This window comes from Gorilla gorilla, chromosome 2, assembly GCF_029281585.2.
Source record: "Gorilla gorilla gorilla isolate KB3781 chromosome 2, NHGRI_mGorGor1-v2.1_pri, whole genome shotgun sequence".
In the NCBI taxonomy this organism is placed as follows: Eukaryota; Metazoa; Chordata; class Mammalia; order Primates; family Hominidae; genus Gorilla; species Gorilla gorilla.
This window is the reverse complement of record NC_086017.1, coordinates 128,635,059-128,707,147: the sequence shown is the minus strand read 5'-3', so window position 1 is coordinate 128,707,147 and position 72,089 is coordinate 128,635,059. Positions and strand designations below refer to the sequence as shown.

The 72,089-nt window shown below is 36.6% G+C and overlaps 1 long non-coding RNA gene across 1 annotated transcript; it reads right to left on the bottom strand.

The window, feature by feature from the left end:
* Window positions 1-39,447: 39,447 nt before the first annotated feature.
* Window positions 39,448-46,300, bottom strand: LOC109026051 (uncharacterized). The gene is made up of 3 exons (XR_002005070.4): window positions 45,805-46,300; window positions 42,241-43,208; window positions 39,448-39,662 (listed from the first exon to the last, which is right to left on the bottom strand). It is a non-coding gene; the product is annotated as an uncharacterized lncRNA (long non-coding RNA).
* Window positions 46,301-72,089: the final 25,789 nt, after the last annotated feature.

Sequence of the window (72,089 nt, the reverse complement as noted above, 5' to 3'; positions counted from 1 at the left end):
ACTACTTCTCATGCATGTCATTTTTTGCTGTTTTAATGAGATCATTTGACAGTTCCTATTGATGTTCCAGATACAAGAAGGTGCTTATGCTGTCAGAATTTTTTAAAAGGACTTTTCTTAAAACATTCTTCAAATAATTGGCTTAAGATATGGTATTTAGGAAACTCAGTGGTAAAAATTGGAAGAAATCCCACGTAGCAATCTTTTCAAAACAATATTGCACGAATGACTGTATACTAGGAGATATTCACAGGGTTCTATGGTAAAATATTTTTGAGAAATGGTGTGTTAAAGGAAATTAAGCAGGCTTCTCTATCATAGAAATTATCATGCTCTTTGATGTTAAAGAGGGGTGGAGGAACATATTCTGCACAATTTCCCAAATATTATTTAGCTAGACAACTTTTTTCACATACTTATTATCATCTTACATACCTGTTTCACATACCTATTACCACCTTTGGAAAATCTTATTTGGGAAACACTGCTCTGTAACATATATCAAACGTCAGTACATTTGAAATAAATGGTATGAATGGCCTCCTCAGACAAGGAGCTTAGCAGACCAAAAGAGAAAAATGCTGACAATCTACTGTTTAAGTTTTGTATTTTTTTATTGAATCACTTGTTCCTTCATTTATTCAATAACCGTTTATCATTTATTGTATTCAAGGTACATCCTTATTCCTTTTAAAAATTTAAGGGTAGCTTTATGAATAGAAAGTTTAGAGATTCTAACATAAATGGCTAAAATCTCCAGCTCTTTGTTTCACATCTATAAAAAATTTTCTGAGTTTCATGGGAAGATAAACTTTTATTTCCAAAAGGAACTTCAAAGTTATATGAAGATAAAAGAAGAGGTACAGTGAATGAACTGGAGTAATATTTGGCAATAACCTGCCAGAGAGCTCATCTGAATTAGAAAGAACTCTGATAAGGAATCTCTTATAGTTTAAGTCCACAGAAACTTGAAATAGGGTTGAAGCAGCCTTGCTGAAACTAACACTCTTGCATTAGAATCATTTTCAAAATTTGATAATGAATTTTATTTAAGTAGATATTAGGGAGATGAATCATTTTCAGGCAACCCTCTGTGTATCTGAGGGTACTATACTCTTTTGACTGGTCTCAGAGAAACACCACAAAACACGAAAGAACTACTTCAACTAAGCAATTGCTATAAATTCAGCATCCTCAATTACCAATATTTTTATCATAGGGCTGTAAAATGATGTTGGTACCAGAAAGGAACACAAATTGTTTATGAGTATTACGAGGAAGAACAAAGTAACTTCTTTCTACTTCCTTCCCATTCCTCAACAGGCATACATACACACAGCTTAACTTTTCAGAATTTCTTTCAATATAAGGAATTTCTTGACTACAATTTAGTTATATCTAGTACGAGGTTATCCTGAAAGAATATTTTCTGTGGGGCTAGTGGAACAAAAAGTTGAATCTATAGAGCCTTCCGATAAGTCATATATACATATACATTTAGTGACTTCATGATGTTATTATGTTATGTATGTTTTACAGTTTGTGCTGCTACAGTGCTGGTGCCAAGTGTATTCCAGACATTCAACTGAAGTCTATTTTTTAATGTAAACTTAAATCGGTAATTAAAGTGACCCAACCTAAACTTAACAATGTTGAACCATTCTTTGATTAAAGTAAATTACAAAAAAGCCATACAGAGAAAAAGTATCTTCTCCAAAATACTTATGGATGATCTGGATTACAAGCCCAGTGTGGTGAATAATACAATTGCCTAATGCATAATGCAATTTCTTGAAGATTTGGGGTAATATGTAGACCTCTCTCAACTTCAAATCTTAGAGAAAAACTCTAAATCCTCTTAGGAAAATAATTGAATAGGGCTGTGTGGAGAGTGAAATTTGACATTTACATTTAAAATTGTGGTTCTGTGACCTGACCTTCCTGGAGGTTGGAGGGGGGGACCTTCCTATTAAACTCAGTGGGTACCTCAAAATGATTTAAATGTTGGCAAGCGAAAGATTATGTATGAGAGAACTGGCCAAGTCCATGCAGAGACTATTTTTTTCTCTGTCCTAATTTGGTAAATAAGTATTATCATTCCAGAATCTATCAATATTGATATTAGAATCCAATGTTAAATGCAAATGACCCAACTCAGCACATATTTCTCATTATTTTTCTAATCTAGAACACTTGAAAACTGGATTTCAACTGTGGTCACATGCTTTCTTTATGGGATATGAACAGAGAAGACAAAATATTGAGAAACACCTAGGAAGGAACCTGAAATGAATTGATAGAATTAATGAGAGAAATACAAAATGAATTGTGAAACAGGAAAGTAACTTAATCTTATTAAGCCCAGCAGAGCCAGTATAATTAAATAGCAGCTATGGTATCATTTAATTATTTTTCCTAAACAGCACTATCATTATATATGACCAAGAAATAACTTTTCTGTATTTATTTGACAGAGTAGCAAAAAATGAATGAAACTTACATTATCAATTGCAAAAGTGGCATTACAGTGGATTGGAAGTAATTTAAAATTACACCTAATAGAACAAAGCACACTCCAAATGAATGTATAGTGCTACTAGGAAATAAATGAATTCTTTACTCTTAAGTCTTTTGTTTTAAAGAGAACCTTTAGCAATGAAAGCCAAATAATTGTCCCTAAGACCATGAAATGAATCAAAGTAGCTGTAAATGGCTTTCATGATTACAAGAAAAAAGATTTCCTTCTCTTTGAATTATTCTCTTTTTATGCGGTGCAGGCAGAGTCCTATTGTATGACATAGAGCCTCTTAGGTTGTTTCTAGCTGTAACTTTGACATAACTATTCTCCTTTGTCTGGTTTCATCTTTTACACTGCACTCTCTTCTCTTTACACCGCCTTTCTTAAGCTGCTCTTTGAATGCCTGCTTCCTACTGTTATAAGTGAGTATATGCTATGACTTGTAAACAAGGAACTGCTATCAGCCAATTCATTAATGAGAGTCCTGCCTGAAGTTCTCCTGTGAAAGATAATAATTTGTTAGCCTAACTAAAATCTTCTTCCTTCCTGAGAAATATCATTCTGAGAAAATATTGATGAGGATGGACCCCTGCTAGGTAATACATGTACAATTTATACATACTTGAGAATATTCAAGTGCACTATCTCTTTTTCGATAGTCAGTAAAGACTAATAAACAAAAACGACCTCATTTTAAATAAACAGATGTTTTAAATTGACAATGGAGGCATAATTCATCAAGTATGCTGAAGATAATTATTTCCAAGATAGGGGATAGTAACCCAAATTAAAACAGGCACCTATATATAAATTTATATTCTGTTTTATTTAACTATTCTAAAACAGTCTTTGCCTTGTGATTCTTTACACATGAAATGCTATTCTCCTTGCTTATTCAAATTAAAATAATAATTCATAGCAATCATAGGTTCTATCATCTCATGTTATGGCTGAAAGTTCTAATAAGTATGTATTTCTTGCCTTGCTTTCTTGACCACCTTTATTCTGGATAGCAAGTAGAAATATATTATTTCATTTCAGCTATATCTGATTTTAAAACTGTTGCTTTTGGAGGGATGACTAAGCATGACTTAGTATTTCATACCTTCAGGTGGCACTGTTATTTGACCCTTCAGTGCCGCCTCAAACATTCAATCCTTGGTACTGTGTTCCTCTTCACACTCTATGTTCTTTACTTCTAAGTTTTAGCCCCGCCTATCTTAATCATCTGGCCCCAATCTTTACTTTTCACCTTTGCTTTTAATTTAGCTCTTAATTATAAATAGAATTTCATTGTTCAATTTTTATTTTTTTAACTCTAAGGCCATAACCTGAACAAGCTGAACTCTGCTACACATCCTGGGAAAGATGGTCCAGACTTCTCCTCTCCCACATTGCGTGGCAACTATGCTGGGGTGAAAGTCAACTGAATTTTGAGTAGAAGATATAAATTGGAGGGTCAGTTTTCATTCCTAATACATGCGCAACCTTGGACAAAGCATAATATTTCTGAGCCTCTATGTTCTTTAAGCCTATGACCCACCTCAATATCTTATGTGTGGGGTCCATTTATTAATACCATTTATTGAAAATTACACGGTGACTTTTTATGACATTCTAGATGTATATTACATCATGTGGAAATCTACTGTCAGAGATGTTGGATTTCCGAGTGCAGCTGGCGGAGAGGAAGGATGGGGCTGAGTGCATAGGGAGCAGATTAAGGACCTAAATGGAATATAGGGATGGTTCCCAAAGAGAGGATAAGAGTGAATATTTGACTATTTGACAATACAATGTATAGAGCATACAAAAGGGAATAATGAACTCAAGCCAGGTTTCAGCTAGTGGGTATGCCTTTGAGCCAGCACCTATATGTATATCTAGGAAAGGCTAATCTGGTTAGTGAGGCTTGGGAGAAACACTACATGCATTGTGGTCATATTGATAACAGCTTTACATTGTTGATTTTTTTTTCTTTTTTTGTTTGTTTGTTTGAGACAGAGTCTCGCTCTGTCGCCAGGCTGGAGTGCAGTGGTGTGATATCGGCTCACTGCAACCTCCGCCTCCCAGGTTCAAGCAATTCTGCTGCCTCAGCCTCCCAATTCGCTGGGATTACAGGCACGTGCTGTCACACCCAGCTAATTTTTGTATTTTTAGTAGAGATGGGGTTTCACCATGTTGGCCAGGATGGTCTCAATCTCCTGACCTCGCGATCCACCCACCTCAGCCTCCCAAAGTGCTGGGATTACAGGCCTGAGCCACCATGCCCAGCTCAATGTGTTGACTTTTAAGAGGTTTGTGATTTCTAAGGAGGAACCTAGCTATAAACTGATAGGAGAGTAGGGTGAATCTAAGGAGGTTAGAGAGTACTGGGAAGCCGTGTATTTCAACTGGGCTCCAGCTATATTTTCAGTTCCCCAGAAAGCCAAAGCAGAAGTCTCATTGTATGCATTAGGCCAACATGAGAGGAATGGGCTAATATTTTGACCAAGTAAGCACACTGCCTCATGTGCATATCTAAGCCAGAGCTTCTGGGTATGAATCAGATGTTAGCTCCCAGCAAAACTATTAAGTGGCTTCTAAGGAAATTAGTTTTTCCTCTGTGTTCACTCAACACCATGTTACAATTTCTAAAATAGAATTTAATATCATAGTATTTCCATTATTCATAATTCTGTCTTCCCTTTAGATTATGGGTTCTTAAAAGAATCCATAAAATTGCTTTTGGCTCGAATTCTTCAGTGCTTAGTACGGTGCCTAGCATAGGTACACAAAAAACGCTTATGGAGTAAATGAATGAGTGGATGAATTAACAGAGCTTCGTTCCAGGGCTAAAAGATATACCTCTGAATATTGTTTATCCTGAAAATGCATGCCTTTGTCACAATATTAACCATGGATCACGGTAGGGATGATTCGAAGTCTGTGATAGATGCTGGGGTAAGGAGGAGGGAGACATCAAGGATACCTTCTCCATTTGCCTTAGCTTCTTTCTGAAACATTTGGACCAAAATTTTTATCCCAACAAATGTCACAGTGCCATAGACTGTAGTGCCTCTGATTCCTTCTAGTACAGGGCTAGGGAAATAGTTTTGAGCATATGTCCTATTCATGAAAGGTTCGTTTTTCCATATGAAGTTGACCCATGATGTGCTATGAATGTGAATATTCCATTGATAAGTATCAGTAAAAATGACCAGGGAGAAAACAAAGAGCTCTTAAAATATTTTTCCTAACATCAGATTTTGCCACTGAGGACCTTAAGGAGGAAGAGAGACTGAAGCCTCTTACTTCTTAAGAATTTCTTTTGCTCTGGAATCACTTTCGTTTACAGTGATCGCATCAGTTTTCTAAATAATTAGAAAGCACTTTGCTGAGGGAAGTGTTAGTGGCTGCATTAGTTTGGAGGCAATTTGGTTTAAACATGTGGTTGACGATCCTGAACTGTTCAGCAGTCCCAGACTTCACTGCCATAAACACAGGGACAGGGAAATATTTTTTCCCAAACTTCACTTGTAACAAAGAGTAACTTTTTTTTCAGACTTTTTATTCTTAAAATCCACAGTTACGGACTTTGCTCAAGTAGGACGTTTTTGCTTAATCTTCACACCCTCCTATTTCAGAGTGCTGAATTATCAAGTAAGCCAAGAGAAGATTATACTAAAAATGGGACTCTCAGAATTGTGAACTTATTCAGCAGAGATTTTACAAGAACCTTGGGGGATTTTATTCAAACTTAACTTGAAAAATTTTCAATAATAGTCTCTGGTTTTGGAAAACTGCCTCTCAAAGTTTCCTCTTTCTTCTTCTTCTTTATTGTGTATAGAGATACTTCTATAATATTAAAAAAATGTAGAGGCAAAATGGAAACTCGTGGATCTAAATCCTCAGTGAATGCTCTTAGTTTGAGTTTACAAAAAGATTTATTATAAAAGTTGTTTTGGAAAAAGTATGTTCAGGCATAGGATTCCATAAAATTCATTCATTCAGCAAAAATGTGTTGCATACCTACTCTGTCCCAGGCTTGCCAGACTTTCCAGACATACTCTGTGATAATTTGAAGTAGAGCCAGTGAATCCAGCTTTGTGATTTTTCTCAAGCAGAATTCAGAAGCTCATTTATAGAAAAAGGCAACTGCAGCATTACCCAAGATTGACAGGATAGGATGTGGGGGAGAATGAGAAAACAATGCACTCCACAATGGTAAGTGTGAATGATGGAAGTGGACTTTCCTCATCCTGGATGCTCTTCCTCCAGACATTTGCATGGTGTTTCCTCCCATCATGTCTCCTCCTGGAGGGGCTTTTGCAGGTAACCCAGTCTAAAACAGCACCACCCTTACATTCTCTATTCCCCTATGCAACTTACATTTTTAATCACTATGCAACAATATATTTATAGTTCTATTTTTATCTTTCACCATGAAATGTAAGCAAGGCTTCCTGAGGGCAGGGCCTTGATTAATTTTATTCATCTCTGTATTTCTTGTGCTTGGATCAATGATTGGTGGGTAATAGGACCCATTAAATATTTGGTGAGTGAAAGTATTTATTCTAAGCCGAGAAGTAAATAATCCTAGTATACCTTCCTGTAAGACTGGGAAGAGCTGAATTATGACTACGGGCAAGTTTTTGTTTTTGTTTTTTTTTAAAGGAACTAACAGGAAGGGTATAAGGTAGGTAGAGGCAGATGTACCTTCAGAATTAAAGAGTTGAGGATCAGAGATCTGGATCTTTGACAAGAGCTAAAGGAAAGATCATGAGGGCTAAGCTCAGGTTGCCTTAAGTAGCAGGTCATTGAATTTCAGGAAATCCAGGAGGTGTGAGACAAAGAGTCCAGAAAAGAAATTAAGATGTACATTTTAAGTCACTGAGAATTATTGCAGAGGGCTGATGGAGAAGAAAACCGAGCTCCCGATGTTGAAGTAGTCAAAGCTACTCCAAATATAGGACTGGAAGAGGGGATCCAACATTTGATGAGAACTTTTCTATGATTATTATTCAGTTTTTCAGAGGAGAAGTCTGATTCTCAGAGGGCCAAATGCCCAGAGTTACATAATGAATAATCAGCGTAGGCGTGATTAAAACATGGTTCTGTGTGGCTTCAAGTCACACATTTATTCTACAAGATGGTGCCTCTCCCCACTTTTGCCCTCTGGGTGCCACATCTTCTACTCTCCCTCATTTTCTTTCTTTCTCTTTTGAACATACTCTCATTGTCCTAAACATGAGATAGTCTAAAAGTTTTTAAAAAGCCACTCGAAGCGATTTTTTTTTCTCCTTTTCCTTAGTTTGAAGGGAATAGTTAAGAAAACTAAAATGAGTATAGGTAAACTACTTTTCAGAATCAGCAGGGTATTTAGCTAGTATTTTCTGTGCATAAAGGAGAAGAAACCATCTGAGAGCAAATCACAATAATAAAGGCAAAATGTTATCAACATTTGTTTGGAAAAATAAATGCATTATAGCTTAAATTTCTAGAATTTAGCCAAGGAAAATTACATTTCCATTAACTTAGAATACCCTGGTTCCTAAAGATTCAGCTACTGCCTACAAAATGTCCCGTGCATATTTAGGGGTTGTGGGGATAATAGTTTTTAAAAAAAATCTCTAGGAGGATTAAAAAAATTTAAATGATTTAGGAATAAAACAGAATTTTAGCTGAGTTTGTAGAAACAGTATTATATGTATTTTTAATTTTAGGGAGGAGTGGAGCTGGCTAGAGGACAAAATGAGAAGATTTCATAAAACAGGGAGCCCATTTGTTAGAAGGGCAAAATGAAGTAGTATATTTTATTATACTGATGATCATGTGTTTGAAGTATCATCTGACATCTGGTATTTATCAAAGATTATTATAATCTGGTTTTTGCATAGATATGCTCATAGATGCCTGTTTGTAAGGTTCATAGTTAAGATCGTGTATGATGGGGATACAGTCATAACTTTTAAATTACCTTTATAATATCCATTGGTTTCATTTTTTTATTTTATAAAATAAACTTTTTGTTTCCTTTGTTCATTTCTGGGCTTAGTTCTATAATAACACAATGATAGACTTCAGTTAGAACATTTCAAATTATTAAGTTGGTTCTCCACAGTAAAATGAAGTAGAGCTATGAACAACTAACTAAGAAAAATTCATCTACCCATTCCAAATGATGTATTGATCCAAGCCCATTTATTTGGTACTCCTAGGATCTAATGATGCACAAATGAAAACAGGCAGAAAAGTCTCTGTCCTCATGGGAACTTGTATTTGAGGGGGGAGGGCAGACAATATGCACACACATGAACACACACACATACTGCAATTCAAATTAGGTAAGAGCTACAAAATGGGCTGAATGATGAGAAAGTACTAGGATAGTAGGGAGCCACAGGAATGCTAATTGAGATAGTTTAGTCAAAGTTGTCTCTCTGAATAAATCACTTTTAAGCAAGATTCATTTAGAAAGCTAACAGGAAATAAGAGAACATAAATATGTTTCTGGACTTATTAAGAACAACTTATTAGACACCAAGCATTTCATAAAATTATTCTTACGAGCTATTTCAAGCAATATTTACTATAACACAGCAAGATAAGAATTAGTGTACTTATATAAGCTGGGGAATACGATATATAGAAAGGCTGACTACTTTTTCCATGATCAGGCAATTTCTAATTGAGTCAGGATCAAAACTCAGATCTGCCTAAATTCAGAAACCATCTTCTTTCCATTATAGTGAGGTGTCTCATAGATCAAATAAATTCATTCTTTATTGCTGTTTTTTTTCTCTCAAAAGTAGTTTTGCGGAGAATGAAATTTTCTAGACAATTGTTCCTAGTCTCTTTATAGAAGCTATATTAGAATTCTATCTCTCATCACCAGTGAAATTTCCTCCTGTGCATTAGAAATTGCTGGACACTAGAGACAGAGATAACATGGAGTTGCTAAACTCAAGGCACTTTCATACTGGGGAAGGGGGAAAGACAGACAAAGGGACAATTTCAAGGTACTATGATAGATGCTAACATGGGATACTGTGAGGAAAGATGGGAACTACAGTCTTAAAAGTAGGAAAGAGGAAAGGAGGGGAGTGTATAACTAATAGACGTAACAATTATCTTGGTCTTGAAACAGCCAGAAATACAAAGTTCGGGGAAGTAAGGGACTGGGAGTTCTATTGGTTTCTGATGGCTGCTATAACAACCACTAGGTAGCTTAAAACAACAGAAATTTATTCTCTCACAGTTCTGGAAACTAGAATTTTAAAATCAGTATGACTGTGCTAAAATCAAGGTGTTGGCAGGGCTGCACAGCCTCTGGGGCCGTTCTGGGAAAATCTGTTTTCTTGCCTCTTCTGGCCTCATGTGGCTGCAGGAGTTCCCTGACTTGTAGCCACATTGCTTCAATCCCTACCTCTCTCTTTACATGGCCTTCTCTGTAGGTGTGAAATTTCCCTCTTCCTCCCTTTTGTAAGGGTGCATGCAGCTGAACTTAGGGCCCACCCAGATAAACCAGAATAGTCTCATCTCAAAACCTTTAACTTACTCAAGGCTGCAAAAACTTCCTCCCTTCCTCCCTATGTCCCTCCCTTCCTCCCTTCCTTTCTTCCACCCTTTGTTCCTTCCTCCCTTTCTTCCTTCCTTTCTCCTTTCCTTCCTTTCTCCCTTCCTCCCTCCTTCCCTCCCTCTCTCCTACCCCCTCTCTCTCTCTTCCTTTTTCATCTCTCTCTCTCTTTATTTCCTGTATTAAGTAACATTTACAGACACTAGAGATTAGGGTGTGGTTATCATTGGGGGAGGGTCGTTTTGAGCTTACGTTAAGGGTTAAAGAAAAATATCATGCAGACGGAAAAACAAAACAGATGTTTGGAGGCTGTTAGAGTAGCAAGCACTGGGTGGGTTCCGACTGAGAAGCTGAAGAAGGCCAAGGGAAGTCATTGAGTAATACCGGCTTGTACTAATTTTTTGGAAACATCACTCACAATTCATTAATTCCATTATTTATTATGTATTTGATTAAGCTCTGTACTAGAAACTGGAAGAACATAATGGTGGGGCAATATCTAGTTACTGTCCCTGCTTTTATAGAGCTTGTGAGATCATGGTAGAAATGGGCCATTAAAGACACACAAACACACTCACACACACACAAAGTATATGATTACGCACTGTGATAAATCCTATGAAGAGTAACACAAGGTGCCATTAGGACTGATAAAAGTCCAGAGAAAGCCAGTACATTTTTTTAGGATAAAAAAGTTCTAACCCATTGCATGTTGATATATATCTTATATGAAATATTTTAGATAGTCCGTTCTTTCTGTAACACCTATTGACCTGCTGCAGTTTGCTTTTGTTTATTGCTTTTCCTCATTTGGGCACAAAATTATTCTTCATGTGATATTGCTTGAGATTTATTTGCATGATGTCCTCAAGGATGTGACATTTGAACTGCAGTCTAATGGATGTGTTGTAGTTAACTAGGTAAAAGGTGGAGGGAAGCAGAGAAGAACGTTCTGGACAGACATTAATACTCTGGGATGAAAAGAATTGCATTGAAGGTGTAGAACAAAGACCAGTGCAAGTACTGTGCAGAGAAAGTTCTGTGCAGAGAGAGGGAGGGAGACTGGTACAAGATGTACCAGCAGAAGCCAGATGATGAAAGGCCTACTAGACCACACTCAGATGTTTTTTGTTGTATAAGCATTGGAAATTAAGGGAAGGTAACTTTGTGGGTTTTTTTTTCTGCTTTCTAAATTTTGCCTACAGTAAAATTTGCTGTATTTGGTATACTGTTTGATGAATGCATGTAGTCATGGTAACTAAACCCACAATTAAGATATTGATCAGTCCCTACACCTTCCTAGCATTTCCTCCTGTTACCCCTTTGTGATCAACTCTTCCCCCTTTCCATGGCCCCTGACAAACACTGATTAAACAAAGGGGTCTTGCAGTCATAGAAAAAAGACTAGGTGAAAAGATAAGACTGGAATTCAAATGAGAAAAATGATAACCTAACACCATGGTAGCAGAAAAAAGTGAAAAGGGTATATATTCAGGAGATATTTAGAATCCAGAATCAAGAGAGTCTGATAACATTAAATATTGTAATTGCAGGAGAAGGAAGAGTGTGGGAGATTTACAGGTCAATGGCTTGGGTAACTAGGTAAAGATTGTCATTAGGTGGACGCAGAGTTCAGCCTGTGGTGCAAATGTGACATCTAGGACCAGGTGCTTGGGAGGATTTTGCATCTCACACCCATTAAAGTGATTTCAACTAAAGATTTACATTTAACAGATGGCCAATTTTGAAAGGAACCTGAGCCTTTTTCCCTCCTCACTACCTAATGAACATTTTGTAAAATTAAAAGTAATAACAGTATAAATGGTATACTAACTGTGTGCTAATCATTGTTCTATATTTCTAAATGTACATGTATTTAATTCTGGAAACAACTCAAAAGTAAAAAGTACTTTTATTTTACAGATAAGAAGCCAAGGCATAAAGATACTAAGAAATACGGTCAAGGTTTCACAACTAGTAAGACTTAGAGCTTGTAATACAAGCACATTATTTTAACTCAAGTCCTGAAGAGTTGTTCACATGCATTTTATTAGATGTTTAAGGCAGATGTACTTGTTGAAGGAAATTAATCATAATTATCTATGAGGCTTTTAACAATATAAATGCAGTGGGTATTCATGACTCCTTCCACCTTACCAGACATATGAAAGCAAGGGAACAAGGGCTACAAGACTCTTTTTAATGTCCATACCTGATTTTGATACATCCCTCCTTCCCTCTTTCATCATTAAACACTACCACTCACACACACTTGAATGTTGACAACCACTGGGTTTATGGTTAGTGTTCTGAGGTTGCTAATTCATTGTGGATATTAATGGATCATAGAAGTATGCGACAAGTAGATGTGAACAAAAAACCTTTCTGGACTAGAGCATACCCTTAGTATATTCTGAGTGGGCACCTGGCATTTCTTGCATAGGGCTGCATTATATGGACTATATTTTGGCCATTAATATCATACATTGGAATTTATAGGCATAATTAACAGGTAAAATTAGCATTTTTAGTGTAGTCACGGGGTAATATGAACAGAGTTCTAGAAGTTTATTTAGGCTGCAACATGTTACATACACTGCATATGTAGCCTGCTTGTTTTCCATAGGCGTATTTTTGAAATTCATACTGAACTGTTTTTTGTATTGTATTGTATTTTACATTTTATAATGGAAATGAATATCTAAAGAAATATTCTCTTTTTAAAAAATATAGACCTTTACAAAATGAGCGAGCATTTCTAAACTATCTATTTTGTAAATCTATATGTTCATATAATGCATTTGGATACACGTAATGATAATCTCTTTTTCCACATTTATGTTTATGGAGATGAACCTCCCAATATTAATTTGTAGAAAACCCTAATAATTTTTCATCTGTCAGTTTGGTTGTGTAATTCAAAGATTTAAAGATGTCTCTCATATATTCTAAAGAGGCAAGAATAAAACCTGATTATTTTGTATTAACTTTTTGTCATTACCAAAAAGCAAAAACAAAAATAAACTAAAAGTAAACAATAATGGAAATAAAACATGTCAATAATGTTGATTTCTGTTGCAAGACCTAGGCTACATTTCAGATAAATGTTTTATTTCAATCAATGTATGTTAGCTCTTTTTCAATATTGAAATCACCTTTTCCACTGTGTCTGAAGCAACACAAGTCTTACTGTTGTATTATGCCTATTTGTTTATTCAGTATTCACCTATAATGAGAAACACAATTGAATTGGTAAATAGATCATTGAAGGTGACTTTTGCAATACAGTACTAATATCAGCATGGATTTATAATCCTCTCTTACTTCAAAGATTGAATAATGATTGAGTTATAATATTTTGACCTGCTGTTCATATTCCAGAGGATTATGGCCCAGACATCCCAGGTGGTTTTAGTAGAATGGATAATGTATTCTTCCCCTAGAGGAAGGTAAATGCAATATGCCAGAGGTATGGTCTCAGACATTTTAATTTTATGTTATTTTTCCTTTTTTTTTTTTGTTAGCCTTTAGAAGAGTAAGGTAAAGAAAACTGGGTGGTCATGAAAATGATCTCTTTCACGAAAGAATCATGGGTCGTGAGATTGTGACCCTGTTCCCAGGGCCCTTGTGATATAGACTGTTTTCTCAGTACTTTATAATGTCCCAACTGCTGGTTTTGGAGGAAACAAAACAAAAACAAAAACCAACAGAGAATGAGTAAAAAAGAAAGAAGCAAGTTATATGTATATGTATATATATATAACTTGGCAATGATCTTACACTGTTAAATCCTATAGAGAAATAACATGGGGAATGCTTATAATGTAACATAAAACAAGATTCAAATGTGTGCATGTTTTATCATTTCAACTGTTTTTCAAAATTTCCAAATTATAAGCATAGGGGGAAGAAAGCTGGAAGGAAATAAACCAAAATGTTAACAGTTGTCATATTTTGGCAGAGAATATATATTTTTTCTTCATATTTTTCTAAATGCTGCATTTTCTAAAATTTTAAATGAGTTTGGCCAACTTTTATAATATAAAAAGACACAATTTGGTGACAGTAGCAATTATATGGTTGGTGATCCATGAGTCTAATCAGAGTTCAGGCTAAAAAATATGAAAACGAACAAAAATTTCAGCTCTGTCTTTAGGATGCATTGTATTCTTCCCATGAGTTCCTGCCTTTTCATCCTCATTACCACCACCTTCCTCCCTCCCTTTCCCCCAGTCATCAACTCGAAAACCTCCAAGACCTTCTTCTGAAAAACCCTTCCTAATCTTTCCACCCTATGTATATCTAGATCCTTCTGAAATCTCTACTCAGGAGCAACACTTAGCTTTCCCACAGCTGCTTTCACTAGGGCATTTGCAGCTTGTGTGATAAGCTAATATTATTGGATGATATTGTAGTGCCCTTTTTATCATGATGAGATTAAGACACTATAAAAGATCTCTGGGGAAATACTTTTTGATAAATGGAGAATTTTAACCTTAATGTGAATTCACAAAGATTGGGATCTGATTTCTACTTCTGTCGGTTCATACCTGTATAACATTGGGGAAGTTGCTTAACCTTTTTTTTTTTCTAAGCCTCAATTTTCTCATAATGGCAACGGGAAATATAATACATATTTCATCAGTTTACTGTGAAGGTTTAGTAGGTACAGTACATATGAACGAAATGAACTATTTGGACAGTATCTCTTATTCCTCAAAACAAATTGATAAGGTAGAGAACATTGCATCATTGCAACCCAGCCCTAGCACATGAATTAGCAAAGAACTATTTACCCACTCTCTTATCCAGTTCAAGTTTAATTTAAATGAACTTTAACATTTACAGAACATTTCTTATATACTAGGTTATATTCACATATGTTCACTTTTTATAGATTATATTTTGCCTAGTGATTAATCAGTACCTGGAAATAAATGTATTAAATTTGATCTACAAAAGGACAGAGTGATGATGAGGCCATGGCATCATTCAAAAAACATTTTAGATAATTCAAACAATTATTTTTGTGACTTCTTTTCCCCTCTCAAAATGTGCCGCACTGGCTATGTGGCAAAGATGTTGTGAAGTCATAATTTCATTCCATATTAGCAATCATTGGAAAGGTTAGGGTTTAAAAACAATGAGATAAATTTAAAAAGAAATTAATGTGAACCTTTACTGGCCCCTAAATGTGGTCCCAGAGCTCTCTACAGCTTGGAGATTGCAAAGAGATGAGAGGGGAGGGCAGGAAAGTATTGGTTTTCTTTTTTAAATGCATTTTTCTGAGGATCAGAGGATTTCTTATTATATCTATTTCACCTTCAAAATGGCATCACTGAGTTCCCAGTAAAGGTTACTCATGAATCTGAGGATTTGCCTTTCTGACTCAGAGTTTACTGGCATTTGCTAAATGTTTGGCTTTGTATTCATCTTTGCCTTTGACCATGATTAAAGTAACTCATTGTCTCATTTATTAGATAGCACTTGCTGTGCTAAATTAAGGTTGAATCTTTTGACATTGTCCCCCACAGTGGCTTGAATTACCCAGTAATTCTTCTGAAATGCTTTGCAGCCAGAACCTGTTTCTACAAGATTTTTGAGGCTTTAAGTTGTCTGAGGCCATACATGAGCTGTTGAGGAGTAGACTCCTTTGGTTCTCTCCAAACCAATCCTTCACATGTAACCTGAGGCATTCCCTTAGTGAGAGGAGTCCTGAAACATTGATTGCCCCTTGTATCCCTTCTTCTTGGCTCTGTTTCTGTAATTACCACATTTGGGAAACACAGTGTATAAGAGGAGCTGTTTCCCCAGTTATGAACGCTAAAATATGTCTTCCTAGGTCCTTGTGGAAAAGGTCAAGAAATTAATTTTGGATGAGTATCTTCACCTTCTTAGCCAGTTGCTGTATTAATGATCTTATGACAGATTACTCCTTAAACTGGCCCCAGCACAGGTCAGAGTGGAGTGAGAATATTGTCTATTCAATGAAGCAAGGATCAAAGCCCCTAGTATTTTATCACTGGCAGGAAGATGGAAGCAGTCATCAGGGACAGAGAATGGCCAAAGAAGTCTAGCGCCATATATGGAGCAATGTGTTCTCCTGAGAAGATAACAGGCCTCCATGAATCTAAACATTTTTCTTTTTGCTCAAGGCTTTTGTATTCAGCTTAAGAAGCAAATGTTACATTACTTTGTTTCATTTTTTACTTTTTATTTTAAATTTTTTCAAAAACACAAAAAGTTGAAAGAATCAAATCATGATCACCTCTATACTCACCACCAAAATTCAGTAATTAATATTTTGACATAATTACCACCAATTTTGCTTTTCTGATAGATAGCACTACATGCTTACCAGCATCTCTTAATAATCGCAAATTCACTACTATCAAGTCTAAAAAAATAATAATTCCTTAAAGCATCTATACTGTGTATTCGACTCCTGCAATTTTCTCATTAATATCTTTATAACTATTTTTCTCCAACTGGTAACTTTTCTATTTGTTTTTTTCTTTTTTAACCTAGGCAAGTCCTCAATCCTTTTTTTTTTAAAATTATTGAATTTTATTTTAAGAGACTAGATGAATTATCTTGTGACATATCACTTTCTTCATTGATTTGTTTTCTGGTGGTGTCTTTTACCTTGTTCCTCTATCTTCTGGTATTTCCTGTAAATGGCATGTCTTGTCTCAAAGCTTAATTAAATCATGTTAAACTTTTTTTGGCTATAATACTTCCAGGATGGTGCTGAATCCTTTATATTAAATCCAAGTAAGAGGTACATTACTGCAGGTTATCCCATTCTTTGTGATGCTTAATTTGCTCATTTGGTTAAAGTCATGACTTCTAGATCTCTTCATTATACAAATATCTTCCACCATCAATATTGGTAAAGCAAACTTTAGGGTGATATTTTATCACTGTTTCCATGTGCTGATCCCCAACAAACTTTGATCTAGTGGTTTAAATACCCATTGATGATCCTGACTTTCTGAATCACTTGTTTATTCATGGTTACTGAATGGAGATTTTCCCGTTGTTCTCCATCTTTCTACATTTATTTTTTTCACATTTGAAGGGAAAAAATTATAAATTATTTTTTAACCCTCATAAATTCTTAGTTGATACGCTCTCCTGAAAATAAAATTTAGATTAACAAAAGAACAACTAGCAGTTTACTGAGCTGCATTGTATCCATCACGCAGGGAAAAACTGAGCTCCAAACTATCCCTTTCTCAAGGCAGGGGTTTAGGGTCCTTGCTTAAATAGTATTTTAACAAAAAGCAATAAATCCTATAATTACAAGTTAAAGAAGACAAAAGCTCCAGTCTTTTAAAAGGTGGGAATATGTGGAAAGCTAATAAAATCTCTTCCCAGATTTCTCTGGTTGCTGATGGTGCCTTTTCTCAGCAGATAAGCAAGTGCTGTCACCAACAGGAAAGAATTTAATTCCTGCCATTAGGCAAATAGAGGCTGAGGCAATGTGTCTCCCTGAGTTTTTAGTGTCTTTAATAACAATCATTAACAATTTCATTTCCTTCACATTCATCTGTAATATTGTTTTTCCCTCAACATATGGGTATGAACTCCAGTTCTTCCTAAAAAGAAAAACCTTAAAACTTATTCCTGGGAACTAACACTGGCACTTATTTCCTCTGTGCTTGGACTTGGTCTCTGATTTTTTCTCAACTCAGCTGTTTAGGCAGTCATCACCTAACAGCATGCTAAATCAAACCTGTTTGCCAACCTGTCCTAGTTTGACGGACTCCAGCTAAGATGACTGGTTGCACTTCAACTCTGGGTTCCTAGTGAAGCATATTAGGCCTGTAGTTTGTAATTGTAGTTTTGTGGAAGTTGGTCAAACTTGGAGAGGGGTGATTAGCAGAGGGAGTTGGATGTAGTTTTTAAATATTTAAGTTGCTCTGAAGATTAGAAAGCCTGTATGCAGTTTGGAAATCCTGACATACCAGAGAAACAGACATGGATGTCTGAGAGGTAGAAGTGGATCTCTGAGAAAGAGACATGGATCCTCTCAAAGTTTCACTTATCTGTTTTGCTTTAGTAAACTTAGAAATTTTAAAGAGTAAGATAGACTTGAAAAGAATGTATGGTGAATTAATGTTGCACTTGATAAACTTACAGAGAAAGCCATGCCCCTAAATATGTATATGAAAAGACTGACCCATTACTGAGTTATGAGTAAAGATAGTATTAATAGCTGAGGTTGCTTTTCTCTGTGCCATTGATTTGTTTTCCTTAGGTACTATTCTGAGTATCTCAGTTGTTCCGAGTATTGTCCAAGAAGACAGAGGTTATTCTTGAAAATAAGATTTAGTTATCTAACAAAGAGACTCTCTTCTACAGGTCCAGATTGCATCTTGAATTCCCACCAAATGCTTCTTAATGTGCATAACAACAAAGTTCTGGTGTCCTTGCAGTGGTGCCATAGACTCACTCTCACACCTTATCACTGATGCCAAAATGATCCGCAGGGCACATGTCACTGAAAGCAGGTCAATGTTTGGTGCAAAGAGAAAAACGATTCTCAGAATTTAATACAGAGCCTGATCTTGATCTGCTTCTCCTTCTTGAGTGAAGAGCAGCTGCTAGCTAGGCTGCCCTATTGCACGGCTCCAGGGGGAGAGCACCATTCAGCAGGAACCGCCCAGGCTATAGAAAGGAAGACAGCATAGAACTTTCTTCATGCTCTGCCAAGAAGGGTAGAAGAGAAGATGTGACAATTGGACCTAATAGGTTTGCACCTACTCCCTAAGCAATGCTAATGACCAACTTTGCTTTTCTGTCTCTTTGATGCCTTGAGGCTTCTTTTTTTAGGCTCCTCAGCTTTGCTTTAAATAATTCTCAAGGCATCCCACCCTAACTGGTTAAATTTAGGTGGAACTATCTAGCAATGTGGGGGAATCATACTCAAGAATGCACAAAATGTTACCTTCAGCCACTTGAGGCATTTTCAAATCTCTGCAGTGTAACTATATGGGCAACTATAGAGAATCAGACAAACTGAAATTTGCCAAACTTGTAATCACATGAGTTGACTGTGAATGATAGTTTGAGACTGGCATGTTTACCCACTTGATAACATCAGATAAAGGCAGATTTTTAAGTAGTTCTATTAAGAATGGAGAATAATTTTCTTAGCACTTAATTACGCACAGCATTTCATTGTCCTTCAATTGTTTTAAATCTGTATGCACTGTTTTCCCGAATTGGCATTTTTTAAGGACAGGGGCTATGGTAGCTTTTGTTATTTACCCCCATAGAATCTTGTTTAGAACAGAGCACAGAGTAAGCACACACAGAACTCTTGAGGGGTGTGTGTAGGTGGGTGTGAGTAAAATTTGGTTCTACTGTTTCTCAATTTGACAGAATGGCAGGAAGAGAAAAAGGTTAGAATGGTTAACTGAATATGTTGGAAAAGCAAAGTATGAACATGATATTTGTAGGTATTTCAAACATAGAAAAAGCGTTTGTGATATGTAATAAGTAGAGGGAAAAGTGATAAGACATTTAAAGACTGCAGTTTCTAGGGAGAAGGAGAGATTCAACTAGAGAAAATTTCAGCTAGAGAAGTTAATAGAGAGAGTGTAACAATATCAGAGATATGAAGGATCAGTCATGCCCCTGTATGGTAACCAGAAAAACAGAAAAATCCAAGAACATTAGGCTATCGAATATCTGGTTATAGCAAAGTGATCTAGGGAAAAGTAGTAACAAAGTTCGTTTTCATAGACTAAACTGTGGGAAAAATATATTTTTGGATATATATAAAAATATATTTTGAATATATATATATTTTTGGATATATATATATATAGTATTGTGGAAAGATGTATTACCTAGTATTTTGGAGATATATATATATATAATACTAGGTATGTACATATATATATATATAATACTAGGTATGTGTGTGTGTGTATATATATATATATATATATATATATATATACACACACACACACACACACACATATATGAGCAGAAGTACTCAAAATAAGTCCAAAAGTCCATATGTGATCATTAAGGAAAGGTAAGTACACCTACAAAATATATATATATATATATACACCTAGTATTTTATATATATATACCTAGTATTTTATATATATACACCTAGTATTTTATATATATATATACACCTAGTATTATATATATATATACCTAGTATTTTATATATATACACCTAGTATTTTATATATATATATATATACACCTAGTTTTATATATATATACACACACACACACACACACCTCGTATTGTATTTGGTAAAATAAATTGTGTCTTCTAAAGGAAAGTTTGTAGCCAGGTAGACATATTTTCCTCCACATATAAGTGAATAGTTTATTGAACATTAATGATGGTAAAGAGAGAAGGAACACAAATGATGGGATATTAGGAAAGTGAGGGCATTTATTGGACAAGGAAATAAACCAAAAAAGAATGCCAGGCAGAAAAGAAGAAGGCAGAGGAAAACACTTGAATTTCTCACTACTGTTCTAGGGCATGAAAAGCAGAAGTCCTCAAAATAAGTCCAAAAGTCCATATGTGATCATTAAGGAAAGATAAGTACACCCACAAAAACATGATCTTATTATTTCATATTTATAGGTGGTGCTACATAGGAGAGAGAGCAAGATGAGAGGGGATGTGGGAAGAGAGGGAATGAGAGAGAATGCCAACGTAAAGTTCAATTATATAACCATGTAGCTCCACTGTTATGTAAAATGTGTAAATAAAACACTGGAGCATATGTCATTCATCAGAAGACCTTTCAAAACCGTAGACATTGAGGAACATATCACAGTAAAATGACTAGATATAGAAAAAGTAGACTATACAAAAGCACTCATCCAAATGTACACAGAAGAAATTATGAACTAATTGCAGTAAGTGAATGGTTATTTCACAAACAGAGGATAAGAAAACAAGTCATTTGCAATGAGAGGAGGAAGAGCTAAGACACATTCTGTCCTTATAAGCCTCTAATTTGCAAATCTCGTTCACAGCACAAATTAACTTGGAAGGCAGTTTAGAACTTGGAATACATTTTCCCATAGGAATAATATTTCACATTAAGTTCCCAGGCCTGTTCACAAAATGATTCTTATACAAATATGAATCTGCAGCATAGTGTCAACAATAATATCTTCCTATTTCAACTTTTTGACTCTAATTAACCACCAGACATAAGATTATATCCCTGACGAACTTGCTAGGTTGAGGAGCTCCTAGAGTACAAATGACCTGTTACTTTCCATATGCCTTTAAGAGAGTCTGTTTTCCATTTAATGAGTCAGACCACTTTCGTTCTCTACTTGGCTATTTCATTTACAGGAAGTATTAATGTTTATGTCATTTAGAAGTAATACATCTTGGGCAATCATGAAAAGCTAGAGTATTTATTTCATCCCTGGCTCTTCAAATGAGTTAAGAAGGCTGTCTCCAAATATAAGTAGTCACATAGGTCAAGCCCAAAAAGTGGGTTATAAAAATCTGTTTTGGCTAGTAAATGAGAGTATTTCATCCCTGGCTCTTCAAATGAGTTAAGAAGGCTATCTCCAAATATAAGTAGTCACATAGGTCAAGCCCAAAAAGTGGGTTATAAAAATCTGTTTTGGCTAGTAAATGATGGTGTATAAGTGTCACACAATTAGAAGTGCATTGCTTCTTATGGAGCAATATAACTTTAAAGGAACAGATAGATTTAACAAATATTTTGGTAGCCTGGATTTAGCTGCATTTGAATGTATCCAGACAGTAAGAGAACACACAAAAAATGAGAAAATAAAATAATATTACATGAATAGAAAAAGCATAACAAATTCTTCACAGGTAGAATTCAGTTTTCACAAATGTCATTTTAACATCTGGTTCTGTATGACAAGACTTTTTCCAAATCCTCCTGACAACTCTTAAATATTCTAGTTTGCTGATATGGATAAAAACAATCTTTTGAAAAGAAAACAATACTATAAAACAAATGTATTCAAAAGTTCCTCAACATGGAAATACCAAATCTTTATAAGAAACAAGTTTGGGAAGGGCAGGAGAACGACCGGAGCGAAGAGAAGCGCTGGAGCATGAAAGTGCCAGAGGAGATGTGTTCAGTTAGGACACAGGTGGCAACCCCAAGGGTCATCCGGAGGATGAGTCCTCTCTGCAAAACACTCTAAAGACTGCCTCCTGCTGTACTCAAGGATATGATGTTTGTTCATGTTAGCTGTGACGTCAGAGCTGGTCCACGTGCTTCTCTTGTCCAGGTCTCTTTGAATGAATTGTCTTCAAATCAATCTTTTCAAGGTAAATCAGAACTCTTCCCCACCAAAATACCTTTTTGCTTGTTTTTGGTATTGATTCTCCTGAAATTGATGATACAGAGTTGTGATAATGCAGAGTTCATGGAACTGAGTTTTGTCCGTCTTAGTCTACAGAACCTATGGAGGGTCCTTGGCCTAGCTGGTTCCATCTAGATGCCAAGAATGGTCAGTTCTACAAAGGAGTCCTGTACTTGCCTCTCTATGTTCTCTGTATTCTCTTTCTTTTCTGTAATTTTTTTCTGCCCTAAATCTCTACTTGGATCTTTTCATGACGGATGCTTTCTCATCATTTGGGTGCAACTCAATACCACTTTTCCACAGAGGCCATTTCTAACCAACAAATCAGAAGGATATTGGCATATTTTATCTTACTATCCTGATTTGTTATTTTCAGGTAACTTATCACCACCTGGCATTTTTTTTTTATCTTATCACCAACCAGCATTTTTAAATTTTACATATAAATTTTATATGTGTTATATATTTATATACATGTATATATACATATATAGAGAGAGAACTGAATAGCAATATGAAAAATTGTATTAGGTACTATTCGTAATAGATTTTTAAACTTTTTATTGATACATATTAATTAGATGTGTACATGATTGGGGTGCATATGATAATTTGATACATTCATATAATCAAATCAGGGCAATTGAGATATTGATCAAATTATGGATAGTTTTTAAAAGCAGATTTGTTGGGGGATAGAGAATTAGGTACCAAACAGGGTAACAGAGGAATAAAATTGGTGTTAAATTTTCAGTTACTTTAATTTCATCTAATACCAAGTCTTCTCTGTGAACCTCTTTCTTTGTCTTTTATTTCCCCTGGTTTCTTGAGAATTGAAGAGGAACTGAGAGGTATGAATGTCTAGGGTGAGATGAGAAAATGTAGTAACTAGGGAAAAAAATGGGAAGGGGATTCTATGCTTATAAGCAGTGATATGAGAGCTGTGAGACACTTCCTTTAAGAAACTTCCATTTTTATGCAGGGGAGAGCAAGAGGGTTAAAGGGTAGGCAACTGATGGCCACGCACACAGCAATCAAACTTTCAGTTTGTTCATAGGTTGACATTTAATTTATTGTCCAATATAGGATACTTTTTAGAGTGAAACAAGGTGTTATTAATAATTAAGAATTAAAAATGACAGATTTAAACCAGCATATGTGATTACTTACTGAGAGATTATATCATCTTACTGTCTTTTTTTTTTTGAGCAAGGGCCTCATATATCATCTTAATGTCTTTTATATAGGTACCACATAAGGACATTTACCTTGTTTAAAACAAATTAAACCCTGACCAACTATGGTGGATCTATGATGGAAAAGATAAATGGTATTATTTAAGGACCTGAGAAAATGCTTTACCTACTCCACACCCTAAAATAACATCTTCAAAATAAAATGTAGGTATGCCTGGGAGTCTCCCCTAGTAAAGCGAGTTAAGCTTTATCAGCCATTCAGCTTTAATGTAATTAGATTTATCTAAGCATTTTCTTAACTTTATTTTGATTGGGATTCATAAATTCAGAGATCCTAAATCATAGGCACCAGAAAGAGGTGTATGTGAGTGTGTGTGTCAGGAGTTGGGGATTAACAGAAGTCATGAAGTAAAAAGTCAAAAAGGAGACATAGGCCTTCTTACATTTAGGTCACCTGTGTACCCATAGGACTGGCCTTGATTATAGCAAAGAACTTCTACTAATGACTTCTATTTTGTTACTATTATGGAATTTTACTATTTAATTCTAGTGTCACAATCAATTTAATGAAAAATTCATTTTTTAAAGTTTTCATGACTGGAGAGAGAAAAGTAAAACTGAAAAGAAAAAGAGCAGACCTGAGAAGGTTAAACAGTATGTTAAATCCTTTGGGATATGTGAATAAAGAAAGTGCTAGATGAGCACCAAATCATTATTACAGGTTTCCTCTGCTTAATTTCTATGGTTGCATTTTAGTACTACCAAAAAGTAACATTTCAAAAAGCCTGGCCTCATTTCTCAAGATATTTCAGACACATGTTTTGCCTCAATATGTCTAGATGTAGTCTTATTCTTCCATTTCATTTTACATGTGTAGACTCAACCAACATGTATTTACGGTGTATCTAACGCTTCCTTAGACATTCACTGAGCACCTGACTCAGAATTAAACTTTTAACATTTTGTAGGTCAACCTTAAGTAAGTGATAGAACAGAAAGGAGAACAGAAGGCCTATTGTGCATTGCTCTGCAGAGGAACATGAAAAAAATGAATGGCTTGAGAAGCTATGGTAACTACAGCTGCTAGCAGAGAAATCTGACAGTCACAGAGTGTTCGTGAAGCACTGGGCTAGAAGAACAGATTTCTGATTTATGCTTCAGAGTCTGGAGATCGTGAAAATCTATTTGAGAGAGTTTAATGTGAGAAAGTCATACACTCTGAAAAATTAAGTTTGCAGAAGTCACACTGCATATGAAATAGTCATTTACACATGGATTGTGTTTAATTACTTAATAGATTAGAAAATATAGATTTATGTCTGTTTGTATAGTCTATCAACAAATTCCAATTTATTTAAATGCCACATAGGTTATGCAATCTCATCACTCCCCTATATGGACTAGGTAATTTCCTCTGCCATCTATAGCAATCCTTACACCCACGCTTAAACAAAACACCAAATGTAGAGTTCTATGGATGAACAAAAACGTTGGCTCCACTGGCCACACTCACCCCACCCTCACTTTCATCTAAAGAAATGGGAGTAAGTCCCGCAACTATCTCAGCGATTCTGAGAGCAGCAAGGTATGCCCTCTTGCCACTTTCTCCTTCTCAGTCTCACAATAGCAGTTATAGAAAGAAAAAACATGCTTTCTGGGAATTTTTCCAGAAGAGAAAGAGACTAAATAATACATTCAGTGGACAAACATAGAAAATAAGATCTAGAAATGGAATATAAAAGGAGATAGGGAAAGAAGAGAAAGAAAATGTGTCAAAGTAGTTATAAAGATTATAAATATAATGGTAGAGAAGACAGTTTTTAATCCAGAAAAATTATGTTAAAAAAACTAAATTCTAAGTAGGAAATCAACCAGTAGCTCAAAGATAAAAGAAAAACTCAAAAATAAATGTATAAGTAGAAACATTTATTGAAGGTTATGATACTGATGTGTAAAAATTTAGTTCAGTATATGACCATTCTTTCCAAATAACATGAAATATCTGCTCTTCAGATATTAGAATATTTCAAATGCAAATCAAAACCACAAAGAAATATCTCACATCAGTCAGAATTGTTGTTAATAAAAAGTCAAAAAATAACAGGTGCTGGCAAGGTTTAAAAAAAGGAATGCTTGTATACTGTTGCTGGGAGTGTAAATTAGTTCAGCCATTGTGGAAAACAGTGTGGTGATTCCTCAAAGACCTAAAATCAGAACTACCCTTCAACCCAGCAATCCCATTACTGGGTATGTATCCAAAAGAGTACAAATCATTATATCATAAAGACACATGCACCCGTATGTTCATTGCAGCACTATTCACAATAGCAAAGACATGGAATCAACCTCAATGCCCATCAATGGTAGTCTGGATAAAGAAAATGTCATACTTATACACCACGGAATACTATGCAGCCATTATAAAGAGTGTGTCATGTACTTTGCAGTAACATGGATGGATCCAAAGGTCATTATCCTTAGCAAACTAACATAAAAACAGAAAACTAAATACCATATATTCTCACTTATAAGTGGGAGATAAATGATGAGAACACATGGACCTATAGAAGGGAACAACAGACACTGGGGCTTTTTGGAGGGTGGAGGGTGGGAAGAGGGAGAGGATCAGGTAATGTAACTAATGGGTACTAGGCTTAATACTTAATACCTGGATGTCAGAGTGGTCTGTACACCAAACCCCCATGACCCAAGTTTACCTATATAACAAACCTGCACATGTACTTCTGAACTTAAAATAAACATTAAAAAAAAGAAGTGAATCAGAAATTCAAACTGAAAAAATAATTCAAAATACCTACATGTTTAGAATTCTAAGAATTAGAATGTATAGGTAATATATTCAGATATTTATATTTTGTTTAATGTTCATTTAAATGTCTGGGTTCTGCACAAAGTGCAGTAGAAAAGCTAAGAAGAATACTAGGAAAGGTATAAAGTATAAAGGAAAGTACAAGAAAAAATATGTGTGAATAGGAGCTTTTTATTTTTTAGATTTAAATTTGGATATCACCAGCATTTTCCCTAAAGAATTTGAAATGTGACATACCTACTTTGTGATCCCAGCTCCACCCTCATTTCATGCTGGGCTTACTGACAGATTGCTCATTTACTTACCTTTCCTGGCAGAGCAAGCTGTGATACATCACTGGGAAAATTACATGTGCTTTTACCCTATTTTTTTCATACATTCATATATTTGGACTATGGGAAAAAGCTAGAGAATTACAGCATATGCAGTTCTTAATAGTTGACAGGTCTACTAACAACATTTTTTCCTATTGGTTCTGTTTCTATTCTACACCTGATCTAAAGATAAATGAGAGTACATTAAATATTTCCAAACGCCTTTTGTGCCAGCTCAGCAATTTCTTTTGCCAGTGTAATTTTCTATGTTTTTTCTAAGAGATTCTGTTCTGGATTTTTCTGAAATAACGACTTGCTGTGACCTTGTGTACTTGGGCAAAAATCCTAGTAAGCTTTTTGACATTGAATGAAAGTCTTGGAAAACTACTCTGTTGATTAAAGAAATTTACCGGACAAGAGGATTTGTTTTCCCTTTCTGATTTAAGTTCAATTTTCCCCTTCATTTGCTGAAAGGTTTGCTGTCTTAAAGCATGGAATGGATCTTTGCCCTTTGCCATGCTTGGACAGAACGGACTTGACTCAGGACTCTCCATATAGACACTGTGTAAACCTTAAGACATGGCTGGACTGCACTTAAAGTTTCACACCAGTAACAAATGCTTCTCTATGTTCTGGCAATCTAAAAGATGGGAAGATGTCTGATAAGTTTGGAATCACTGTCTTCTTTTCAATCAAAGGTCCCAAAGACCTTTAGGAAATAGTTGCTTCCCATGAGGAAAATGAGAAGAAAAGGCAAAAGTAACGATTTTATGCAGTAAGTATTTGTGCTAAATATTTTATCTACATATGATCCCATCTATATTTCCTTTTTTTTTTTTTTTTTTTTTTTTTTTTGAGACGGAGTCTCGCTCTGTTGCCCAGGCTGGAGTGCAGTGGCGTGATCTCGGCTCACTGCAAGCTCCGCCTCCCGGGCTCACACCATTCTCTTGCCTCAGCCTCCCGAGTAGCTGGGACTACAGGCGCCCGCCACCACGCCCAGCTAATTTTTTGTATTTTTAGTAGAGACGGAGTTTCACCGTGTTAGCCAGGATGGTCTCAATCTCTTGACCTCGTAATCTGCCCGCCTTGGCCTCCCAAAGTGCTGTGATTACAGGCGTGAACCACCGCACCCGGCCGATCCCATTTATATTTCAAGACAATCTTCTATCAAGCAAGATATACACTAAGGGATTCAAAGTTGTGGCGTTTAAATAACTCTTCAAAATTACCCGTATAGTATCAGAGCTGGATTCAAGATAGTGGAAGGAATAGATAGGAGAAAATGAAAAGCAGAGACATAGCACTGTTGGCCAGTATAATTCTGGTTTCAAATATTCTGTCCCATTGTCAGAATATATATTCAAGCATTTTAAAAATATCTTCTATGTGAAAATTGCATTTGTAGCTTGGCAATCACATCTCTTGATCCTTTTTAGTTGTAATAGGGAAAAGCTGGTTAATCAAACACTGTACAAATTGAAGGAAAATATGTTGTTTTTAAGAGAAGTGGGGACGACTAATAGATATGGATAGATAGATAGATTTGGAAGTACATTTTGATTTTAATGTGGTCCCATCTTCTGTCTTGGATATGCAAGTAATGTGATTGTAGCATCTGTTACCACATTCATCACCCGAGTTGATTTAGCCATTCTGGCTGCTTGCACCATCTGACACTTAGTCTGTGACACTTAACCTTCAGATAGAGATCCCTAGTGGATGGTGACATTTTCATGGATTAACTGAACCTTTTACCCTTTATCTCAATGCTTTTATACTCTCAGACACAGCCTTGGTTGCTCTGTATTTACTAGGTTTTTATTTTGTACTTATACAATTGGGTGTTGACAAATAACACATCAACTCAGTGTTACCTTGAAAATAAATCATATCAGAATGTCACTAAGTGGCTTTCTGATGAATTTGGTTAATAATAATTAAGCTAGGTGATCATTTAAGATCTAGTCATCATTGGTATTTACTCTATGTTTGATTTAAATGCTATTAACTCAGAATAACAGCTTTGCATTCAGTGTAGTGATATGAAACATTAGGCCCGAAGTCAAAATGGGTTTAAGTTGTAGCTTTACAATGAGCTGGTCACATGCCCTTTATCCAGGTAATTTTTTTTTTTTTAAACTTGGTTGTTTCATCTGAAAAACGATGGACAGGAATAGTTGGACCAGACGGCTTCTACCATCTCTCCTACCTTGAAGTTCCATGAGAATTCAAGATTTCTTAGCTCTCTCTATCAATCACAAAGTCCAAAATTCAAAAGTACTTCCTTCATAGAAGAAGCATGTTCATCATGTTGCCTACCATATTACTATACATAATTGTAATAGTTGTCTATTTTTGTGTAATAAATCATCACAGATGTAGCAGCTTCAAACAACACATATTTATTATCTCACAGTTTCTGTAGGTCAGAAGCCTGGACATGTCTTAGCTGGGTTCTTGTTCTGGGTTTCACAAGGTTGCAATTGTGGCACCATATGGGCTGTGCTTTCCTCTGGAGGGTCAACTGGGAAAGAATCCACACTGAAGTTTATTCAGGTTTTTGGCAAAATTTATTTTATTACAGAGTGTGACTGAAGGTCTCAGCTTTTTTCTGACTCTTGGCTAGAGGCTGCCCTCAGGTCTTAGAGGAACTGCAGTTTCTGTCATGTAGGCTTTTCCAAGATGACCACTGCTATGGCTTGAATGTTTTTCGCCTCTAAAACTTATGTTGAAATAATCTTCAACATGGCAGTATTGAGAGGTGGAGTCTTTAAAGAGATGATTGTGACTTGAGGACTTTACCCTCATGAATGGATTAATGGATTAATTGGTTATTATGGGAATTGAACTGGTGGCTTTATAAGAATAAGATAGAGACCTGAGCTAGCATGCTCAGCCCCCTTGCCATGAAATGTCCTGTGCTGCCTCAGGACTCTACAGAGAGTCCAACCCAGCAAGAAGGTTCTTGCCAGGTGCATCCCCTTGATCTTGGTCTTCTCAGTCTTCATAGCTGTAAAGTAAATTCCTATTTTGTATAAATTACCCAGTTTAAGGTATTCTGTTATAAGCACAGAAAATGGAACAAGACAACCACTTACTTCAAGCCCACGAAGAGAGTATCTAGTGCCAGTCTCCTAAAAGGAAATCTTCTAAAGCATAACATAATATTGGCGGTGACATCTGTCATGACCTTTGCCACATAATGTACCATAATTGGAGGAGTGACATCCCATCACATTTGCTATATGGTATTGGGTAGAAGCAAATCAAAACTCCTGCCCACACTCAAGCGAAGAGAATTCCATAAAGGTATGAACAACAACAGGCAGAAATCACTGGGGTCACCTTTGCTTCTATCCACCACAATAGTATTAATAATAGGTACGATGTCTGAACCTTCACTTTGTTATAGCAATTTCTAAGTCTTTACAATCATTGCTAATTTAATCTTGACAAACATATATGTGATACTATTAATATCTTTATTTTATCTATGCAAAAATAGTCTCAAAGAGGATCAGTAACTCTCCCAAAGTAATCCAGAATAAGAATTCTTTTTTATATTTCTGTTTGGGTTTTCAAAACTTTCATGGAAATTGCATATATTCTCCTAGCCATTTCATATACGGTTAAGGAAGCCAACACTTACACAGTCAAGTTTGACTTTCCTTTCATTGTCTTAATAGCTAAGCTCTACTAGAAACATTAGATAGATGAGAAAGTAGCATACATCTTTTTAAATCATCAAAGTATCATTTATACATATAGATATGAGGGGCATGCTCGCATTGGGAAGGTGGGAGGGGGCTTGAGAGCTCATGTGCTGCTCTGTGTAAGTGTTTCTATGACAAATTTTAGTACAGTTGCAACAGAATGTAGGGAGAGAAGGTGAAAACTCATGATATTGTCTGTTGGAGCTATTAATCTCTGGTACACCATGAACATTTGGACAATTTGCTCCTAACAGCTCTGGGCACCATGTTAGACAACTCTTTTGCATGCCTGAGGATTTGGTCTCCATTTGCTCTTGCAGAACTTTACTAGTGTGTCATGGTACAGGAGATGTTATTAAGTGTGGAACCATTGGTAATCTACACTTGCCTTTCCTCTGGGATTTTTTAGGCTCAATCTTTCTGGCTCTCTGCACTTGTGGATGAATGTGTCTCCAACACAAATCTGATTGTAAGTAGCATTGCCTTTCAATCAGGAGTTAGCTGGGCACATGGGAAAGTTAAAAGGAGGATGTAACGAGCTTTCCTCAGCTCTCCCTACCAAGGCAGTACATGCAGCTAGAATCAGATTCATCAATACCAGTGAGAAATATTGGGTTTAGTCTATTTTTCAATTCACTTAGCTTTATTTTTTTTAATAAAAGGTTTATCTTTGTCACATGGTATGTCTGTCATGATTAATCAGATATATTGAATGGGCAAATGGTTTAATAGTTATTGCAATTTGTCACATCAGACATGGCTTATCATGCATTATTAATACTTAAATATAAAATTAGTTAAACTGGGTCTGGCTTCTGTTCAAGATAGTTGTGTGTTAGCGGTAGCAAGTTTGAAAGAACACTCAAAGGGATGGTTTAACCAATCTTACCTTATCCTTTCCTTTTCAGTATCAGGATATCTCCTCATATGATAATTAAATTGAGGAAATCTTTATTCAGCAGGAGGGCAAACAGCCATCCCATTGAGAGGAGAATGTTTCAGACTTCATTAACATGGAGACCTAACAGGTCATATAATCTAGAAAAGTGCAGTTCTTTTTTTCCTAAAGCAAGATGGAAGTTTGAGATGTATTTATTTTTAATGTATTTTATTTGCAAATGCTAAAATGTATTTATTTTGGCACTTGCACTCTTTTTCTAAATTCAGTAAACGTACAGTTATATCTTTAAACATAGAGAACAAACTTTGATAGCTGCTTCAGAACTAGATATAATTACAAAACAAATAGGAGTCATGTTCATGTCTACATGTTATTGTCTGCATGTTAGTGTCTACAAAAGAGCAACAGTTTACTTTGAGGAGTATGTGGAGATCAGATCTTTTCTGTTTCTACTCAGTCAAGAAAGGGCTTCAGTCTTGTATGTTTATCATTAACACCTACTTGGTTGATTTCTCAGGTGTTTATTCTAACAAAAGAGAGAGGAGCTTATCTCAAGATAATACAAACTTAATTTAGGGCAGTCGTTGCTGCCTCATATTTGTAAGTCAAATATGACTTCCTATTCCAACTGCTTACATCAGTCCATTCTAAAGAGATGCCCATCTCTAGCTAGGAAGGGTCCTAGTGGTCAGTAGTTCCAATAATCACTTAGAATATTAACTTCAAACTCCAGCCCATTTTAAGCAGACCAGTTTTATACTGTTCATATCTCTTGAAAACTGAATTATTACATATATTATCATGAACAGTTGTATTCCCATATAATTATCTTGCAAAATCAGTTCCTAAGATATTCATCAGTATATGTTCGCTGACTGTTTTTTCCCTTCGATTCGTATTGAAAACTCATTATACAATTAGAGTCCTGCTAGGTACAGTTCAGTATATGTTCGCTGACCATTTTTTCCCTTCGATTCGTGTTGAAAACTCATTATACAATTAGAGTCCTACTAGATACAGTGAGATATTAAGAATTATCAAGTGTGAGCCAAGTCTGTAGAGAATTCACAATATACTTGAAAAGGTTAAAATATCCAGATAGTATAAACTTATAGTTTGGGACATGTTCATACTATGTTCTTTAGAAATTTGGAGGAGATGGGCAAAGGCTGAGAATGTCGGCTAAGGGCTAAGAATGTCAGCTAAACCCTTATGAAAGAGTTTGAATTTGAGCATGGACAGGAAGATGACTGGGATTTAGATGGATGAAGGGTCAAGAAAGAGAATACTAAGTAAGAAGAACATGATGAAAGGCTTTTGGCTATAAATATGGTATATGTTGCAGAACATGAGAATATTAACTTGATTTGTTTAGAAGAAAGTGGCCTCAGGTGGATAGGATTAGGTGAGATGTCAGAAGACTTTTGAAAAGTTTAGACAAAGTTAGATTTTATGTGCCAATTGATTAGGATCTCCCGAAAATTCTCTTTGCCTCCAGAAAGTTGGCATGTTGCAAGTAGGTATTCACCCAGCAGCAGTATGTAAGGAGTCAATTTTGAGACATAAACTCATGTTTGTGCCCACTTGACACATGGGTTCTAGGCTTAACAGCATGAAGTGTCCCTTTTTAAAGTACCTCTCCGATATATATGGGCCATTAACATGGTTAAGAACTTCTTATATTCTGTGAAAAAGATGTTGAATCATGATAGGTTAGTACAAGCAATAATTACTGAGTATTTGCAAATCTATCAGGAGTCTTAGAGGTTTCTTGTTCATTTCAGGATAAATATAAAAATAGGAAAACAATATTTTTTTACCTGAATCTTTTCAAAATTTATCTCTAAAACTCGAAAAGTTCATATAGTTATGCCCTCTTGTCAATAAAGCCTAGAAATACCTTGGCCACAATGTTTTGTACCTGATCACTACTGATTGGGCTTGCCTCAGTTTTAGACCTGATACATTCTTTATGAATTACCATAAGCAAAAGTGAAATGACTCTCCGGAAGTTATGTCAGCAAAATACATTTGCTATTTAATATGGTAGATTTTATGTCAGAAAGCAACTGGATTATCTTCTTTATGATATATTCTCAATGTACTTCACTTTGCTTGTAATGATGATATAGAAAATAATATCCACAGCATATATATTCACATTTTCAAGTAGTATTTCTAAGCCTTTGATATATGCAGTCAGTCATTCCTTCTTTATAACATGTATAAATTCACATTCAGTGTTCTTCATGTGATATTTTCATGGCTAGAATACTCCCCCTCATATATGATAGTAGTTTTCCCAATGAGATTTTGTTTTCTATAGAAGAATTCCTTTCAGGAAGAATTATTTTTTATTCAGCCAGAAACCTATATAATTTTGGATTAAATTCCCAAGGAAAAATAATTGAGTAAGCCTAGCTAATGTTAGTAGGGTTATTTTAATCCCATGGAAACTTTTTAGTGATGTAAAATATTTATATCATTTAGTGGCTATTCTGCTGTTATTGCTCAATTTTAAAAGATTTGCTTAAATTAATAGTAGAACCATAGAGAGTTAGAAGCAGCGTTAGGCTTCATTTTTTCCAGGGTTCCCTGACAGGTGAGAAGCACCACAAAATGTCTGATGTGCATTTTATTTAATTCTGTTGACATATGCAAATGTCTTTAGGATAGATATAATGATGTGACCAGTTTACCTCTGTCCTGAACACTTCCTGCTACATTTACCTAGCTGTTTCACACCTTGATGTCGCCTTCTGAAGGCATTTGTGTCTGTATCTCTGTATAGATTCTCCTCTTTGTTTAAGTGATTAAAAAAATATTGGGCTAAGAGTGGGTGAAAGATCTCCAAAGTAATTTCTGAAATCTAAAAATATGGAGTCTCTTCTTGGCTCAGAAAATATCTAGGATGACAATTTAACATACTTTTCACTAAACTATAATTTACTTGGTATTTTCTATGTGCATAATTCATTGCCATCCATTGCCAATTTATATAAAGAGAAAACTTCAGAAAGTTGAATTTTATTAACATTGCACCTGTGATCTAAATTTAAAAAAGATCTTGAGGAGGATGCAAAATGTTTGAATGAATCATTTCTTTTTGTTATTTTAAAAAATATGTTACTATGTATAAAATCTCAATACTACCTGGAATTTCTTTAAGTGAAAAATTCTACTCACCTGTCATCACACCTGGAGGTACTGGATGGAATGCTCTGAGGGATTCCTGAGATGCCTGGCATTTGTTTGGCTTGTGTGTTTGGACCTAGGACCATTAGAATGGGAAGCTTCTGATACTTGAAACTCCTTAAAAGGACTAAGCCTTTTAGAGTGTGCCTAGGAGTTGTTTTTCCTCTGAGCTGCCTTATTTTTGAGAAATTCTAATTCCTTTTCAAGGGGAAGCTTTGAAGGAGTGTGTGTGTGTGTGTGTGTGTGTGTGTGTGTGTGTGATTGTGGCTAGTTCACACTGGAAGCACGGGGAACAGACTAGCAGAGAAAAACAGAGACAGCCTGAGCCACAGGAGAGATGAGTTTTCAATCCTAGTGGTACAATGTCTTCAGAAAAGTGGGCGTAGGATTCTGCTGTCCGCTATTCATTCTGACCACCAGATACTGTTCTCTCTTACTTCCCACACCAATAAATCATTTGAATGCAAAAGCAAAAAAAAAGAAAAAATGCTTCTCAGTGCTAAGAAAAGTGAGATGGCAAGAAGACAATGAGGCGTTGGGAAAGACATTGGTTCCCGAAATTGGATTCTAGGCATGCAGTGCCAGGATGGAAGACTTTTATTTAATTTTATAGAAAAATGTTCGGGTTATTTTACACTGAGATGTGAAATCTCATTTGCAGCTAAGCCCCGGAGGGAGTGAAAGGAACTAGGAGAGCTCATAAAGACAAACGTAATAGGATTAATAAGAAAAAGGCCGAAGACATAAGCCTTTATTGTAGGAACTCAGTGCTAAATTTTAGCATTGATGAAGGGTGAAATGTCGATACTTATCCAAACAGTTGTGCCTTCAGGGTACAACAACTAAAGGATGATGCCTTCATAGACTCATGCTCCTTGGGTAGGTTATATGCTCTTCTCAAAAGAGGGGGCCACTCAGATAGAACAAGGAAAGAACATCACTGTGTGGCAGCAAATCCTGAACCCCTCATTCACGTAAATAATTCTCAGAATGTATTTTATATAATTAAAGCAAGTTTAGGGTTGAATAATAATACATTGAATTAGGGATTGGAAAATCATTTGATAATCAAGGGTCTGAATGTTAAATTATTTGTTTATATATTTACAGTTTGAATAATACCAAATAGGCTTCTTAATCTAGAGAGTCAATTCATATGAGAGTTCCAAGTCACTCATGAACATGATTAGAATATAAGGTGGTAATCAAATTGTTTTCTCCCTAGTTGGTTCATTTTTTTTCTTTTATAAAGATTGATTGCCACAAAATAATTTAGGCTAAAAATGTGGCTGCTGAGGCAATTTAAATAACTGTACCAAAGGGAACATCTTCTAGTTACTTTAACTGCACGTTGGTACCTATTGTCGGGGTAGTATTTGAAGCACCTATTTTGTAACTGGATAATGATGATGTTGACTTTAGGCCGAAAAAAAGTCAGGTGCTGGTGTTTTTAATCCCCAAAGGGCTTTATTAATTTTTCTAATTTATGGTGTGGAACTGATTTTTTCACTATTATTGTCCTAATAAAATAAGTGTATTTTTAAAGTGTTGTTTTTAATGCAATATTAATGCTAACAATTGATAGATGTATAGCTGTCAGGTGAAATAGTTTGAGCATTGTATACGTGATAGATAGTCACACAACTATGGTTTGGAAATAGTGCTGGGCGTGAGAAGACACTTCTCGTCTATTCCTAGCATCCTTGTCTATTTACCCTTTAGGTTTCGTATTTATAATAATAGATATATACTATGATTACAGAAATATAAAATATATGTCGATATATATAAATTCTAGAAAATGGAAATGTACACTTTGGTTTAAGGCAGTAACATATGTAGGAAGCTTTTTAAATTTACATATTTTTAAAATGTAAACATTTAGAAGTTTGTTTTTGATAATCTGATAAAAATATCAATTCCTCCATATGTGTAAGTAACACCAATATATTCCCCTCCTTTTGTGAGGTTATCTTCATCAGGTAGTGCCAATTAGGATAGCCAAATCTTTTTTCCCTGTTTAATTCAACAATGCATTTCTGACCAAGAAACTTACATGTGAATGTAAGAATACCTTCTTTGAATGTATAACAGCTTTCTTCAAAGAGCAGTGCCTGGTCCTGATGTGTCTATTGACAAGATAGTTTTGCAAAGGTGACACAGATTTTAATTTAGTTAATAGGAGTTCCCTTTCCTAAGGCTCTGAGGTATAAAATAGAGTTCTTTTTGAGAAAGGTGGGCACTAAATTTTTTAAATCAATTTAGAGGAGTTCATTGAGGAAGAGGTTACCCTTATGGATCACATTTCCCAAGTCTATATTCATTGTGGCTATCATTGTCATCCTGGTTATTTTTGTTGTCATCGCCATTATCATGTTTGGCAACATCACTATCTTCAGATCTTAGATCTCCTGATTAAAAATGTTCCCCATGTACATAGCCAAATCTATTAGGACCAAAATATTCAGTTTGGCTGTTCCTCGTGAAGCTGTTTGGCCTCACATGCAGATGCTGGCTCCAATATTTTGAGCATCCACCATGTGGCTTGGTTCTAAAGATGAATCCCAGCCAATGTGAAGTACTGAATGTTCTGGCTCCATCATATTAACACACACATAGCTTATAGTCTTGATTTTACAACTTTACTCACTGGCTCATACTTCTTGAAGATATAAAAGTGAGATATGGCCAAAATTTGTCCATTTTTATTTGAGTGGGTCATCGATAGAGCCGTGCAAATGACAAGGTCCCTTAAACACCAGCCCCACTGGTGGCTGGGCTGCCTTAATGAGCCAATTGGAAAAACTACATCCAATTCAAATGGGGACACAGGGATGAGGGCTAGACTCTTGCCAAATCATGTTACTCCCAGCTCTCCAATTTTGTTGCATTTTTATTTGAACTTCCTCTTCAACACTCAACACTGATTACTCAGTGCATTTCTCCTGGAAATGCTTTTTCTCTGTCCCTTTATGAGTAAAACAATAAAATCCTTTGATCTTTTCTTTTTCTCCTGCCTTTTTCTCAACACTTCGGGACTCTTACATTAACAGTTCTAGGGAGAGAATGGCTCTTTTATTATTTGTATAAAGGACTCATTGAGAAATGGATGATAGACCTGGTGACAAGCAAGAGAAAATGCAATTGGGTGCCTGAAAGAAGGAGTGACTATCTACCCTCATCTATCACCACTGATTAGCTGCAGTGTGAGAGAGGCAGAGACAGAGACAGAGAGAGATCGGAAAAAACAAATGGATTCTGGAGAGAAGCTGGGTTTCGCTGCCTGTTTTTTGTGGCTCATCAATCATCTCCGGTGTTGCTGATAGGTGGCTCTGTCACTCCTACCACCATCCCACACACCAGAAAATCTGTAACTGTGACAGGCATTCCTCTGTCCACAGTCCTTTCAGTAGCAATAGAAGATTCAGCCCCTGCACAAAATGTCTGAGATTCAGTGTCTTATTGTCTGATGTTTCTATTCTGAGTTACCTTAGGAGAGTGTGTTAATATGATTCCCATCCATTTGCTCAGGCTGTGGCCTTGCCAGTCCCACCTTGCGGTGAATGTTGGCAGCATGCTTGTCATGTTTATCGTGCAAGCACAATGAGAGGCCGACATTACATAAAACATTTACAGGAGGTGGGGTAGGGGTTGGGAGGGTCCATAAAGCTGTTGAAGCCATCCAAGTGTGAAATGGAAAGATGAAGAAAGTGTTTTCCCCAAAGCCATTTGTATCTGTCATCTGTTCTGGGTCTCACTTCTAATGTGTCTCCTGTTCAGTCCCTTTCTCCCACCTTTGCTGCTTAGGCTTTATCTTCCTCTGGGAAAACGATATCTGGAGAGGCACAGTTGTAAAGAGAGTGACATCTTTGTATATAACAGAAACTTTTGTAGCAAAGTGTTCTGTTGACATTGTACACTCTCCAAGGAATGTACTGGCTTGTCATTCATTTGAGCATGAACATGTGAGTGGTTACCAAATCGCATGGTTTATCTTTTGAAATGTGTATGAGAGAGAACATGTATGCTTCTGTTCTATCCTGGCTATGTTTGCTACGAAGGAAAGTCACAGCACTTCATACCGATCTGTAAAGACACTATTAGTTTTCTTCACCCTGATCCTTGGTTCAGTTTCCATTTTTCTCTAAATTATAGACAACAGACACCTTAATCTCACAGATTGATACGAATTCTCAATCTGGACAGGCTGACTCTTGAGTGTTGATTAGCTGTTTGTGTCTTTTGCGTTTGTCCTCACAGAGAATTTTTCCTACTGAACAAGACATGGATGAGCTTCAGTGAGGAGGAAGGAGAGGTACTAACACTCTGTGTTTCTATTAGTCAGACAATGACTAATAGGATTTCCATTTATTTTCTTTTGATCCTTGCAGGATCGGTGTGAATTGGGCATCACTAATCTATCTTGTACATATAGAAAGTGAATCCTGGACATGAACTAAAGAGACTGCAAATGGTCTCTTCTTTTCCTGATTTACCTACTGACTTTTCTGCTATACAATGATGCCTTGATTGTCTACTATTCCCTTGGGGTCCTCAAGCACGATGTGCCCATAGTAATGCTCAGCTATCCCTTTGGAAGACATTCAACAACTCATGTCTTTTGGGTGCTTCTTCAGGAACTTCAGATTTAACCCGCAACCTCCTCTCAGCTCAAGTAATTAGAAGATAAGACGATAAAATAGTAAGAATACAGCTTAAATGAGTAAACTAGAATATATACATAGAACTGATTAGTATAGATTCTTATGTTATTCTAATAATATTATTATTGCTCATATTATGAAAATTCTTTTTTGGGGGAATAGAATTATTTTAAGAATCACAAAGAAAACTTATTATTTTAAAAGCATCCTTTATTTTTCTATCCAAATAGTGTTACCCAACTTGATCACCCTCAGTTTATTCAAGACTTGATTCAAAATCACATTTTTCTCATTGTAAGAACATTCTGGATATGAAAGTTGGAGAGTTCTGGGGTTTATAGCCTGGTCAACCATTTACCAGTTGTTTATTCTTGTGTCCCTTGGTTAATATCTCGGATTCCCAGTTTTCTCAGCTGCAAAATGGGAATAGTGATGTCCAGGTTTTTATAAATACTAAAATGTTAAATTATGATTAATACCTATTTAGCACTTAGTATAATAACTAATATATCATAGGGGTTAAATAAAGACATGATACTTTACTTTAAAAATATGATTTTTAAAAATCACTAAAATTTCCAAAGAATGTCTACTAAATTATTTAAGTCAATACCAAAAGAGAAATGTAAAATTGTCTAATTACTTGTATAATGATATAACACAAGCATATTATAAAGGAGTATGATTTGGTTAGGCAGATACGTACTTTGTTAAAAATTCAGTTCTGTTATTTATAGCCAATTAGACTCACAAAGCATATGCTGGGTGGGGATTAAAGAAGAATGGTTCACTAAAGTTATGGTCTGTCAATACATTTAGAGTAAGATTGACTAGAAAATTTGAGAACATATAAGCAAAGAACATGAGAATGAAAAGTGTGTATAATTATTATTTACTATTGCTTTGTGCATTTTCACAGTTTTATAATCAGTGTATCCATTTTTAAATGGAAAACCCTTGAAGGGAAGTAACATTTATTTGTATGCATAGTGGCTTGCATGGAACACACTGTGGCTGTATTTGAGTAAAACTTCTATTCTGGCCACTCATCTGAATCAATGGCTTTCTGTGGTTATCTTTAAAGATGTCTAGCTATGTTAATCCTTTCAACAACCATGCTAGATTAACGGACAAGTAATTAAATTAATGTACACTCTTCTTGCCTACCATCATAAGAAATAGGGGGTAATTCTAACCTCTGCCCACATATTTCTTAGAGAATGCACCTGCTTTAAGGAAGCCCAATATAAAACCCCTTAAATTTGCAAGCAAATCAAGGGCCAATGTTTATTTTCTAAAAGGATGTCCATATGGTGTTTAGAATGAATACTTCTAGGAATACAGTAACAGTGTTGAAGTGAGAAATGCTTGTGTTTTTAAGCTGCATCATCATACCAGCCATTGTTACACATCTCTGTGGCACTAACTCCTAATCTACACACTGTAATTTTTTTCACCCTTCTACTCTGAAATGATATATTTTAAAATCAGTGTAATTGGCATATATAGGTGTATACTTGGTTTCTCATAGGAATTTTATTTCTCCGATTGGAGGGGCAAAATAAGCTAGCAGAAAAATGCCTTTCACAGATTGAGGCCAGTAAAGAGGACATCTGTCCCTATGGGTTTAGTTACCCTGCCTGAAACTGTGCTAGAATTGGGAGCTGTCGTGTGCATCTTTAGAAAGTGCAGTATTGATGGGCGCCAAGAACTCATTCCTTACTCAACTTTGCCTATTTACTTGGAGCCATCATGGGGTTGTCAAGAGGTATCATACCAAGAGGCACAGGAAAATAAAATCCTTGATTCTGGATTAACCCAGGAACCAAGAGAAGGTGACAGTTGACTGCAGTTGAGCTGTGCATGTCTGTATACCGGGACCACTGGAAACTTTAAAATCATATATGTGACTCGTGTGGTCTGAATTACACTTATTTTTGGTCAGTACTATTCAGAGTCAGACCAACTTAGATTCAAATACAGCTTCTGCCATTTACTAGTGAATTTAGGCAAAACTTAAAAATGAGGGCATCAGTTTCCAATATATGACAAAAAAGAAGGATAAATTCATATAAGACATTCTGAGAATTGAGATAAAATAAAATATGAACCCAGCAGGTGCCTGGAAAGAAAGACAACATTCAGTGAATGTTAGCTCCTTCTCACATCCATTCCCTTCATACATACTTTTATGAATATGGATAAGAATAGATATATTATACGTGTGTGTATCTTAGTCTTTGGGGTCAACCAGAATGCTGTTTTTAAAAATCCTGTTCTTGGTGGGGTGTGGTAGCTCATGCCTGCGATCCCAGCACTTTGGGAGGCAAAGGCGGGTGGATCACTTGAGGTCAGAGTTCGAGACCAGCCTGGCCAACATGGTAAAATCCCATCTCTATCAAATGATACAAAAATTAGCTGGGCGTTGTGGTGCACACTTGTAGTCCTAGCTACTCTGGAGGCTGAGGTGGGAGAATCGCTGAGCCCGGGAGGCAGAGGTTGCAGTGAGTTGAGGTCGTGCCACTGCACTTCAGCCTGGGCAACAGAGTGAGACCCTGTCTCAAAATAAATAAATACATAAATAATAAAATAAAAGTCCTGTTCTTTTAAAGCGCTCCTTCAAATACAGGCTGTCACTCAATAGTTGTATAATTTGGGGTAATGTATATGTATATACTATTAAGTGGTAAATAACACCTATCTCCCAGAGTTGTTCTATGAATTAGAAATGATCCTTGTAAAACACCTAGCATATTACCTAACCTAACATTGGTACTTAATATATTGCATATACTGTCATCATTTATATCATTATCGTTAACAAGCATCATCATTATCACCATTATCATCATCACTAAACAAAGCAGGTGGTAACTACATATATATAATATATATATGTAGCTCCCTGTTCCTTTTTGCTGTCTGATTCACAGGGAAGACAGTTTAATTCCACTACAACCTTGATTTGCCTACACATAAATGAGGTGATACCTTTAAGAGGCAAAATGAGTGTGTCGGCTGAGTAGCATTCACATGGTGGGCGTTTTAATCAAGGTCGCTTCCTAGGCTTCTGTGTATTTTTTCTCCATTGTTTGGTAGCAAAACTCCTGATCGATTCTTCTATGCTGCTGTGAAATTCCTCTGTCGAATCCTTTCCTCTTGTTTCCTTTCTCTCTCTCCTCTTAGATTGTCTTTGCTATGTTTCCACATTCCTCTTTCCCAAGCTGACACCTTTCCCTCTCCGTTTTAAGTGTTCAGCGCATAGAACAAACACATTTGCCTCTAGTCTTCCAGGTAGCTAATTAACATAGCATGTTCTAAGGCTGTGTGTGTGTGTGTCTGTGTCTGTGTGTGTGTTTTACTTATGACTTGCTATTGTTTTTCCTGGATCTGACTTGGCAACTATATTTATTTGAAAAAAAAATGTGTGGCATGATTTGCTTTTCTAATTTTCAGAGATAGCTCTTTTGGTTACACAGGGGTCGGCTTTTCCAGTGGCTGGTGCCAGCAAGCTGGGACTGCACACAGAGCTCTGTGCTAGGCAGGGAAATCCTTCATTAGACTTGTATTCCATGAGGGCACTTTTGCTTCTTAATGCCTGTGATTTTAATTAAAGCTTGGAAAGTAAAGAATCTTCTAGTTGTATTAATGCTTTCATTTCCATTAGGACGGTATAGTTTATAAACACTATCCAGGTTTATAAATTAGTCCTCATGCGAATAATAAGTACACAATGTCACATAGAAAGCAAAACTCTGCCATGCCATCTGTTCTCTCACTCTTTTTTCTTCGATTGTTGTTTTCCTCTTTGGAGACTTGTGGAGGAATGGTCCTTGATTTCTTTCATCTCTACTATCATTCATATCCTTTAACCATGTCTCGTAGGACTGCATATGCTAAAACCAGATTTTATTCTGAGTTGATAGAAGGGGACATTGGTGGTTCATTTGTATGTAAATCTAAAGTAAAAATAAATAAAAATTCAGCCATTAAATTCACTTGGGGGACAGAATTTTCCGTTTCTATAAATCTTGATTTTTTAGAACATTTAAGCTTTTCAGAATACAAAACTGTATATGTGTACACACACACACACACATACAAATGCATACACATGTGTTTACATTTCTAAAGTAGAGAGGTTACCAGACACAATTATTTTATATACAGTGCTTAATTAATGGATTATCATTCTCCTTCATATGCATCAAGAAATGTAACCAGATAAACAATTATGGAATTACAGTCGAGAGTCTGACAAAAATACATAAAATTAGTATTATATGAAATGTCTGTTTATGCAAAAGCAAATGATCAATATTATCAATTTCAGTAAAAGCTTTTAATTAGAGAAAATTTTATAGGGGACAAAATGAACCAGGAAATGGGCATAAGTCAGTTCTATAGACATATCGGTCTCTAAAATCCTTTTTGAAAGTAGGGCAGTATAAATTATAGAGAAATGTAGACATATTTAAAGAAGTGAGTATTCTATGGGGAGTAATAAACCCCTAGAACTACTTTTTATTGATTAGAGACTTAGGTGGCTTCCATTCCATAAGCACTCAGGAGTCTGACTGCTTCCAGAGCTTGGAAGAATTGGCTTTAAGGGTGTATATACTTTCTGCAGGTACTTGCCTGCAGCCTCGTGTAGGCTATGGAACTCAGCCTCGTGTAGGCTATGGAACTCTTTGGTTGAGATAATTTTCAACTGCAGTTTGTGTCTTGTCTATCTGAAGTAACTGGATGACACAAAGAAGTGCCCCTTTTGTGAGTGTCATGGCATCTGAGTACCCACATGGGTTATGGGTGTCACATGCCGGGGCAGGGCTCTCTCCTCTGAACAGGGTGTTGTGTGTCTGTCCAGCTCTTTTCGCATAGAGAGTTAAGGTCCAGGCTTATTTTATCTATGTCTCATAAACATAGGAGTATCATATGTGGGAGGGTCATTGGCACTCTCTGCATATGGCACTCTCACAAACTGACAGACAGATCGGAACACTGCTAATAGGCACATCTGTGGTGAAATGCGCCAAAAATCAACATGTTTCCTCATAACAAAATATGCATAGCACAACAAACATATGTATGGCAGTGTGATTTAAAAACCCTACAAGTTACCATAAATACAAAATACCAAATTATAATATTATATACCTTTATTATCAGAAAACTTAAGTGAAACGTTTAGTCACCGAAGAATAAATATCTTAGACATACTAAAAACGTCCTTTGCAATCTTGATTCAACATTTTGCTACGTTCTCTTAGCTTTCTTCCACCAATTTTTCTTGGTTTCTCCTGAATATGAGTATCCATAGAAGCAGTAGTAATAATACTTTATACATTGATATTCTATAGCACCTTAATTTACAAAGAGTTTTTTTTCACATATATTATCTATTTTTCAGCAATCTTATCTGGCTAATGAGTAAGTGTGTGTGTGTGTGTGTGTGTGTGTGTGTGTGTGTGACTATATGTGAAAGATGAGACTTTATTTACTGGGCCTAACAACAAGTTCATCTAAAGTTCCTAAAAAATAATGTTGTATGGTTTAAGTATCTTATTCTTCTATTTGCTTCTTTGAAAAACATGCCTATGTATCACCTGATTTTCAGTTTTTGAAACACATTGACCCAGGGATCATTATCCTATTGTACCTACCCCACTATCTCCATGTTTGTGAGTTACAATTTTCCTCATAAGAGAATTTATTATTAAAGGATATAAAAGACATTTTAGTCACATGATAGTAAGACTGTTGACACTATAATTATCTATGTCTTCAAGAATCTCCCAGTCAATAGGATCTCTTTTTCTCAGCCTGGTTCTGAACAAGTTGAGAATAAAGTGAAGGAAAAATGGAGGCCAAAATGTCATCTTAGTACTGATAATGACTAATTTATTTGTTGCATTTTGAGGTCTGTTAGGATGTGGCTTTGCTAATACTGAACCCTTGACTTAGAAGTCTTACCATTCCTGGGAAAGGCAGCCCTGTCCCTGGGAAGCCTGCCCCAGAGCCTGCAAAGGTAGGTTCCTGCAGGACTCATAGCAAGGAGAAGCTGAGGAGGCTGTGGTCTCAGTGGGAAGGCCCCTTCCCATAAGAAGGAAGAGTGAATCTGAGCCAACAGCATTATTCTTCCCAAATTTAACCATCAGGTATGCTATACCAACTCCCCAGAGGAAATATGTAAAGGGATGGATAGAAACCAGGAGCGTGCTTAGGGAAAATATTCCCATATGGAAATGGGGAGCAGAGAAAAGGCATTCCTTTCTAATAATATATTTACCTAACTGATCATATAATCACAAAATAACTTGTAAGAATTGGGCCAAGGAAATATGGCAAAGCCTCATTTAAAACAAATTTGGTAAATATTAAACAAGATCTGTTTCACAGGGGGTATGCCGTATTTGGATTTGCAGAAGACTGGTTTGAATCAAAATGAAGATGGGCCAGAGATTTAGTTTTTGGAGTGTGTATATAATTTTTGGTCTGTTATCAAGCCTTACTTTGATAAATGGATGTAAGCTAATCGCTTAAATACATACTTACCAGTGTCACTCAGACAGTGCTCAGCAGCTGTCTGTCCTATTTGTTAAACTGATTAGAATCTAAGACAAGTTCTTTGTGTCGAAGGCCTTGTAGCCCCTGCATGATCAAACAGGATTGAAGCCTGGGTGCAGAGAAGAGGGCAGATGGATTCTCATCTTCTATCTTATGGTCCTCAGCAAAGGAATGTTATTGAGATATCCTTCCAAGAAGTTTAAATAGAAGTGTCTGTTGGCAAAATGAAAACAAATGGAGAAGCCAGTGAGACCCACACAGGGGTCTCAGTTTCCTGCTGCCTACAGCCCCTGTGGGAGAGGCAAGCTGGCACTTTTATTCAGAAGAATGCATCTCAGTCAGAGGCAGGAGCTGTCAGAATTAGCAGGGAGGAGGAGGTACTTTCCCCTGATAGCTTGCTAAGCTCCCTGGAATTCTCTGACATTGCTGAATCTGTTAGAGGCCAATATTCAGTCAGCTTAAGGAGATGGGCTTTTTGACTCCTCCAAGATTCTAAACTCATCAATTGGTCTAATCAGTGTATCTCCTTGGAAACACCACTGGGAACTCCACAAATGCAACAGTTCCATCCTTGTTGCTTTCTCTGACTATTCACATTCAACAAGAATCTGCAGACAATGCATTCAACTGCTGGTTCCCTTCAGGCACTGTTTACTGGCACTTTCTTCTACCCTGTAGTTCTCAGTGCTACTCTCTGCTCAGGCCCACCATGGTTGTCCTCTTTTCTCATAGTTTTTTCTGGCCCTTCCTTCCAACCTCTCAGTGAAAGCAATACTAGAGACTGTCTGAATGATTTTTTTCTTAACATCTAGGGGGTTGAGAATGATGCCTGGCTCACAACTTCCTGTATACTCTGTGGACACTGCTTGCTGGTCTCTAGAAGTGGGGTTAGTTTTATTGTCCAAACTGTTGTTTCAATAAATTTGTAACTGTACTCGAGAACAAGATGGAGATCAAGGAAGCATAGGTTGTATCCAGAGTGCAAAATGGTGCATCAAAGTGATGTTCCAAAGTTGCAAAAAAGAAGAAATTATTCTGGTGTATGAAAACTGGTGTGTGAAAAAACTGATAGCCTCTGTTTCACCAAAGAACAGAAAATTAGCCTTTTTTCAGGTCAGGCTTAATTATCAGGGGGAAAATCAAGGAGTATGTTGACCTTCCACACTGAAAACTACATACTTGAATACCAGGACTTTTGTTAATATGCTTGCATGCTTAGGAAGGACATTAATAAAAGCAAAAATCTCTTATTTCCTGCAGCTTTGTCTCCCTTAGTGGCTAGTAAATTGCTGATTATTAAATTGATTAGAGAGGTTAGGTGAATAGAACTCTGGTTTTGCAGATCAGAATGTCATGTCAAGCATGTCATATTCCCCTGACTTACATGTGCAAATATCACTCTACTTTGTCCCCAAATGATAGACAAAGATGTGAGACAAAGAGTGGGAGTATAGTATAGTATTGCTTTCTCATGGCACCTTTGGAAGCTAAGCAAAGTTTTCTACCATAAGTGCCTAAAACTGATAGAAAACTAAGGGAAAAAAACTATGCTATGGGTACTCTGTGTTTTTCTCTACCCCTGAAAAAAAAATAGTTGTAAAGCCCTTCCACGTATACTATCTCATTAGATTTTTGCAACAACTTTGTGAAGTAAGAACTGTTTTATTTTTTAATTTTTCTCTGTTCCTTTCCATGTTTGTAAAGTGGAGATCATAATATGAATTTCAGGGGCTTGTTATGAAAAGGAAATGAGATTATATCAATCCCTTACTATGTGTTTCAGTTTGGGTTGTTCAAGAAGCAGAGACCTAGATGGAATAAATCGTTGTAGAGATTTACTGGGAAAAAATACATGTGAAGAATTGAGGAGAAGACAGCAGAGAAGGTGAAAGGCAGCTTCAGATTGCAATGTAGGTCTGACATATGTGAGCAAAGGACCACACAGATAAAGGATTGGTTTGGAAGAGCTTCAGAGTGGGATTCTGAAAAAGACTCAATCCGAATAAAAAGTTGCCTGCTAGGTGTCTGCAATGGGAAGAAATAGGTCAGTTCTAATACCCTACTGAGTCATTGTCTGAGAACAGCCTGGAGGAAGCATGGCCCTAGTGCAAGCTCCCCATGGATCCCAAAGGGTAGCCGCTGGAGGCTCTCATCCCACATGGCCTCCTGGCAGCAGATGCTCTTGAAGGGAGACCATTGTGGAGTGGGGCATGTCCATGACCCTCACAGTACAGGTGCCTGGAATGTATTAAGCACTTGAAATGAGTTAACTATTATTATTCCCATTACACAGATAAGGAAGCTGTATATCCAATGGCAATGTGTGATTTGGCTAGGATTGTTTATAACAGAGTCGAGGCTTAAACCTATATTTCTGCCTCTGGATCTTATGCTCTGTCAAGCACATCACACAGCTGCTCTTTAACAGCATGTACTTAATGCATTTCCTTCTGTGATACTAATTCCACTGGGGACAATAAAACCTCCCCCTAAGTCCTTCAGGTTGTGCAGCCTTGCTGCCTCTGAGAGAGGCTTGGTTCATTCCTGTGGCTTCTTAGGCCCAGTATCTTGCCCTTAGCTCTCAGTAGTCCAATTCCTGGGATCTGAGCCAAGGCAAACTCCAAGGCTGAACCTCAGCTCCCTGAAAGGCCATGTCACTCTTGGCTTCAGCATTTAGAAGACAGCATGCAAAGCTTCTTTTTGTGTGGAGAAGGCTGTGGGTATTCTCTGGTGCCATGATACATTGGAATATCACTGCATGTCATTTTCACTTAAATCTCATAATCGTGTGCCAAATTCTTTTATGGCCTCTAATCTGTTTCTCAGTGAACAGATTTTAATTTTTCCTTTTTACCTAAAGAATATATATATATATATACGTGTATATATATATATACGTGTGTATATATATATATATACGTATACACACACACACACACACATATATATATCTCCTTTAAAATGTGTGTGCTAGCAAGTTCTTTTAAATGTCTGAGAACAGGTTTATTGTACACATCTTTTTTTCATTTTTCAGAGATGAGGATGTAACACAGCCACATTCTAGCCAGTTTACAGCTTAGATTACAGCAGGCTAGTTTCTAATTGTCCTAACAGATTTCTGGCTTCATTATTAGTTCTTAAGCCAAGAGCACAAAAGAAGTACAATTTCTGGGTGTTGTCATGTTTAAATAATTACAATTTCCTACTTTTAAAAATAGAGTCAAATATCCCTAAATTGAGGTATGATAAGTTAAATATGCCCATGTTTATACACAGAGACATACACAGGTACACTGGCATTTTTGACTCTGCAATATGAATGTGGAGACAAATATGAAAGAAGTCTAGAGCACATATAATCAGGCCTTTTGGTGGAAAATTGCAGTACCCTTGTGTTGGAATGAAACTTCTCAGGATTACAGTAGTAAAGACTAAAAGACAGATGATCCTTCCCTCATTTTTATAGATAGTCTGACCTAAAAGCTTCAATCCTATTACTATAATGTTCTTAATGACCTCCAAAGCTATTTAGAAACTTTTGGTCATCGCTAAGATCGCTGGCTAATAGGCAAGGTGTTTTCAGTTGAGCCTCTTAAATCTACCCTTGGAACAGGCTTTCTGAGAGTAGAAAATTGATTTGTTTGTTTATTTGTTCCCTGCTTGTCCAAAAAAGTATTTGAAGTAGTCAGGAGAAAGAAGTCACACTGTTCACCTGGCAAGATGTGCCCAACCAACAAATCACTAAAGTATGGGTAAAGTGATGTTTCATGGACCCTAAAAGAAAAGTCCCAAAGAACAAGCCAGGCCACCTGGGAATTAGATCACTACCTAATGGTCAAATATGTATTTCCAGGTGTCTTTCCTCAGGCTTACCGAAGAAAGGCTTTAGAACTGAGACTGGGGTAGAATTCCAGTGGCAACAATTACCAATCATAATACAACAAAACGTTAAGCGGCCAACTTTAAACAGCACTATTTAGTGTTAATTAAATAGTTAAGATAGTTACTTAGAGCTCACTTTTAGGAATTTAACCTATATATTTATGTGATTTGTGCTTACTGAAGGAATTTTTTAAATTATTCGGAAGCCTAATCCCCTAAAATAGACTTCTCCTCTTCTCCCCAACTGTGTTCCATATTTAGTCATCATTCTTAAAAATTACCATCACTTTATTTATTTTCACTGAGGATCTTGAAAGGTATGAGAATGGAATGCAAAATAGCTCAACCACAGATCATGTGACTGAGTTTAAATTACCCCGTGATTACCCAGAAGGATTTTAGAGTCACATTTAAATCTTCTTTTTTAGCTTCTTATTTTATATGCCAAAAAAGATAACATATGTTTATTTAGTCATTTGAGATTTTCAACCCATATAACAAAGTAGCAAATAAGACATCTGCAAAGGTGGATTTTACAAAAGGTAGATGTTATACTTCGTATTTCACACAGGAGGAAATCAAAGCTCAGAGAGGTTAACTCACTCTTTCATGTTTAGCAAATGGAACTAGATCTTAACTATAACATCTATCTGGTGTCTCTATTGACTATAATACCAAAGTATTATTTCTCATAATGCTATCTTTGTTCCCACCATAATTCATCCTACCTGTGGTAGCCAGAATGATATTTTTAAAAAGTAAATCAGGTAAAGTCATTCCCCTGCTAAAAAATCATCTAAAAGATTCCCGTTGCATGCAGAATACAATAAAAATCCTTGTCGTGACCTCACCATGACTATCCATGTGACCTCATCTTGTACCGCCTTCCTCCAATCTTACAAACTCAAGCCATGTGACCCTTTTATTCTCACCTGTATAGATTCTCATATTTGCTGTTTCTTCTGCCTGAAACTGTCCACTGTGAGATTTTTACATTGCTTGCTCCTCCTTGTCATTCGAGTCTCAGTTCAAATGTCATACATTTTTAGGGGTACATTTGTCAAATCAAATTTCCTTACGTATACCATATAAGAAATTATTGTTTTCATTTATTTGCTTACATGTCCATTTTATACAACTTTTCTCAACAATCACACCCTCAAATATAAACCCAACAAAAATTCTTTGTGTCTTTTGTTCTTTGCTGCATCCCCAACATCTAGGACAGTACCTGAGAGTCTTCTACATTGTACTTAGTTTTGAAAGTGAACTTAAAAACTCAAAGTCTTTCTGCACATGTTCACAAAATCTTCAGACTTGAGTGAGAAAGTAAATATTGGTTTTTAAAAGGAAGCATTAATGATATAATGCTAAGTGATAGTGTACAAAATTATATACAGTATGATTAGAAATATATGTGCAGAAACTGCAATGAAATAGACCAAATACTAACAATAATAACAAAATTTTTTTGCATATTGTGACATTTTCTCAGTTGTCTACAGTGGACCTATTTCACTTAAATAATTGGAATAAAATTACTTTTAAAGCACAAAATAAAACTTAAAAGGAGAAAACTATTTCTCAGTACCAAAAGGATTGTTTTCTAAATTTATTCTGCTTTGCAATGTGTGCTAATACCAATATTCACCTGCTCTACAGGCCATATTGCCTCAATTCTTCCACAGTGTCTCAAGTGATGGGTTTGAAGTTTTCTCTTCAGAATGTAATTCACTTTATTTATATCTCTGCAACACTCAGTAGTATGCATAATTCTCTAGAAATTCTGTAAATGATGTGGAATAAAGTAGAATTATGTTCTGCCACTTTCTGGATAATTCCTAGATGTTTATTGCTGCTTAAGTTTGCATCAGATTTTTTTGGCAACTCACATCATCAAATTAGAAATCTACTCCCTACGTTTCCCCCATAGGCACAGCTAGTATTGCTATACTCTCTCACCTCATAGTTGTATGTGTAGTTTTGTTTTTATTTGCCAATAAATCCTAACATCTATCTAAATATATTTCATTGGTTTAGATTTGTATCATTCTTCTAACATTTTGGGTTATTTTAAACCCCTATTCTATTACTCGGCCGATTCATTATTCCTGCCCCCAAATTCATGTTATGTACAAATGTGACATTCACTTAGTTGAATTGTGTTTTACTTTTTTTTTTTTTTTTTTAGAGAAAGGGTCTTATACCATTGCCTGGGCTAGAGTGCAGTGACACAATCATAGCTCACTGCAGCCTTGAATTCCTGGGCTCAAGCAATCCTCCCAAGTCAGCCTCCCATAGCACTTGGATTATAGGCAAGAGCCACTGCACCTGGCCTGAAATGTTTTGTAAAATGTTGAACAGGTTAAGTTGAAGAACAGAACTCAATTCGGAGCTTCTAAATCATGCTTAGTTAATACTGATTTGCCCGTCATTTGCATGCTGTGGTTGCCATTGATCAGTCAGTTACAAATCAGCTACTATTACAATCCAGTCCATATATGTTGATTTTTAACAAGAAGGTGGTGATGAGGATGGTAGGAAGTATCTTGCTAAAATCTAGATAAATAAATACCTGCTATATTTCTCATGAATTTAAAATATTAATAATTATATGGAGAAAAAGGAGCTGCGAAAATTCTGAATTATTTGCAGTGATTCGTTGTATCTCTTAATGGCCATTGCATTATTTTCTAAGAATCAATATCAAAATTATTTTTTTATTCTTTTATGTTATTTATTTTTTTATTATACTTTAAGTTTTAGAGTACATGTGCACAATGTGCAGGTTTGTTACATATGTATCCATGTGCCATGTTGGTGTGCTGCACCCATTAACTCATCATTTAACATGAGGTATATCTCCTAATGCTATCTCTCCCTGCTCCCCCCACCCCACAACAGGCCCCGGTGTGTGATGTTCCCCTTCCTGTGTCCATGTGTTCTTATTGTTCAATTCCCACCTATGAGTGAGAACATGCAGTGTTTGGTTTTTTGTCCTTGCGATAGTTTGCTGAGAATGATGGTTTCCAGCTTCATCCATGTCCCTACAAAGGACATGAACTCATCATTTTTTATGGCTGCATAGTATTCCATGGTATCTATGTGCCACATTTTCTTAATCCAGTCTATCATTGTTGGACATTTGGCTTGGTTCCAAGTCTTTGCTATTGTGAATAGTGCCGCAATAAACATACATGTGCATGTGTCTTTATAGCAGCATGATTTATAGTCCTTTGGGTATATACCCAGTAATGAGATGGCTGGGTCAAATGGTATTTCTAGTTCTAGATCCCTGAGGAATCGCCACACTGACTTCCACAATGGTTGAACTAGTTTACGGTCCCACCAACAGTGTAAAAGTGTTCCTATTTCTCCACATCCTCTCCAGCGCCTGTTGTTTCCTGACTTTTTAATGATCGCCATTCTAAATGATGTGAGATGGTATCTCATTGTGGTTTTGATTTGCATCTCTCTGATGGCCAGTGATGATGAGCATTTTTTCATGTGTCTTTTGGCTGCATAAATGTCTTCTTTTGAGAAGTGTCTGTTTATATCCTTTGCCCACTTTTTGATGGGGTTGTTTGTTTTTTTCTTGTAAATTTGTTTGAGTTCATTGTAGATTCTGGATATTAGCCCTTTTTCAGATGAGTAGATTGCAAAAATTTTCTCCCATTCTGTAGGTTGCCTGTTCACTCTGATGGTAGTTTCTTTTGCTGTGCAGAAGCTCTTTAGTTTAATTAGATCCCATTTGTCAATTTTGGTTTTTGTTGCCATTGCTTTTGATGTTTTAGACATGAAGTCCTTGCCCATGCCTATGTCCTGAATGCTATTGCCTAGGTTTTCTTCTAGGGTTTTTATAATTTTAGGTCTAACATGTAAGTCTTTAATGCATCTTGAATTAATTTTTGTATAAGGTGTAAGGAAGGGATCCAGTTTCAGCTTTCTACATATGGCTAGCCAGTTTTCCCAGCACCATTTATTAAATAGGGAATCCTTTCCCCATTTCTTGTTTTTGCCAGGTTTGTCAAAGATCAGATAGTTGTAGATATGCTGCATTTTTTCTGAGGGCTCTGTTCTGTTCCATTGGTCTATGTCTCTGTTTTGGTACAAGTACCATGCTGTTTTGGTTACTGTAGCCTTGTAGTATAGTTTGAAGTCAGGTAGCGTGATGCCTCCAGCTTTGTTCTTTTGGCTTAGGATTGACTTGGCAATGCAGGCTCTTTTTGGGTTCCATATGAACTTTAAAGTAGTTTTCTCCAATTCTGTGAAGAAAGTTTTTGGTAGCTTGATGGGGATGGCATTGAATCTATAAATTACCTTGGGCAGTATGGCCATTTTCACGATATTGATTCTTCCTACCCATGAGCATGGAATGTTCTTCCATTTGTTTGTATCCTCTTTTATTTCCTTGAGCAGTGGTTTGTAGTTCTCCTCGAAGAGGTCCTTCACATCCCTTGTAAGTTGGATTTGTAGGTATTTTATTCTCTTTGAAGCAATTGTGAATGGGAGTTCACTCATGATTTGGCTCTCTGTTTGTCTGTTATTGGTGTATAAGAATGTTTGTGATTTTTGCACATTGATTTTGTATCCTGAGACTTTGCTGAAGTTGCCTGTCAGCTTAAGGAGATTTTGGACTGAGACAATGGGATTTTCTAGATATACAATCATGTCATCTGCAAACAGGGACAATATGACTTCCTCTTTTCCTAATTGAATACCCTTTATTTCCTTCTCCTGCCTAATTGCCCTGGCCAGAACTTCCAACACTATGTTGAATAGGAGTGGTGAGAGAGGGCATCCCTGTCTTGTGCCAGTTTTCAAAGGGAATGCTTCCAGTTTTGCCCATTCAGTATGATGTTGGCTGTGGGTTTGTCATAGATAGCTCTTATTATTTTGAGATCCATCTCATTAATACCTAATTTATTGAGAGTTTTTAGCATGAAGCATTGTTGAATTTTGTCACAGGCCTTTTCTGCATCTATTGAGATAATCCTGTGGTTTTTGTCGTTGGTTCTCTTTATATGCTGGATTATGTTTATTGATTTGCGTACGTTGAACCAGCCTTGCATCCCAAGGATGAAGCCCACTTGATCATGGTGGATAAGCTTTTTGATGTGCTGCTGGATTCAGTTGGCCAGTATTTATTGAGGATTTTTGCATCGATGTTCATCAGGGATATTGGTCTAAAATTGTCTTTTTTTGTTGTGTCTCTGCCAGGCTTTGGTATCAGGATGATGCTGGCCTCATAAAATGAGTTAGGGAGGATTCCCTCTTTTTCTATTGATTGGAATAGCTTCAGAAGGAATGGTACCAGTTCCTCCTTGTACCTCTGGTAGAATTCGGCTGTGAATCCATCCGGTCCTGGACTCTTTTTGGTTGGTAAGCTATTGATTATTGCCTCAATGTCAGAGGCTGTTATTGGTCTAGTCAGAGATTCAACTTCTTCATGGTTTAGTCTTGGGAGGGTGTATGTGTTGAGGAATTTATCCATTTCTTCTAGATTTTCTAGTTTATTTGTGTAGAGGTGTTTGTAGTATTCTCTGATGGTAGTTTGTATTTCTGTGGGATCAGTGGTGATATCCCCTTTATCATTTTTTATTGTGTCTGTTTGATTCTTCTCTCTTTTCTTCTTTATTAGTCTTGCTAACAGTCTATCAATTTTGTTGATCTTTTCAAAAAACCAGCTCCTGGATTCATTGATTTTTTGAAGGGTTTTTTGTGTCTCTATTTCCATCAGTTCTGCTCCACTCTTAGTTATTTCTTGCCTTCTGCTAGCTTTTGAATATGTTTGCTCTTGCTTCTCTAGTTCTTTTAATTGCGATGGTAGGGTGTCAATTTTAGATCTTTCCTACTCTCTCTTGTGGGCATTTAGTGCTATAAATTTCCCTCTACACACTGCTTTGAATGTGTCCCAGAGATTCTGGTATGTTGTGTCTTTGTTCTCTTTGGTTTCAAAGAACATCTTTATTTCTGCCTTCATTTCGTTATGTACCCAGTAGTCATTCAAGAGCAGGTTGTTCAGTTTCCATGTAGTTGAGCAGTTTTGAGTGAGTTTCTTAATCCTGAGTTCTAGTTTGATTGCACTGTGGTCTGAGAGACAGTTTGTTATAGTTTCTGTTCTTTTACATTTGCTAAGGAGTGCTTTACGTCCAACTATGTGGTCAGTTTTGGAATACGTGTGGTGTGGTGCTGAAAAGAATGTATATTCTGTTGATTTGAGGTGGAGAGTTCTGTAGATGTCTATTAGGTCTTCTTTGTGCAGAGCTGAGTTCAATTCCTGGATATCCTTGTTAACTTTCTGTCTCATTGATCTGTCTAATGTTGACAGTGGGGTGTTAAACTCTCTCATTATCATTGTGTGGGAGTGTAAGTCTCTTTGTAGGTCACTAAGGACTCCTTTTATGAATCTATGAATCTGGGTGTTCCTGTATTGGGTGCATATATATTTAAGATCATTAGCTCTTCTTGTTGAATTGATCCCTTTACCATTATGTAATGGCCTTCTTTGTCTCTTTTGATCTTTGTTGGTTTAAAGTCTGTTTTATCAGAGACTAGGATTGCAACCCCTGCCTTTTTTTGTTTTCCATTTGCTTGGTAGATCTTCCTCCATCCCTTTATTTTGAGCCTATGTGTGTCTCTGCATGTGAGATGGGTTTCCTGAATACAGCACACTGATGGGTCCTGACTCTTTATCCAATTTGCCAGTCTGTGTCTTTTAATTGGAGCATTTAGCCCATTTACATTTAAGGTTACTATTGTTATGTGTGAATTTGATCCTGTCATTATGATGTTAGCTGGTTATTTTGCTCGTTAGTTAATGCAGTTTCTTCCTAGCCTCGATGGTCTTTACAATTTGGCATGTTTTTACAGTGGCTGGTACCGGTTGTTCCTTTCCATGTTTAGTGCTTCCTTCAGGAGCTCTTTTAGGGCAGGTCTGGTGGTGACAAAATCTCTCAGCATTTGCTTGTCTGTAAAGGATTTTATTTCTCCTTCACTTATGAAGCTTAGTTTGGCTGGATATGAAATTCTGGGTTGAAAATTGTTTTCTTTAAGAATGTTGAATATTGGCCCCCGCTCTCTTCTGGCTTGTAGAGTTTCTGCCGAGAGATCAGCTGTTAATCTGATGGGCTTCCCTTTGAGGGTAACCTGACCTTTCTCTCTGGCTGCCCTTAACATTTTTTCCTTCATTTCAACTTTGGTGAATCTGACAATTATGTGTCTTGGAGTTGCTCTTCTCGAGGAGTATCTTTGTGGCATTCTCTATATTTCCTGAATGTGAATGTTGGCCTGCCTTGCTAGGTTGGGGAAGTTCTCCTGTATAATGTCCGGCAGAGTGTTTTCCAGCTTGGTTCCATTTTCCCCGTCACTTTCAGGTACACCAATCAGACGTAGATTTGGTCTTTTCACATAGTCCCATATTTCTTGGAGGCTTTGTTCATTTCTTTTTATTCTTTTTTCTCTAAACTTCTCTTCTCACTTCATTTCATTCATTTCATCTTCCATCACTGATACCCTTTCTTCCAGTTGATCGAATCGGCTGCTGAGGCTTGTGGATTCGTCATGTAGTTCTCGTGCCATGGTTTTCAGCTCCATCAGGTCCTTTAAGGACTTCTCTGCATTGGTTTTTCTAGTTAGCCATTTGTCTAATTTTTTTTCAAGGTTTTTAACTTCTTTGCCATTGGTTCGAACTTCCTCCTTTAGCTCGGAGTAGTTTGATCATCTGAAGCCTTCTTCTCTCCACTCGTCAAAGTCATTCTCTGTCCAGCTTTGTTTTGTTGCTGGTGAGGAGCTGTGTTCCTTTGCTGGAGGAGAGGCACTCTGATTTTTAGAATTTCCAGTTTTTCTGCTCTGTTTTTTTGCCATCTTTGTGGTTTTATCTACCTTTGGTCTTTGATGATGGTGATATACAGATGGGGTTTTGGTGTGGATGTCCTTTCTGTTTGTTAGTTTTCCTTCTAACAGTCAGGACCCTCAGCTGCAGGTCTGTTGGAGTTTGCTGGAGGTCCACTCCAGACCCTGTTTGCCTGGGTATCAACAGTGGAGGCTGCAGAACAGCAGATATTGGTGAACAGCAAATGTTGCTCTCTGATCGTTCCTCTGGAAGTTTTGTCTCAGAGGAGTACCCGGCCGTGTGAGGTGTGAGTCTGCCCCTACTAGGGGGTGCCTCCCAGTTAGGCTACTTGGGGTCAGGGACCCACTTGAGGAGGCAGTCTGTCCATTCTCAGATCTCCAGCTGCATGCTGGGAGAACCACTACTCTCTTCAAAGCTGTCAGACCGGGACATTTAAGTCTGCAGAGTTTTCTGCTGCCTTTTGTTTGGCTATGCCCTGCCCCCCAGAGGTGGAGTCTACAGAGGCAGGCAGGCCTCCTTGAGCTGTGGTGGGCTCCACCCAGTTTGAGCTTCCAGGCCACTTTGTTTACCTACTCAAGCCTCGGCAATGGTGGGCTGCCCTCCCCCAGCCTTGCTGCCACCTTGCAGTTTGATCTCAGACTGCTGTGCTAGCAATGAGTGAGGCTCTGTGGGCATAGGACCCTCCAAGCCATGTGCAGGATATAATCTCCTGGTGTGCCGTTTGCTAAGACCATTGGAAAAGCACAGTATTAGGGTGGGAGTGACCCGATTTTCCAGGTGCCATGTGTCACCCCTTTCTTTGACTAGGAAAGGGAATTCCCTGACCCCTTGTGCTTCCCGGGTGAGGTGATGCCTTGCCCTGCTTTGGCTCATGCTTGGTGCACTGCACCCACTGTCCTGCACCCACTCTCCGACACTCCCTAGTGAGATGCACCTGGTACCTCAGTTGGAAATGCAGAAATCACCCATCTTCTGTGTTGCTCACACTGGGAGCTGTAGACTGGAGCTGTTCCTATTTGGCCATTTTGGCTCCATCCCCCTCAAAATTATTTAGTAACATGTTCTCTTCTGAAAATCAAGTATTTGCTTATCTTTGATCTTCATCCCACTTATACTTCTCCATTATTTCTTTAAAAACATTCTCAGTAATTAATTTTCTTTAATAGTAAATTTTATCAGTACCCCAAAGTTGTAATTTGTCTCAGCAGGAAGACTGAACAGCATTTAAAGTGAGTTTTTCCCCAGTTTTTTCACCTATATTGAGCTGCATATCTTTCTGACAGATATTTATTCTACTCTTTTCATTCTCAAGAACATTTATGCCCTTTAACAGAGAAACTATGAAAAATCAAATTTAAATTGTTCTGTTTTCTTTCTGTCAGATTTCAGCATTTTAATCTCTCTGCTCCATACTAGAAATCTCTTTTCCTTGTCCTATTTCTCCTAACAGAGATCTTAACATTTTTTGCTATAATGTCATTGTATGGGCTTTATCTTAGCCTTTCTTCCTTACCTTGCCCTTGTTTGAATCAGTAGGCTAGTGTATCTATTCATTGCCACACATAATTTTGTTGTTAATCCAAAATATATTTATCGGGGATTTTGTTCCAGTCAAAATATTTTTTTCTGGGTGCTGTGGGGAATATCAAGGTAGAACATGGGCCCTGACTTTCGAGGACCTTGTAAGATTTTCAAGATGGCATAAGGTGAGTCTTATATTATAGCCTGAGTGGTTCTACTGACAAGGTCATTAGTTATTCTTCGCCAATGATAGCACCAGAGGCAATGCATATTGTAATGTTTGCAACCATGATGCATGTTATAAAGTGTATTTGTATGCATTGTCATTTTTTCTTCTCTTTATCGTGGAGTCATAAGCAGACACCCCATTTATAGTTACTGCACACTTATTTATTAACCTATTGGTTGTATGCCTTAGTGGTAATTTTGGGTGAGTTTTTCCAGTGTTGCTCTTTTTCCTTATTAATTGTTTCAGAAATAGTTGAAGAAGAATAAGAAACAAGAGTAGCACCTGGCTTTATAATTATAAACCCTTTTTTTTTAAACTAACACTTACAAATCTCTCTCTGAACCAATTTGGTGTCATACCTTCTGGGGACAACTCACGCTAATGCCTGCTGCTCAGGTAAACAGCAGAGCGAAGCCCACACCTAACACAGTATTCTGTGATTAAGAGTTGACATTTGACAGGGGCTGGAAATCCATGTTTTGTTTTGTTTTGCTTTGCTTTGTTACCCCCAGGCTTATAAAACATCCTCCTGTAAAAGCAACCAGGCTTATGGATGGTCTTCAATATAAGTAGATGAAATATGCTTTTTCTCTGTCTTTCCCCCTAAAGAACGTATATTAGAACCAAATGAGTTAATGTAGCACCATTATAGGGATAACCTTGATTCAGTCCATTGAAACTTCTGAACTTAGTTTTATTAACTAGTTAATTTCACACTTAACAGCAATAATCCAATGTTTTGAGAAGCTAACTTAAGTCCATCGAAGTGAAAATCCTGGATCATTTAGGGAATGGCTCCAGAATAGAAAACAGAAGTATTTTGTCTTCTCCAAAGAAGAAAAAAGAAGCTCCAAAGAATTGATTAAACTGTCCAAATTGAAATGAAAGACTCAAGAGGTGTCAAGACTCAATAGATAGTAATTGGTTCTGACAAAACAAGAAAAAAACTATTCAGGAATTTTAGAAAAAAAAAACAGTAACAACTTGTGCATAGAAGTTCACCAAATAATTATTTTAACATATTTTCAGTCATGTGTATCAATTGTTAATTCTGCAATTTGGCTTACTATGGCTTTATACTAGTCACAAAATTAATCCAGTCAATTTATAAAAATGTTAATTTGATAAAGCATTGATCTAAAACTCTATAATTCTAGAAACCTGTTGCCAGAGTTGAATGAACTTGTTTTTTTTCCCCTCCTACCCCAGTAAACCTTCTAGGTTCCCACAGTTTTGCTCATAGGCATGCATCTGCAAATTTTCAGAGCATGATTCCAAACAAATGTGCCTAAAATACCCCATTTCAACAGTTTTTATTTTGACTTACAACATCCAGAAAGCAACTATGAACTTTTAAAAATAAAATTGATTGGAGCTATTTGGAACACATTATTCTTGTATTCTCTTGGTGGCCCTTGAATAAAAACTTTTCAACCAATATCTTAGACACCCAAGGACCCAATGGTTGAGAGTACAAAGTTGGCCCACTGCTTAATGACCCATCAGGTATTGTACCAGGTGTAAAATAAAGTGTTCAGGACAGGTGCTAGTACACTACATAAGCCTTATGGACACTAATAAAATTTGAGCATACCCTCTGGTTTATAAGATGGCTGATATTTCTTTTCCTCAAATTTTCCTCCCAGACAGGGTTGAATTTCCCAGCTAACAGTGTATAATATCACTAAGTATACATGGGAATTGACACGGAAGAAATTAAGATAGGCAGTTTGACTCTTTGGATTCTCAGGGACATCTACTCAAGGCAACATAACATTACACGGTCATGAGACATATTAGAAAAGTAACCGTTGAAAGGAAGACAACATATTTTTCAAACTCTAGGCAAACCCAGATGCTTCTTTGGGAAAGAATTCTAAAGCTCAGGCAACTGCAAATGCTTCCTTTTTCAGACTATCATCTTCTTGATGTTTAAAAATATAAAAACACATTAAAGTCTTACTCAAAATGCATCTGGCTGGTATAAATCAGATGTTTGGTGATGGGCAATATGATATGTGGAATATTTTTACCCATTAAGAATGACCCATTTTAAACTTCCCAGCATTCTTTTTTTCCTGTACTTAAAAAAATCTTTTATAGCTCTGTTTCATGTAATTTATTTTCTATGCGTACATATACTATATATGCAAAAGTTTTATTTATATTTATATATTCACCTTATTCTGTATTCACCACACACTTCTTCCAGTCTCTGAAGAACTTAGTATAATAAACAATGCAGTAAAACTTAAGTAGCTAATCCTCAGCATTTTCCCCCAGGTGCCATTATTCCAATTTCACAGATGATAAAACTGAGGTAGAGAAAATAATGTATTTATAACTTCAGAATAAATAAGATTATAGCCAAGGACATTTTTTTTCATACCACAGAGCTGTTCTTCTGGTTACATATTTCCAGCCTAATTTCAAACTCAAATTTAATCTTGTTCCTTTCTGACTTTTATGTTATGGGTTTTGTTTTCATGTGACCACTGAACTGTTTGTTTTTGAACCTATATCTTTTTGGCTTTCTTAACAATCCATTTCTTCACCACTGATCTAATGGAATGTACGCTCAAGATACTCTGTTTTTTAGCTAGTTCAGTCATCAGACCTATAATCTTTTGATCCTGTATGTTCATTCCTAGATTAATGCCTGTTTTGGTGACATCAGAAATCCAGACATCAGAAAACGACACTGTGGGCATTTTAAACATTATTCAAACATGAAATTCAACATCAAATCCATTTATTTATGTTTGCAGCTGTACTTACTGGTGCCTTTATCAACACACATATCTCATATACTCCAGGAGCAAGTAATTTTCAAAGCTGAATTGCAACCTATGTGCAGCATGGTGTTCCTTAGGGACTCCTATCAGCTGAGACCAGAACCCAGAGGGAGCACAGAGCCTGCTAACAGGCACCCGATGACTCCTTCCCTGGGCATTCCCAGCTATGCACTCTTGACAGCAGGGAAACCATATGCAGATCTGTCTTTAGTGTGTCATCCAAGGAAACTGTAAAATATCCTCATATCATCATTCCTAATATGACATTTTCTCACTCAGAGTTATTTCCAGCATTCCCATTAAAATCCCATAAGGCAGTGTTTTCTTGACAAATTTATAAAAAGGGAATATCTTTCTTATCTGTAGGGAGCTTAATTTAACTAGCAATCTAAATGGATCCAAGCAAAGTATCATGGAGGACATGCCATTGAATAGGTCTTCTACCTAGTTTTATGGCAATGGACAGAAGGGAGGGAAAAATGGCCTGATGCATATAGGCTGGCTTGATTTCCAAAATCAAGATCCTCTTGAAATTTATATGGGAGTGTTATTGAAGAGGAACAGGTGCGTTTTTGTCCAGAGAGTTTCAGAGAGCTGATATATTGGGAGGGTATGCTAAAGGATTTATTTCACTTTGAACTGGGATCGTAGCTGAACAATTCAGGTTTGTTTGCAGGCCTACTGAATAATCAAAGCAAATTTGAAGTAGTCTTTTCCAGATATGATAAAATGGGGTTCATACAACCCTAAGTTTCTGGTCTGAGAAAGGAATTCTGCATATTCAGACCCGTGGAGATAACCTAGCAACCTATATCGAGGGCATAATATGTGTAATCATGCAACCTTCATGAGGAAGAAAGGAAATATAATTGTTTTAAGCAACAAGAGTGTAAGGTTATAGGCGATAATGGACACAGTGTCTAACTAGAGTTTGTATACTCTGCCTAAAGATCTTTAAGTTAGCCAAAGAATATGAAACAAGAAGTATGGCATTAGCCAAATAAATCACATAGAGCAGCTTGATTTCACAAACACTTATTTTGATACCGTTGCTAACACCTTGTCATTTTTTCCACAGCTTGGAAGTGAGGACACACTGGATTTTTTAAAGCATCTGCCGGAGTATAAGAGCTCCTTCCTGTGATCTTGGAGATTACATTTATAATTTTGTCACACCTAATTCATAATAGCTGATATTTATTGGGTTGCATACTATGCCAGACCCAGCATTAAGTACTACCCATATATATTTTTATTTCATAATTTTATAGGTAAGGAAATTCATGTTTTAAGGATGCCAAATGAGTTACTGAAATCCAAATTACTGTCCTCATTTTACACACACACACACACACACACACACACCTGTATGTGTACATACATATATGTACACATGAACACACATACATAGGTTATATAATTGTATCTTAAGTGAAATAATCTCTGTGTTCCTCAGTTTACTGAGTGAATACTAAACCTGGGAGGTTCAAGTTCTCAAATTCTATGCCACCCCAAACTTAGGTCATTTATTGCCTTTTATTGTTTATATGCATATGTGTATTTTTGAAATTGTTCACTATTTTCTTCCCACACTGAGGACAGGTATAGTTGTTTTGCCTCCATATTTACGTGGCTTGAGGTAGTCACTGGGTTGCTGAATATAACAATGAATGGCAGTTATGGGCACAAGCCTGCAGGTGAGGATGAGGGCATAAAGGCTTAGGTTCAATAACTTGCTGGAAATCACACACACAGCAAGTGACAGAACCAGGGCTTCAGCCTAGGATTGTTCAATTCCAGGGTTTATACTTTCCTTGGTGCTTTAGAATCTCTGAGAATTAGAGAGTCTGTCTAAAATGTTACATTATCAAGAGAGCTCAGGTAATTTTATTTATAATAGTCAAAGCATTTGTTTGTTGTCGTGTGCGTTAAATAGCTGGTTGATGGACTGATTTGGGCCATGATTTTCCTACAGAGGCAGTCATGGTCTAATTTCATAGAAGAGTAGAAAGTGATGATCATTTGTAATCATGTTGAGGCTAGTTATTCTAAATTGATGTTTTATAATACCTTCCTTTGATGTTAAAAATATTCCAACATGGGCCTTTCTTTTTATTCATAAGCCACATTATCTATACATTTTCATTTTTATTTATTAAAAGTCATTAAGAAAGAAACATTGGATAGAAATGGAAAATAAGAGAAAAAATATAGAAAGAATAATGAAAGAATAATAATAACAGGGAAAAGAAAGAAAATCAAATCCTGAGTTAAAGGATCCTCAAAGTCTCTCACAGACTAAATGTCCATGACTATTTAGTTGAAACGTAACTCATCTACTGCAGATTGATTTCTACCAACTTGAGCACATGGAGTGTTGTGAGCTGCTTAAGGAAAAGCATAGATATTACAGCTAAACACATCAGCCTTGAATCTTGTCTCACACTTGTAATTGATGTGTGGATATGTAAGTTACTGAATTTTTTTAAGCCTCAGTTTTCTCATCCAAAAATAGGAATAAAAATAAGTATCCAGCATGCAAGCTTGTTATAAGGATTCAATCAATCAGCTCTGACAAGTCCTTAGAAAATAAGTAGATTTTCAACAAGTGCTTATGCTGTCTTGGAGAAAACAGGCTATGCTACAGCTATCAAAATGATTAGGAGGTTCCTATTGCATCTTTTAGTTTTATCTATGTTCTGTTTTTACTTGCAGTTTCCCTGGGAAACAATAGCCAAATATATAATAATGTTAATAAAATTAATTACTCGTCATCATTTTCTATGTGTTTATATATAAGTATTTCTGATGCTAAATGCTTTACGCATATTGCCTAGTTTAATCTTAAAAACCAAAAAGGAAACTAAGGATCTGAGACATTAAAAAAAAACAAACAAAAAACTTCCCTAGGATACATAGCCAGGAAATGGCCATAAATGCACTGAAACGTAAACCAGTGCCGTTACCCGATCAAATATTTCCAAAAACTTTCTTTTGCTTACATGGCAATGGTCAGCTGTCACAACAGTTACTAGTATTCCCACTTTACAAATGAGAAAATGGAGGCTTAGGAAAATTTTCTTCAGGACTTCATATTTTGGCTCAATGTTGATACCAAACATGCATTATGTAAAGCCTTCGAGCCTTCCCCGGAACAGTGTGGGAAGGGAAAATGTTCTTTCTCCTCTCTTTGCCTTTCTGAATCTCAAGACCCATCTTAGGTACAACCTTCTCTGTGGGCCTTCAATCCACATGCTCTCTCTCTCTTTGTTCCGAATATAGATTTTTTCTTGCCCAAAACTGGAATATTGGCTGTTTTGCTTAACAACCAGGCTCCTGAACCACACTGAGGATTCAGTAGGTATATGAACATAATTTTAGATACAAATTAAGAAGTACTTAAAGAGTTCCTATTGCATGAAAAACTCTGCACTTGATGCTGCTTACGATATAAAGTTAGGCAAGATATTGTCCCGCCTCTCAAAAAGCGTATACCATCACCTACTAAGCCCTATGTATTTTTAAAGATCTCAATAAATACTTGACATGAATAAGTAGACAGATGAATAAGTGCTGTTGGGACAATAGTTTTTCTAAACACCAAGGAGACTTCAAAATAACGGAATGCACATCCTCTTCCTTCGTGTGATTTAGAGGCAAGTTGAAAGGAGAATATAAATACTATGCAGTGGGTAGATCCAATTACTTTTTGCCACCTTAATGGGGAAATTGTGACCTTTTGGGTTCAGAGTAATCCTCTGAGTGAAGCCGCAATATGACCTTGAATAGAAATGACTTGGCATACTTGTTTCTGACCGAAAAGCAACCAGTTCTGGCATTTGTGGGAAGCTGATCTGTAGGAACCACTAAACAGCTTCCACATTGCATTATCACCCATTTTATGAAACAGGAAGACTCTTAATGTTAATTCTGTAATTTGAGAATTAATATTGTGGTTTTACATCCTGTAAATTAAAGCTGTATGTTGACCAAAGAGCTGGCACACAGAACATCCAACAGTTTGCATCAGAATGCAGACAAGCCAAGGACAAATGGCTTGGCTGTGCCAGGGACCTACTAGGCCTCCCTTTACTTCCTGGAATACATGGCTACACCATCTTTTCTCAAGTGCCTTCACCTCAGTCTTCATCTTGACCTTTGTTTTTGCACTTCAGTTTGTACTCAGTTAATATATACCTGCCAATGTATTTCCATTGATTGCACAGAAGCTAGCTGTTAATATAACTTCAGAGAACTAACTTAGCCCCAAAATAGTATATGCATTGACTTTGTGTAGAAAAGGAAAAAAAAAAATTTCTCAAGGCCTTGTTAATGGACTATTTGTCAATTTTGATACTTTGATGATCCCAACCACAGTAGTCATGCTTCAAGATGTTTTGAAATGTCAGGGAAATGCTACAGTTGGCATGATAGCAGTGTTTTCCTTGAGATGGGCATTCAAAACCATGCATTCAGTCCTTCAGCCTTTTGCCAGGTTAGTGCATATTTTTCTTCTCAGTTGCTTGTAGATTAAGTCAGGAGTAAGAAGACTTGTTCATATAAGTTGGGGAATGAAAAGTATTAGTAGATTTTAAGTGTCATTAAAGTGAAAGCCATTCTGTCTCTCTTATTTCTGTATTTCCATTCCCTAGAAAATAGAAAATTCTTGATGTATATTTGTTAACTGAATAAAAAGGAAATACTTGGGGCTTTTAGGCTTATATCAGAGGTATTGATGGCAATTTAATGATGCCACTTTACTGTATCTCTTTTAAGGGATGATGGGTGTATCTACATAAGACATCTCTGTGGGATGGAGTGGATGGGAGGGCCTGGGACCCAGAGGGAGAATAAAAAATATTTGCTAAAATTTCTGTCTCTCTGGACCTAGTTCTTTTTTCATCTTATTGAGGAAACCAGTCCCTCTTAACAAACACAAGAGTAGTAAGTCATTGGTATAAATCAAAATACATCTACGTCAAAAAATGACCAAGACTTTTATGAGAAAAGTTTCATTTGTAATTTTATTTTGTGCAATTTATGTTGCTCTCCTGGGGTCTTCATTAGTCACAGAACTGTAGCCAATTTCTGCCACCCCAGAGGCTGTCAAAAAATATGTCTACCTTTTTTACTTCTTGATTTAGATATTAAAGGAGCAGATTTCCTTCAGAGATTTAGTGTTTAATTCTGAACAAGCAAAGGTCTCTGAGTCATTCTGTTTCATATCATGAATTTTATCAGATTTAAAGTGTTTTCACTCTTTATTGCTCTGTGCTGAATAGGGTTTCACAAAAGCTTAGGATCTCAATGGAAAAATCCATGTACTCACATTCTATGGAACTACTGAAGTAAGGTTGGTCATTTGCACAGGGAATGCAAGCTTCAAAGAGTGTTTGAAGAAGAGAAGTATGGTTAGAAGGAAAGAATAGAGATTCGAGGGAGAGAAAGGATATGTGGTTTGGCATTGACAAGGACTAGCAGAGGAAGCAGATACAGCACATGGTCAGAACTTAGATCTGTCAAAAATGACCAATTAGCATAAAGCCTAGTAAACAAAAATAAACTGTCTTAAGGAGGACTGTAAGGCAAAAAAGCTTCCACCCTGGTACTTCCTTGTATTCCAGAGTGTATCAACGTTGGCATTATGGTGTACTGGAGGCTCCAACCACTAATTGAAATTCGTGTGTTTATGGAGATATGTTTTGGCTCCTAAGTTTGCGTTTGGGAGACTTGGCCCAGCATTACTGACTGCATAATTAGCTTACCCATTTTCATTTCATGAAGGCACCGTTTCCAACATCTATCTAACACCCACTTTAAGCCCAATTGTATCTGAAGGAAGGAACTGAGAATACAACTTTCTATGTTTCTTCATTTGACCGGGGAGTTAATGGGCTTTGAAGGGTATGGGGTCACTGCAACATAATCTGAAGCAGCGACTTGTGGCAATCTTCTTTAGAGACACACATCTGTAACTAACCCCTTCTCACAAGTCTGCTCAGGGTGACATTCAGCCTGTTCTGTTCAAGACCACCATGTATTCTTGTGGACTGAACAGGGGGCATTCAGTGCCACAGCGCAGCACAGAGAAACTAACCCAGATATTTTAGGACACATTTTTATAGCTAATAAAAATGCATGTTTCAATATTTAAATTATACCAACTACTGTTGACTTTTATATTTCAATTTTAAATGCAGTTTAGCCAATACATCATCCAGATTACTCTTTGTAAAAGGCAACTTAGATAGCCTTCTAAAGTGGCCAGTAGGAGAAAGAGAATTTAAAGATGAGGACTTTGAGTGTTTACTCTGGGAAGACAGATAGAGAAGGTTAACGTATCACCATAAATAATTTGGAAAATGTGTGAATGTTTTGAGTTAATTACATACTTCAAAACTTGAAGCAGTATGAAGTGTTCTATTTTTCTTCTGAACATCTATCCCAGCAATCGGAGGATATTGAAAGAAAAAAGGATTATTATTATTATTATTAAAGTATTATTCAGTAAGTATTTTCAAAGTGGCTATTCTGTGTAAAATACTATGAGCATACAGAGAAAGTTTAAGACCTAGCTTCTGTCCTGGCAGTATTTATCCTCATTATAGGAAAAAGATCAGAATATTTGACTCAATTAGAAAGCAATAAAAACAATCTATGATTAAAGGATACATTGTATATTATATGCTCAGTTCTACAGACACTCAATGAAGGAGGATTAAAAAAATGGAATAATCAAGAAAAGGTAAAAGAAAGAGCTGATGGTAGAAATAGGAAAATGTTACCTACTGATTAAATCCTTGATTAATGTCATTGTTAGGACCTAGAATAACAATTATAAAACCTTTTCATAACCTACAAGGCTCTTTACGATCTGTTCTTTACCACCTTTGCAACCTCAACACCCACCTCCACCTGCTTTGCCCCCTGTACTCCACATATGTAAAATGATTTTCAATCCCAGAAGTTACCCTCAGTCACATGATTCTATCCTTGGTATATTCTGACTCCTTTAACTAGAAAGCCTACTCCTTGTTTATCTAATTCAATTGAGAAGTCCATTCTCATCTTAAAGTGGAAATACTACTTCTTTGGTAAAGTTCTCTGAAGTTTTCTTGTCCTGCATATTTTCTGTGTCTTATGTTACCAGTGAACATCTTAGTCATTTTGGGCTACTATACCAGAATTTCATATTGCTGAGTAGCATTAACAAGAATCATTTATTTATCACAATTCTGGAGGATGGGAAGTCCTAGATCAAGGTACTTGCAGATCCAGTATCTGATAAGGGGCTGCTTCATGGTTTGTAGATGGCCATCTTCTCCTTGGATCCTTGCATGGCAGACAGTAAATAATGAGCATCTCTCTCATGCTTCTTCTTATAAGGGCACTAATGCTATTCATCTGGGATTACATGACCTTACGACCTAATTACCTCCCAAAGTCCCATCTCCAAATATCATCACATTGGGGATTTAGCCTTCAACATATGAATTTGGAGGGGACGGAAACATTGAGTTCTTAGGACTCAACTTTGCACAAAATTGTCTTGTCTCACAGATGGTGTCTTGATATTTGTGTTAGTCCATTCTCACACTGCTATAAAGGACTATCTGAGACTGGATAATTTATGAAGAGAAACGGTTTAATTGACTCACAGTTCTACATGGCTGCGGAGGCCTCTGGAAACTTACAATCATGGTGGAAGGCAAAGGGAAAGCAGACACATCTTACCATGGCAAAGCAGGAGGTGTGATGGGGGAAGTGCCACACTTATAAACCATTGGATCCCCTGAGAACTCATTCACTACCATAAGAACAACATGGGGGAAGCCACCCCCATGATCTAATTACTTCCCACCAGGTCCCTCCCTTAGTGCTTGGGGATTACAATTTTAGATGAGATTTGGGTGGGACATAGAGCCAGATCATGTCAATATTATTTGTTGTATTGCCTTCTTATTAGTTGATAAGTGACCTGGTAACAAGACCTAACTGGTTGTTTTTTCCGTTCTTGGCATAGAATGCCAAAGAATGTTGGTTGAGTGACTGAATCAGTGTATGGATGTTAAAAAAAAGAAAAAAAAAAAAGAAATTCAAATGGGCTGGTGAATGGTGAATCAGGATTGCTAATTAACTGAACACTAAATAAACTTTTTTTTTTTTTTTTTTTTTTTTTGAGATGGAGTCTCGCTGTCGCCCAGGCTGGAGTGCAGAGGTGCAATCTTGGCTCACTGCAGGCTCCGCCCCCTGGGGTTCATGCCATTCTCCTGCCTCAGCCTCCCGAGTAGCTGGGACTACAGGCGCCCACCACTTCACCCGGCTAAGTTTTTTTTTAAATTATTATTATACTTTAAGTTTTAAGGTACATGTGCACAACGTGCAGGTTTGTTACATATGTATACATGTGCCATGTTGGTGTGCTGCACCCATTAACTCATCACTTAGCATTAGGTATATCTCCTAATGCTATCCCTCCCCCCTCCCCCCACCCCACAACTGTCCCTGGTGTGTGATGTTCCCCTTCCTGTGTCCATGTGTTCTCATTGTTCAATTCCCACCTATGAGTGAGAACATGCGGTGTAACTATCGCAAGGACAAAAAACTGGCCAATTTTTTGTATTTTTAGTAGAGACGGGGTTTCACCATGTTAGCCAGGATGGTCTCGATCTCCTGACCTTGTGATCCGCCTGCCTCGGCCTCCCAAAGTGCTGGGATTACAGGCGTGAGCCACCATGCCCGGCCTAAATAAAGTTTTGTTTTAATTCTAACCATTGGCATAAAAATGTTTTCAATGAAGCATTTATTGATTTTCCTGCCTAACTACATGGTACACAGTACAATGATTCATTTTTTTTAAGCCTCGAAGATGTTGATTTGTTTTATTTTGAGCAATTCTCTTACTCTGGGTTTTCATGAAGAAAATTCCAAAGGATTGAGTTGAATATTTACCAATATAACCCATACTAAAAAGTTAATCTTCTGAATAAATCCCTGACACGAGCTTCTTTTATTATGATTTATCTGCTTTTTCCTAAAAGCTGAATATGAGAAAAAAAAATTTAATGAAAAATTCAAAATCAAAATGTTGCTGTTGCAGGAATGACAGCACAATGAATAACAAGTCCATAGGCAATAGAAGGATAATGGATCCACTGAATGCAGTCACTTTCTAATACCAGGCTTATTAGTCCTGTGTTGAAAGCACTATCAACCAGTTGCATAAGGTCATTCACTTTTCCTTCCAGAAATTCTATAGAGAAGATAATGAAAGGTTGATCTTGCACTCATCATTAGCTAAAGAAACTCCTCCTTTTAAAATAAGGAGGAGTCTGCTATTTATCATCACCAATCTTCCCTCAGACTCCTGTGTGTGTTCCTTAAAAATTTACTCATTTTTGAACACGTGGACACAGGGAGGGGAAAAACACACACTGGGGCCTGTCGGGGTATGGGGTGTGGGAAGGGAGAGCATTAGGAAAAATAGCTAATGCATTCTGGGCTTAATACCTAGGTGATGGGTTGATAGGTGCAGCAAACCACAATGGCACACGTTTACCTATGTAACAAACCTGCACATCCTGCACATGTACTCTAGAACTTAAAAATTAAAATTAAAAAAAATTTACTCATTTTTCTCTCACAGTCTTTTTTTTTAACACCCATTAAAAGCTTCATTGAATGGAAGAATGCACAATCCAAATTTTATCTAGTTTTGTCGTACATAGCCTATTTTGCCACAATCAAAGAGCCAGATTAATACACACATACTCCCAGAGGTAAAGTTCTCTTCCCTACTGATATTCAAATAGATTTCAACAATCATGCATCCTAGGAAATATTTCAACCAAGTTGTGAGGAGAGAGCACTTAAAAAACTTTTATTTTTGTGTGTTAAAAATATGCATTCCGCATTTGCAATGTGTAGGCTCCCTTCTGTGCGCTGGGGCTATGGTCTATCCATTCTTGTACCTATGCTCAGTGCAGAGCAC